At 34.8% G+C, this 72,089-nt stretch overlaps 2 protein-coding genes and 2 pseudogenes across 4 annotated transcripts; 3 read left to right on the top strand and 1 right to left on the bottom strand.

Annotated features, from left to right (window-relative positions):
* The first annotated feature begins 4,669 nt into the window (after window positions 1–4,669).
* Window positions 4,670–8,035, top strand: LOC143535939 (putative zinc finger protein CONSTANS-LIKE 11). Its single transcript, XM_077030048.1, has 6 exons — window positions 4,670–5,227; window positions 5,294–5,509; window positions 6,607–6,932; window positions 7,508–7,624; window positions 7,816–7,907; window positions 8,017–8,035. The coding sequence occupies exons 1-5, from the start codon at window positions 4,670–4,672 to the stop codon at window positions 7,871–7,873; spliced, it is 1,275 nt and encodes a 424-aa protein (XP_076886163.1). The 3' UTR covers window positions 7,874–7,907; window positions 8,017–8,035.
* A 12,053-nt stretch (window positions 8,036–20,088) lies between these two features.
* On the bottom strand, window positions 20,089–24,804 carry LOC143535940 (tyrosine--tRNA ligase 1, cytoplasmic-like). Of its 2 annotated transcripts, XM_077030049.1 has the most exons (11): window positions 24,759–24,804; window positions 23,666–23,804; window positions 22,875–23,022; window positions 22,505–22,794; window positions 22,312–22,408; window positions 22,122–22,227; window positions 20,843–20,925; window positions 20,620–20,765; window positions 20,423–20,528; window positions 20,289–20,348; window positions 20,091–20,203 (listed from the first exon to the last, which is right to left on the bottom strand). In XM_077030049.1, the coding sequence occupies exons 2-11, from the start codon at window positions 23,749–23,751 to the stop codon at window positions 20,183–20,185; spliced, it is 1,143 nt and encodes a 380-aa protein (XP_076886164.1). In that variant the 5' UTR covers window positions 23,752–23,804; window positions 24,759–24,804; the 3' UTR covers window positions 20,091–20,182. The 2 variants fall into 2 exon arrangements, with proteins under 2 accessions (XP_076886165.1, XP_076886164.1); XM_077030050.1 differs by lacking the exon at window positions 24,759–24,804 and having other exon boundaries at window positions 20,089–20,203; window positions 23,666–23,778.
* Window positions 24,805–26,583: 1,779 nt separating this feature from the next.
* LOC143535942 (SURP and G-patch domain-containing protein 1-like protein) lies at window positions 26,584–30,554 on the top strand (annotated as a pseudogene). The gene is made up of 8 exons (XR_013135799.1): window positions 26,584–26,601; window positions 27,001–27,345; window positions 27,610–27,742; window positions 27,849–27,955; window positions 28,232–28,366; window positions 28,770–29,084; window positions 29,957–30,134; window positions 30,217–30,554. The product of XR_013135799.1 is annotated as an SURP and G-patch domain-containing protein 1-like protein (transcript).
* A 21,392-nt stretch (window positions 30,555–51,946) lies between these two features.
* On the top strand, window positions 51,947–52,765 carry LOC143535943 (uncharacterized; annotated as a pseudogene).
* The last annotated feature ends 19,324 nt before the right edge of the window (window positions 52,766–72,089 follow it).

Consider the following 72,089-nt stretch of genomic DNA (forward strand, 5'->3'; position numbering starts at 1 on the left):
GTTTCATGTTCGTTCCAATTAGTTTAGGGGTTTTGTTTATTGGTGTAACGACATTAAAAAACATATATCAATTACCTTTAGATGTTAAGATTTGGCCGAAACCCAGTTGCCGGAAAAGAATTTTATAAGAATTCCCAATTACAGATTACTCAGTGTATTAGAGGGGGATTGAGAGGAATGAGCGAGTTGTAATGAAGCTTGGGTATCTATTTATACTCCGGGGTGGAGCGTATACGCGATATTTGCATTAACGGTGAATCCGTGATTTCCGGCGACGATTACGGGGTGTTTTACGGCAAGGAATCACAATTAATTAGTTGGTTATTGTTTAATATTGACGGAGAATCATTTTTATAAAAACAAATTCGAGTTAAAAACGCGTTTAAGGGTGTAACGGCTTCCTCCGGCGCCGGATTCCGGCCACCGGAGGTTCGCCGGAAAATCGGGACAGGAGGGGACGGGTGGGGCTGGGTAAGGTTTATTATTTTAATATAATTTGAATTAAAAATGTTACACTATTAGTCCCTGAAGTTTAAAGAATCTTTAAATGATAATATAAATATCTTTTAAGTTAAATAAAGTTTTCAAGTTTACATTTTAACCCAAACTTTATAATTAAATTATAAAGTTTTCGGTTTTGGATTATTTACGCGTTTTACTCGCGCGGCTCGATTAACGTTAAGGTTCGGAAATTTATAAACAACGAACAACGAATAATGAACATTAAATGTCGAGAATCACTTTATTAAAATATATTTAATACATCGAAACGACCCAACGGGTCGGGTTTACAAATACAAATCCGAATCGAAAATTGACGAATGTCACATACAGGTCCAAATTAAGCGCGTTAAGTACCTGTGACCTGAAACACAATAAACATGTATGAAGTACCAAAGTTCCTAAACTAAACCAGTAAAACGATTAAGTTAACATACTAAAGTCTATACAAATAAACCGAACATCATACTCCTTGTCGAGCTATTGGTTGTCGGAGCTACGAATTCTCCAATTAGTCCTACGGGTTCTCTAAAGAAGGGGGAAGGAGTTCTCATCAGATGAGACCAATTAGTTGTGCTATAGGTTGATATAATCGGGGATGGAGGGGTCAAAGGTACATACAAATTTTTGAGTGCGATGTAGTCCTCCAAAGGCGGCATGCTAGTATGGGTGATCATGGAGGAGCTAGCGGAATCGAGAGACATGCAACAAAGGGAAGTTAGTACATTTAATAGCACATAATTTCAACTAAAGGTCTCCTAAACATAGATCGGTTGCTAACTCTCTACGACCAAGGCTTTGATGCAATACGCCACACCCCTCAACCGCGGTGGAAGAAATGCCGGGGGGGGGGGTATATAGATTCTCACAAGTTATTTTTTAGTTGACACTCTCGCATGTTTTTCATGTAATGAAAATTAAGTGTTAGAAGATTTCTTGATGAATCACATGGGGGTGGGGGTGGGGGGGGGGGGGGGTTGGACGTTGGACCTAGAAGAATTTAATTAAATGATATGTTATGCTTTTATATTATTTGAATATTTCTTGTTTCAACATCTTGCTATACTCATGATTTCAATCTACATACCTCGACGTTTCCTTCACTGGTTGAAGGGTGTGACAAATAGTGCGTAGAAAAGTATAAAAACAAATAACACGAACTTTACTATACATCATAAAGCAAAGTTTATTCATAATAATGTTTTGTAGGATCATTTGAAGGCCATCTCCATAACGCCTTGCCGTTTTTTGTTATATACGCACACGCACATACATATATATGTATGTGAGAGAGAGAGAACAAAAAAAAGTTTGATGCCCCCCCCCCAAGCTGCCAGTTTTCACAACACCACCCCCCTCTTTTGCCGCCCCTTCATAGTCGTCCCTCGGCAGTGTTCCGAGGGATACCGACCCCACACCATCCATAGAGAATGGTCTAAGGATAGTGACTCTATCACGTACTTGTTTTATTGCATTTCCTATTTCATCTTGTACTAATTTTAACATATGATACTAATTTCCTTGAAGTTAAGTATGCTAGTGGAACATTCTGAAATTTATCATGTCTTGTACATAACATTACGCGTAAATTGTTTAAGTTATTTAAAATATCTTAGTTTAAATAAAATGTAAATTAGTTTTAAATAATCCATATATAGGTTATTGACAAATAACATTCTCAACTAATGAATTAGCTGTTAATGGTTCCAACTTAACAGTCCGCGAACAGTCGGAAGCTTAACTCTATTAGTCTGATGATGGCGTGACATGTCTTATTGTCAAAAACTTAATAATGTGGCATTATATGGCATAAAAGTGGATATCAATCATCGCCTTTCTTCTCCATCCCCGGGGGTAGGGGCAGGGAATGAAAAGAAATGTGAGGATTGGGAGCCCACTTCTATGCCACATAATGAAGTTTTTGATAACAAGACATGATACATTATTATTAGACTGACGCAGTTAAGCTTTTGTTAATCGTTAACCGTTGGAAACAAATATGACTCAAGTTGAAACTGTTAACATGTATATCGTTAGTTGAGGTTGTTACTTGTCGATAGTTTGAATTATTTAAAACCAATTTATCTAAATAAAAAAGCAATGTATTTGGGTTAATCATCGTATGTAAATTATTGGATTATTATGGTTTGAGAAAAATAAAACACATTTTAGATCCACAATGAGATGGAAAGAAAAAGTGACACGTGGATAGTAGAACCAAGGAGTGACATGGCAGTTGCAAACATCTAACTAATATATTAAAGTAACATAATTTTGTTCATATGTCCTTCACCTAAGTTGTCCACATAGGCTTCAATGTCATCAACATTCCATAAATCTATTTTATACATATTCACAATAAAATTTTAATCAATGGTATTGACTTTTATATTTTTGTAACTTATTAATGTAATTATGATATTAATTATTCTAATCATTGATAGAATTATAAAACTTATTAAATTTACTAGGTTTAAATTGTTCATCGTTTCTTCTTTAAAAGGCACATGCTTCGTTCAAAAATCATAAGCTCCCCGTCGTTTGTAACCATATTCTTCGCCTCATCTATAACCGGTTCATCATGATTTGTCGGTTTCATAATCCAAACAACATCAAATATGTTCATCGTTTGCAATTATCAGGTATGATTTATATTTTAGTGTTTAATCGATTTTTGTAAAGAACCACATTAACTTGATTCACTGTTATTGGATTTAGGGTTTAACTGCATGATTTTTTATACTAACGATTAATAGATTTGATATTTATTCTATTCATATAAATCAATTTATGTTTTAATCTATTTAGGGTTTAAAGGTATGATTTTTTTTTAAATTATCGGCTAATTGATATGATTTTTAATATGTTTGTTACTTAAAATTATGTTTATATATTGTGATTTTTTGTTCCTAATACGCCTTTTTTCAAGTTTCACTAATATTAATTTATTTTTATGGCCTATCAATTTAAAATTTGAAAATCTTATTATATATGAATAGGACCCTGACTGTTATAATAATTAAAATATTAGTTTATTATATTTAATACATTCCTTTATTTGGTATAATATTAGTCAAACAATAGTAATTGATTCAATGAGCATCTAATTTAACTAATATATAAAAGCAACATAATTTTGTCCACACGTCCTTCACCTAGGTTGTACACATAGGCTTCCATGTCATCAACGTTCCATAAATCTAATTTCCACATATTCACAATAAAATTTTAATCAATGATATTGATCTTTATATTTTTGTAACTTATTAATGTAATTATGATATTAATTATTCTAATTATTGTTAGAATTAAAAAACTTATTAAATTTACTAGGTTTAAATTGTTCATCATTTCTTCTTTAAAAGGCACATGCTTCGTTCAAAAATCATAACGCTTCCCATTGTTTGCAACCATATTTTTCGCCTGATCTATAACCGGCATTTTTTGTTTCAAAAGGTTTTTGAACGAAAACTCTATACGGGTGAAAATATAAGTTTAAACATGGTCCTGGTATATATTTGTAAGCTTAGTTTTCAAATAATATTACAAAATCTGTTACTAATGTGTTTTTTTATTTTTTTCAGGTATAATGGTTCATTTATGTTATATTATTTCTTATTTACTAAATTATTTATTTATAAAGTATTTTCGTTTTATGTTATAGACATAGTTTAACATCTTTTATAATATCTACAGGTAAAAAACTTATGTCAAATATTTGTGTAGATTAAATATGTTTTTTATATTTTATATTATTTATTGACATGTTTTTCATCCGTGAATAACATGTTATTATCCCGGTTGAATAGGATACCTCCCCATTTTACCCGCTCTTCACCTACCACCACTAACAGCACACGCGCGAACTTGACACGTCATCCTACATTCGTGCAGAGAAATTTGTTCTGTTACACCCGCCGTTTCAAAACCTTAACATCATCGAAACTCGCTGCTCACAAATTCATTCGCCATGGAAAGAGGCATCCGACGTGGATATTATTATTATCATTATTTGCTGACGTGGGATTATGAACCACATTTCGTTATTACAATTGTATCCTTTTGATCATGCAATTTCACCTAATTCATTCATTTGATCGATCAATAAATGCTGATTTCTTCAGAATCAATACCCATTAGGTCCAATTACAACCCCTTTTAGCTTTTAATGGAGGCTTTGTGTGATCTTTGTAAGGTGGCTAGAGCAGTGGTGTATTGCAGCTCTGATGCTGCAAGATTATGCTTCCAATGTGACAATTGTGTGCACTCTGCTAACCCATTATCACGCAGACACCCTCGTTCTCTGTTATGTGATAAGTGCAATTACCAGCCTGCGGTTGCCCGCCAGGTGTTCGATAAAACGTTTCTGTGTGAAACTTGTGATTTGAATAAGGGTGGGGGGTTATCAGGGAAAGAATGTATTGAGGAGGTGAGTTTTTACACTGGGTGTCCGTCAAGTGAGGAGTTTTTGAAGATTTTGTCGCCCGAAGATCCGATGATTAGCCCTCGGTTTGGTCCAGTTAATAGTTTGAATGGTGGTGAGAATGTTGGTGGTGTTCAAAGGAATGATCAGCAAATTGGGTTTGTGGCTTCAAGGCTTAATGAGTTAGCTTCGTCGATGAAATATGAGTCATGGATCCCGAACCCGTCTTCGTTTTTGAGCTATTTAACCCCTTGTGAAAAGACTCCAAACCCTTTTTTCCCTGATGGATCAAATCTGAATAAGGTATCATTTTTATTGATCTTTGGTTAATTAACACAATTTGTTTTAATTTGTTTTATGTAAATGTAGGATGTGCCAAATTTGAACAATCTTGGGGTTAATAATAATGGTGAAGGTTTATCTGATAATGTTGCTTTGAATTTTGATGGTGGTTTTGGGATGTTTGACTCCATTCCTTCGGGTCAAACTAAACACCCGTCTGAGGATGGAAGTCTTGACTGTCTTGTGATGGAGAAGAACTTATCGGTTACTGAATCTAACAGTCATGCAGAAAACACAATTGAGGTTTGTAATGTTAGATGGATAATATTGGATTTATAACTTCAATAGGGTGTTTGATTGTTTGAATTTGAGTTTTGAAACTGCTTACTCAATTATACAACTTTCAAACAGATTAAGCACACATGAAAACTATTTTTAACGGTCTGATTCTCATTATCTAATAATATGTTATGTAGGTCTGTTAACGAATCAGACGTTCAGTGAACCGTTCGACTAGAAGTTCGTTTATTTAATAATTGAGTGAACATGAACAAGAAAATTTGTGAGCATGACACTTGTCTTGTTTGGTCGTTTGCGTTCATAAACGTTCCTTTATGTTTGTTCGTTTGTGTTCATAAACGCTCCTTTATGTTTGTTCCTTTACGTCCATTAGTTTACATATTTATTTATACTTGTTTATTCTTTATTAGCAATACTAATTGGATCATCATGCATCAACCCATCACCTAAATCAAATTTTAGAACCAAATGCCCGGTTATTGATTGACGAATTGAACAAACGAACAAAACACGTTCATTTTCTTTGTTCTTGTAAATTCGTTTAAAATACAAGCAAATGAACAAAACATGCTCATTTATGTCCGTTCATGTATGTTCGTTGATAATATAAAAGAACGGACATAAACGGACTTGAACATGTTCCTTTTCCTAATGAATGAAGTCCATTGTTTAAATGTTTGTGCTTGTTCGGTTAAAGTTAAACGAACAAACATGAACACACTACGTTTGTGTTTGTTTGGTTCATTTACACTATTAAAAATGAAAGTATCAAACTTTAAATACTTACAATATTTAAATAAGCCTGTGCAAACTTTAAATAGAAACTTTGTCAAAACCCCATAAAAATAAACGAATTTTATTAGCCTGGCCAAGTTTGTGTTAACTCGTTTATTAAGTAGGTCGTTTTCAGGTTTACCTATTTAACAATGAATTATATTTGTCAATCCAAAACCTAATCATCTATCATATTCATAATTCATAAATAACTAAACTTCACCACGCATTTGACACATGTAATCACTTGATTATACAACTTCAAACAGTATTTTCTTGATTCTCGTAATCTAATATCAAATCATCTGTTCTTTATACTTTTTTAGGCAACATCACAAGATTGCACCACTTTTCCAACCGCACAAGTATCGGGGTCAGCTAATAATTTGATGCGTGGTATGAACGGTGGGATGCTTTTGAATCCAAATGCTATGAATCTAGGGTTTCCTAATGCTCAACTTCATTCAAGCATGTCACTTTCAATATCCAATATTACTGGAGAAAGTAGTGCTGCTGATTTTCAAGATTGTGGTTTATCACCAATGTTTCTAACTGCAACTGGTGAATCACCGTGGGAGCCGAATTTTGAATCGAGCCCACAAGCGAGAGATAAAGCTAAGATGAGATACAAAGAGAAAAAGAAAACACGAACGTATGTAATTCTAAATCTTTATTAGATGTGGTAAAATGAGTTAAAACAATGATCTAAGAGCTTTAAGAACACCTAAAAACCAATCATTTTATTTGTTTGTATGTATTTAATATTATTTGAGGGTAGCTTTGTCATTTGTTATGTAATCACAAGTTTACATATGTGTAATAACCAAATTACGTGTATGTAATAAGAAATTTACGTATGTAATCGTAAAATTACATCTAGTAAATGACAAAACTACCCTCAAATAATATTAAATAAATAAAATGATTGGTTGCTAAGAGTTCTTAAAGTTTTTAAATTATTTGCAAGTTCTAGAATGACCATGATCGTATTATATAATTTGAATAATAATTTGTTCTTTTAGCAGTAAATAGTTTAGGAGTTTTATGCATTAAAAATACTCTTTGGGTGACTTTCGCCAAGTTTCACACGTTAACTTAACGCTCTAACTTTTATTCGTTTGGCCCTTCAAAGATATTTTTTTTAATGAAATGACCACTTTTCTACTAAGGGATTAGCTATATGCTATTTGATTTACAGTTTGAATTCATTGCATTTATTATGTGTAGATTTGGTAAACATATAAGATATGCTTCTCGTAAAGCTAGAGCGGATACTAGAAAGCGTGTAAAAGGTCGATTTGTGAAGGCCGGTGAAGAGTATGACTATGACCCTCTTGTCACAACGGATGTAACTTCTTAAGGTATTAACTCATTAATTACTCCCTTATTCTATTTAAGCTAATTTGGGTGTGTGATTTGATACCCATTATCTATTTTTAGTCATATCATGAAAATCAGATAATCGTGTTTGGATGCGATTATATTTACATATGGGTTAATTTACACATTAATTTCGACTAGCTTAATGTTGTTTTAGGTCATGAAGATCAAACTTGCCTGATGATGGACCAATTTATTAAGTTTTTTTTATAAGTGATACATTTTTGAAGTCGAGTTCCTGATAAAGGTATGTGTGTATACACGTCTGATCTGTGTTTCATAATAACGCGATCGATATCATTGATTGTGGTTTTCATAGATCAAGAAACTGAATACATGGTTTCCAACTTTTGCAGGGATATGAAGGAGAGGAGATCATTTTTTAAAATGTTTTTGAGATAAACATCTTCATTTTTGAATTTGATTAGATTTATAAAAACATTATTTGTTTTGAGACTAATAAGCTTTAGAGTGATTGAGTTGTACTTGATTTTGTTAGATACACAGTTTCCATTCTTTTTAATATCAAATAAAAACCATGGTTTTCATAGATCAAGAAACTGAATACATGGTTTCCAACTTTTGCAGGGATATGAAGGAGAGGAGATCATTTTTTAAAATGTTTTTGAGATAAACATCTTCATTTTTGAATTTGATTAGATTTATAAAAACATTATTTGTTTTGAGACTAATAAGCTTTAGAGTGATTGAGTTGTACTTGATTTTGTTAGATACACAGTTTCCATTCTTTTTAATATCAAATAAAAACCATTCTTTTGTTATGTAAGGGTACTTTTGAATTTTTTTTATTAATGGCAAGGCACCCAAGTTTTATGAAGATGAAAGCTAAATAAAAATCTAACTCCCTCCCAGGCTCAACAAGATTTTTTTTTCTTGAAAGCTTCCTAGTTCCTACCATCGAATTCAATGGTGGTTTGGTAAATTACCCGTATAATACGTGAAACCAATGGGTATATTAGTAATTTTACTTATGGATTCTTGTTTTGTACTTCGTTTCTCTTAACAAATGATCGTGTTTGTACACAAAGGCAACTCAATGTAAGTAAGAAATCTTCAACTACAAATTATATTTCATATTAGATCATTCTCATCATCATCAATTGAAGCCTAGACACACCAAGTAGATAATAATTATAATCAAATAAAACATTTAAAAAAAATTTAAAGAACAAGAAGGGACTTGTTATGTGAATCTTGGTTCATCCATCATTTAGCTTTAGTATGAGATTGCTGAGAAACTCGAACCTCAACGAGATACCGATGTGTGGGCCTCGAGCAAGTGGTGCATAGCATACATCTCACGTGCCTACGAGCTAGAAAATTGGCGCTATGAACATATTTATCGCATTTTCGACACAAAAACGCGTCGTCGGCTTGGCAATAAAGCGATGCATTTGAATTACAAAGTGCACAACTTGTGGTGATGGTGGGATGATGAGGTGAACCCATCAAATGTTGTTGGTGTGTGCCTTTGCACATATTGTTTTGATGGTTTCTTGAAAGTTAGAAAGGTTTAAGAGGATGAAGAGAGAAGATGAGCCCAAATTTATATGTGGAAAGTTAGGTAACTAGTGGTTAGAAATTTCAAGTTTAGGGGTTGGCCCACTATAGAGTTGGATGGGTGTTTTAAATGGTTATTATTTCCAAGTTGGTATGAAATTCAAGATAAGTGCTACTAAAAATGATATTTTGTTAACTTACCCTATTAAGAAGCTTTTTTTTTTCTTTCTTTTAGAAAAGAAATATTTGGTCATAAGAGAAATATAGAAATAAAACGTGATACTCATGGAAAATCTTATTGAAATTACATAAATTATATATTTTAAAACTAAATCAACCAAAAGTTACAAATTTGAAAAAAATATCGAGTTCAATAGTATCCAAAATTTACAAATTTGAAAAGATTAACATGTGAACAACCAATTTAGATTTTTCGGGTCACTTTAGGTTAAAACAAGGTAATAACTAAGTTGAATTACTAATAAAATCATCTTATCGAATTTATGTAGATAAAGTTAGGTTTGCCACAAAATTTCGATGTTCGTAGGATGGGTTGAGTATTTAGGTTTGTTTGATTTACACATTCATTCAGATTCTTCTATTGTAAATATAATAATTCAAACTTTTTAATAATTCACAAGTTCAATATTCCATAACTTCTAATTCAATGATACTTTTAAAATCTTTTAAGCTGGACTCATAATCAATTCCTTAGCAAATAGATGCCTTCTTTCATGACCATATAATCAGTATAATTAACTTGTGATTAGTCGTTGTCACACTTGTGGACTTGCGTGACTTACTTATGTTGTTGCTTTAATAGTACCATCTTCATAATTGTTACATTATTGGTTTGTATGCCTCAAATCATTATAACTAGTTGTTGGAATTGAATCGTATATTGTTGTTTGTACATACTTTCCCTGGTGCAATAATGTATATGTGGTTTCCTTGTCTTCTTCTCTAGAGTTGGTGTATGTTTTGAGCCTGAGCACTTTTAAATAAATTGAGTTCCTTTTGCTTTGGGGAGAAGATATGTAGGCATAAATGCTTAATTATATGTGGTAAATATGTTGCATGTTGCATGTTTTTAAATATTTAGAAAATAAATATTGTTAGTGCATGCATGATCATACGGTGTAAAACACTGCTTATTTTGAATACAAATAAAAAATATAAACATTTAATACAAATTCTGAATAAAACGCTTCACATTTTGAAATTTTCACGTAAGACACAATACCAGATATTAGAGCGTCCACAATAAGCTTTGGTCCCTAGGTTCAGATTTACATGGTTGACAACGGACCAAGACAAGCAAAGTCAACCATTGTGAAGGGATGTCCTTGGATGGGAAGTTTGGCACTGCATATGTGAAACGGATTATGAGGTGGGACATTCTCTCTCTCTCATCTTATCTTATCTTAAATATATATAAACAAATTCACAGATATAGGTCTTACCAAACCCAGATAACCCTTAAACGTATTATAACATCTAATTAAATTAAAAATTAATTTCACCAAATATTTGATATGAAAATCGTATAATGTATAAAATAGGGATATACTAAAAACTTATACCCGATTTTTTTTTATTTTAAAAAAAAGATATTATTTATAACTAAGAAACAATTTTATAGTAAAAAAATATAAGCGGGTTATGGGTCTCACTAAACCTAGATAGCTTTTAAACCGGGTTAATAACATCTCATTTATTTGTGAAACTATTTCATTATAAAATAATAAGTATATTATTAACTTCATTACAATAAATAAAATTAAAATCCAAAAATAATATATAAATATTAGAAATAAATACCGTAAAACAGCCCTATAAATAACACGGGGGGATAAAAGCTAGTATATTAGGCCTGTAAACGAACCGAACGTTCGGTGAACTGTCGTGAACCGTTCGGTGTGAAGTTCGTTTATGTTCGTTTATTTAATAAACGAACGAACATGAACAAAAAATTTGTGTTCGTTTAATTAAACGAACGAACATGAACACATGTTCCGTTTGTTCATTTATGTTCATGAACGTTCGTTTATGTTCGTTTATGTCTGTTTATTTATGTTCATTTATGTATTAATATTAATAGAAAATAATTAAATATTATCTGGATAGGTCATCTGCTTAAAGGTTTTATATTTGTTAATTTGTGTTCATTTAAGTGTTTTCATTTAAGTTCGTTTATATTTGTGTTCATTTACCTTTGTTGATACATGTTTGCTTATCTTTGTTCAGTTGTGTTAATTTAGATTTTAAACAAACAAACACAAATGTTCATTTTTAAATAAACGAACATGAACATAAATATTTGTTCGATTAAGTGTCCGTGTTCTTTTAAAGTTAAATTAATGAACACGAACATGCCCTTGTTCGTGTTCATTCGATTCGTTTACAGGCTTTCATTATTCACATTGATGAATACTTCAGTCTCAATCTCTAGGCTATGACGATTTTATTTGTGTTCGTTTGTGTTCGTGAACTGTTCATAAACACATTAATTTCCTTAATGAACGAACACGAACATAAAATCTCGTTCGGTAAGTGTTCGTGAATACATTATTTACTTAAAAAAAACATGAACAAGGCCTTGTTCGTGTTCGTTCGGTTCGTTTACAGCCCTAAGTATATATATACACACACACATACATTATATGTGTATAGATTTAATAATTTTTAATGGATTTGTTGTTGTGGAGAAAAATACGACTTTAAAGAAAAGTTTGAAATCTGATTTAACGATTTGTGGAGATCTATTGTTGTAGATGTTCTTTGAAAATCATACCTCAACAAGAGAAGAATTATTCACAAAAGTGATCAGTCTTGAATATTTGATCAACTCTAACAACATAAGTCGGTGAAGAGGTAGGTCCCAGCAGAGCCCAGTTGGACCCGCAAGACTCACCTTGAAGAGGGACGTCTGCGCAGAAACCAACTGGATCCGCATGACCAACCATGCTCAGAGACGTGACGTCCTTACGCGCAGTACGCAAGCTGTTCCCGCAGGAAATGCCTCCCAATGGTGAAGGACTCCGTCTGTTCCCGCAGCCTCGGATACAAGCCATCAGGGAAGGCCACCCGCGCAGCAAGGCTACACGCACAAGGCACTTAGCTCTCAATCACTCAGTGTCACCTGAAGGAATGAGCAAAGCCGGGAACAATCCCGCACAGTGGCGGGAGGTGGAATACTCCCGCCCAAATAAGCCAGTCCGTACGATACAGGAAGATCTTCTGTACTGTACCTGACGAGGTATGGGCAAAAGATCTGACTAAAGATACGACAGCTTATTGACAACAGTATGGCGAGCAGCATGCTCCTGTACTGTATGTCACTATTAGCCGCTGCCTACTCACCAACTACTGCCATACCACGTGCATAGCCGGCAGTTGGTGGAAAGGGAATAGTACACAGCAGGCCTGGTCACTATCAGCCGCTGCCTACCCACCAACTACCAGCAGGGCACGTGCGTAGGCCACAGTTGGTAGAACAGGAATACTATTCAGCAGACCACACCTCCTTGGAAACCTACCTTCGGCTATAAATACCACAAATGGTACGACCATCTCATCTTATCATATCTTATCACATCATCAACATATTATACCTGATATCTGCTCTAGCAATCTCTTAATATACATTTATATTTAAAGAGCAATCTAGTCTGATTCTCACGCCGGAGGGTGGTCACAAGGAGGAACCCCCCCCCCCCTTCTCAGTGACAAGCTCACGGTGTCTGTTTTGCAGGTTATCAGAAGAACCATCTTTGCCGGGTCTAACCCCTCGTGGGAAACATCTATCTAACCCCCAGGTTACCCGTAATCTGCCCGGGGTCCGGTTAGTGTTTCTTCAGTCGGCTTATAGATAAGCCGAAACTCTAGTTGACAAAAATAAAATAAAATAAAATAAAAAACAGATCGATGCACAGTCTAATTGTGAATGGAACATGGATGATTTGTTAATTCGAAAAGTCTTGCCATCTCCAACTAAGTCCAATGAACTTCAACGGGTCAACCCCAACAATGGATCTATACATGTATGGAAATCATTATTATTGATTTTACATAAACTATTATATATATATACTATTCATAGCACAGTAAATGAAACAAGCCATTTAGTTCTTCCCACGTGTATAATGGCATTTCACATTTCAAATTTTCATTTGGCAGTTACAATATTTTATTTATAACTTTTATCTATACTATATATAATAAATGAGATAAAGGTAAATTAAGACATTTGATTTTAAAAGTTTACAATTCTAATACATAAAGTACATGTGTTAATAGGGGTAAACTTGTCTTTTAAACATAACTATAATTTATCGAACTTACAAGTTTACCCCCTCATCATTAACCATATTATGTTTTTAATTTTAGTTTTAACTAACTTCCCACCTATAATTTTTAAACGCCAATAACTTTCTCATACGTTAATATTTTTGTAGAAAAATTATACCATAAAAACGAACATTTTATTCTCTTTATTTTGAATATGATATGTAATAATTTTTAAATTTTAAACAAATTAATATGTTATGTAGGAGTTTTCAATGCCTATTCTGATAGTTTTAAGTTAAACTTGTGAGCCTAACGTTAGTATCGTTTTTTGTCGTCTATAACAAAAACTCAGTCATTGAAAATTGAAACCAAACTGTTACTTACGGTATGGTTCCGGTTTGGTTTCATAGTTTAAGCTATGATAAAAAAATGTTTAAAATAATTATTAATTTACCTATACCATCAATCCTAACTAAGCATCAACAAGATAGGGTATCATAATATGAAAAATGATAATTTTAGCCATATAAATGGAAGACCTAAGACACGAAATAATAACAAGAACAAACATTACTACAAATTATACTGGAATTAGATTAATATAAAGTTGTAATATCCAAGTTTATTTATATCTATACTATATATAATACATGAGAAAATGGTAAATTAAGACACTTGATTTTAAGAGTTTTACAAATTTTAATGCATAAAAAACATGTTTTAATAGAGGTAAACTTGTCTTTTAAACATAAGGTAAACTTGTCTTTTAAACATAACCATAACTTATTCAACATACAAGTTTACCCCCTCATCTTTAACCATATTATGTTTTTAATTTTAGTTTTAAACTAACTTCCCATCCATGATTTTTAAACGACAATAACTTTTTCATACGTTAATATTTTTGTAGAAAAATTATACCATAAAAACGAACATTTTATTTTCTATAATTTGAATTTGACATTGTTATAATTTTTAAAACTTAAACAAATTAATATGTTAGTGGGGGCGTTCAATGTCAATTCTAATGGTTTTTAAGTTAAACTTGTGAGCCTAACGTTAGTATGGTTTTTTGTCGTCCAAATCCAAAACTGAGTCATTGAAAATTGAAACCAAACTGTAACTTACGGTATGGTTCTGGTTTGGTTTTACAGTTTAACTTATGATAATAAATGTTTAAAATAATTATTAATTTAACCGTACCATCAATCCTAACTAAACATCAACAAGATATGATACCTTAGAGGATCGTAATATTTAAAATGATAAATTTAGCCATATAAATGAAAGACCAAAGACACGAAATAATAGCAAGAACAAACATCACTACAAATCATACTGGAATTAGATTAATATAAAGTTGTTATATCTAAGTTTACATGTATTTAAAATTACTTTTTTCAATTGTATTTTACTATATCTAATATATATAACAAAACATATCTAATACTAAATAATAAAAGAAATTAAAATGCATCCAACATTTACAGTCTGGTCTGGTTTCAAATGGCCGGTTTTCGATATAAACTGCGAACCAAACCAATGATACGGTTTGAAAATTTTGAAACTGACCAACCGACCAAAAGTAAAAATATCAACTGTGAAACCACACCGATATCCGGTTTAAACTGTTTCACGATTTTAAACCAAACCATAACCATAAACACTCATAAGTGTTACGTGATTAACAGGGTCTGCGTTTAAACACCCGCCGCATCGCGCGGGCACCCTCCTAGTATTGATAATACTTTAAGCTTATCATTTATTTCATTGCAATACATCGTTCATTTTCAAGTTCGATTTTAACGATTTGTTTTATTTCTTCTATAATTATCCTTTTGACATATTTTCTTCTCTTACAAATTTTAGAATGCTATATTTTTCCAAATTTTGAACACATCGTTGTGACGCACTTACATATAAGTTTGTTCAGGATCGATCTATGTCAAATATTATATACTAACTTTTCTTTTTTGCAATGTAACATTACTCTAAATTTGAATACAAACGACAATGTTTCTACGTAAGTCTTGACATAAATATAATTCAATACCGAGTTCATGCAAAGCGCGGCCAAAACATGTCTCGGTTATAATATATTTTTGTTTTCTACATAAAGACTTAAAGACAACTTTATTTCTACCTACGTTTCGATATAAATTCAAATTTTATTAAAACAAAGTCCCCATAACACGCGGAAAAACTTATTAACTTTATGTTTAATCAGCGTCTCCATCGTGACACGCGGGTTAATGTGTATCAACGTTTCCGCTGTAACGCACGGGGACGTTTACTAGTTAGTATAAAAAGTTACAATTATTGCTTTCAGGAAATGAAGTTTTGGTCCATAAATTCTTCCTATTTTTCTTAGTGAGTGGTTCCCAAGTCAATTTATCTAATTGTTGACAGAAGTTGGGTTTGTATGGTCTAGAATTAAAGCAAAATTTGTGTTTCTGCCCCCACTGAATTATGCTCATTTCTTTACTATTTTCTTATGCCATCTATTCTAGATGCATGGTGTCTTCTATATGTGTGATTGAGATTCAAATTATTCCTACAAACACCTAGTTAATTAAGAATAAATTAAAAATAATTATGTTTTTTTAGATCGTATTCATGACTGAAAATATTTTTTTATAACAGGATTGGAATATTTGTAATTTTCTTTTCACTGCTATATGATCTAACAACTTACACGTCATGTCAAGTTATTTTCAATTGACACTATTTTGATAATCAATCATTCATTGAATTTGTCCATCCATTTTTTTTAGCTGAGTCGTCCTTTTTAGATTGCATCCAACCAAAATATAAGTATTGTCAGTGACGGATTCAAGATTTTTTTTAGTGGATTTATTGTTTTTAGGTGCTCCGAATTCATAGGATTGGGCATAAAAATTTTGGGCGATTCAATGGTTTGGGTCGGATAAAGTTAATCACATAATAAAAATACAATACAGTAATAAAAAAACGTCTCCCTTAAAAAACAACGAATAATCCGCATGCCTTTGCCATTGGTGTAACTATACGAGTGGGCTAATGACCGCGTTTTTTCCTACGATTAAAACAACGCTTAAATTTCATCTTAATTTCACAAGTCATAAATAGATAAAGTTTCATAAACATAAATACAAATGCTACAATTGCATACACCTTTACACTTAAAACAATCCTATTTGTTTAATTAGGCCACATCTTCGTCTTTTTCCCCATATCTAGATATATATATATATATGTGAAGCATATGCATCGGTAAATAAATTATTAAACCAAGAATGTAGTCCTAAATATTTAAAAAAAAAACAATGCATCAGCACAATTACACAGCACAGGAAAACTAACATGAAGGCATGTGCAACAATACTTGACGGTACATGGCTTAGCCTTTGCTTGAATCTTGTAGTTAACGTATATAGCATAGGCATTCTATTGTATGGTGGAGGTTGTGATGGAGAGTGTGGGCTATAGAGTGAAAAAAGAAACCCTAAATATGTTTTGAATAAAAAAATATTAGAAAACATGCAGCAAGAGAGAATTAAACCCAGATATCTCCAACTATAAAGTAGAAACTTAACCACTAGAGCATTTGTTCAATTTGTGTATGAGTTCACTCTATATTTTATATGTGGGTTCACTACAGTCTTTTTATATGGACGTTCTACTTAAAATCCGAAACTCAGTGGGTTCTCGTGAATCCGGTGAACCCACACTAGATCCGCCCATGAGTATTGTAACAAATATAAACAAGCGTGTGGGCCCTTGGGTGCGCAAAAGTGAAATTACACTAATTTTGACGTTATTTTACTAATTTGGTGAAAATAGCGTTAAAAGTGGTAGAAGGTTAATCAGGCATCATGTGATGGCACTGATAGTCGAAAGACATGGGTACATGCACCAATCGGCTGGGGTCCTGATAGTTGAGTGTTATGTGCCTTATGTCCAAGGTTGATGCAAAACCACTATCGAGCCGGAGGTCTCACTGGAAGCAGTCTCTCTATTCCTATGGAGTAGAGTTAAGGTTGTCTACATATTACCCTCCTTAGTACCTACCATAACTTTGCTATTGGTGGGATATTCTGAGTATGATTATGATGATAAACAAATGTTGTTTAAGACATGCTATCAATGCAAGAAATACAAAAGACGGACGTCTACTTTCATTTTATGCTATTTTTACCCATCTCATACGTCAACTATATGTCTATATGTAAGCTAGTATTTCTGTCATTAACCTCTAATTTTACAAGTTATCAAATATCAAACATATAAATCCCTTCACTTTTTTGTATATGATTTCGTGGCGAGGCTTAAATCTAGAAAAATAAAAGTAACAAACAAATGATTTTTATTTTTATCAAAATGAGTATAGGCTAAATTATAGACTAACTTATTTTACGAACTTCTTTACTATTTAGTCTAATTTTATTGATGGAAAACTTTGAACCGGTTTTTCCTGAGCCGTATAAGGAGCAAACTTCTAATAAGGTTCTAGAGGGAGTTAGTTTTCATCTATATCTTTTCCAAGTCGTTTATTGAATCGATGCAATTGATGTCGTATACCGAATGGAAGGAAGATGCTCGGAATGTCGGTTTTATGATCCTATAAATAATCAAACTTGCACATATATCTTTGCTACTTTCTCTTTGAATTTCTTTATCTAAACTAAAAAATTTAGTATATATGAATACACCATAGGTAATTTTTTACGATTACATTCTTTTTAGTTCTTGTATCTATGACAATAACTGTATCAAACAAATATGGCACATGTTACTTTTTACTTGTTGATTCGAATGATGGATTCGTCAGATTATAAATTGAAAATAAGGATGACATATGAATCCATATGGTTCAACATATTCTACGTTTTTTTTTTGTAATTTCCTCATCTGGTTTAGTCATTTTTATGTTCCAAACAGATTATAACTATTTTTTTTAGATTTTTTTAGACACAACAACAAAAAGTAAAAAATATGATTGGCAGAACCATAGAATATTTAGGAAACTCGAAGTTTTAAATTAGAAATGAATATATATCTTTAAAATACTAGAGCAACTCACATTATAATGTCAAACCAATAGTGATTCATGCAAGTCCTATGATCAACAACATACACCTTATCAAGTTTGTGAATAAATGCTATGTTTTATAAACGATAATAAAATCGATTATAAATTATTGTAATTGATGAAATTAATAAGTTTGAATTACGAGTATGCCCTTTCTAAACACGTTTACTCGTTTAGTTGTTTTTGTTTTATCATATCAAATTTTAAAGGTAAGCAACAAAATTGTTACGTGCTTGAACAATTCAAACAAAACTAAAAACCAAGCTTAGCGATCACCACCCGCTAATCAATAGATGGATTGTTTGGGTAAAAATATAGTTTTTTGGTTTATATTAGTCAAGCCAAATTAAGCAGGTCAGAACGCATTGCTTATAAAGCACTTGATAAATTAAAAGGGTCTAAATGAGCGATCAACATTCACGATCATTCTGACCAACCGTTTTACGAGCCGTGATGAAAGCCATTAACTCTTTTGAGTAAACTGATTGGTTTTGATCCTTTTAAAATAAGTTGGATGAATGACACATGACATGATATATGAGTGATAGGTGAGATGAATGGTCTCTTTCAAAGTGTTTAATGTGTCTGTTGCATGATGTTGTTGAAAGATAGTCCACATGTATGGTTGTGGCTTCATAGTGTTTGATGGTCTAATGCTTGTTTGATTCTCTTTTCATATTTGGTTATGAGCCCTTAAAATGTTCAAAGCACGTCACATCGATTCTTACTTTCTTTCAAATTCAAGACTAAAAAAGTCGAGAAATAATAAGTTGACACCTAGTTTAAATTAAAAAAACTATAAAATTTACCACCTCATAGTTATTTTGTTTAGTTAGCAAGTTGTGTATGTGTACACAATACACCTTTATAACCTTGATATCTCATTTTGTCCTGTTATAAAATCACATAGACTCACATGGACTTAATCGGTTTATTTTAAGTTTAAGAGACTCAATGTGATCTCGTTTTCGAATACCTAACTTAAGATTTTATGGTTTATTAAAGTATATGCAAGGCCATTTTGGAGGACTCCCTATGTTCATATGTTAATAACTTAAAAGATGTTTATTATGACTTATCATATAAAGAAAAAAAGAGGTCATGAATTGTTTATTTTCTGATAATAAAAAATTACTTAGTATAAGAGTATATCCTATTCGTTGACAAAAATTGAAACACTATAAAAATTATCAAAGCAAGGTTGAGGGTTGTTGATTCGTAGGTAAGTGGTACGCCACTTCAATATCACACATGTTGAATCGATATCCACAAAAACACAACTTACTAGCAATATACCAATAATCTAAATATTATTATTTAAACAAATAATAAAATGTAATAGACGAATTGCATTTTTTATCAGAAAAAAAATTGTATTTAACAAAACAAGCAAAAGAAAATTGACAAAATTTTTGGTGAGTAAAAAATTGAATACCATCTACGAAGCAAATGTTGTTGAAGTGTACATAAGTTACTTCTCATAATCGAAATCTTATCACCAGAAATATTTGTAATTTCTCAATGTATCAAAACAAGCTACTAGCATCTGTGACATAGTATATAGCACAAAGGATACAGCAATGATCTAAATTTGTGAACCAGAAGTCAAAACAATGCAAGTCATTCAAGGGCATAAATGATCATTTTGTCACTTTATAACCCTGCAAGCAACAAAAAAGAAATATAATTACATAAGCCAGTTAATTAGTTGTTCAATGTCAAACTACAAATTTCAAAACCACATACCTTCACCCTCTTGAGTAATGCCTTAGCATTCTCATCATTCTTGAAGTGATCGCGAACGGGCTGCATTTCATATTAAATATCTTTCATTTACATCACACAAAAACTTATTATAAAAACAAATAATGATAACAAACCTGTAAAATCCTGTTTAAGGCCTTTGATAGGGCCGGTTTTAGGTCAGCAGGATGCAAATCCCCCTTTTCATAATCACCAACTAGCTCCTCAAAACTTGTAAACGTCCTATACATACGTGCATACATACATATATACACACAACTATCAACTAGTAGATAACTTTTTAAAAGTTAAAAAAGAATATAATAAAACTCACTTTTCTCCTCCGTTTTCGGGTTTTCTTTCAACCTTGAACTCGTTAAACCACGGGAATACGATGTACTTTATGTACTCAAGACACGGGTTCCCGTCAACAACATTTGGTGGACAGTATGCTTTTTTAATCTTCAAATTAACGTCAGCCTGTTACATTACCATGCGATATAATATTATGAGCAAGTGTTTCATAAGCCAAATTTAATATGAAGGATTATACATACCTCCTCATCTTCCATAAAAACGGCAGAAGAGGGATCAGATTTTGACATTTTTTCTTGTCCTTGCAACAGTCCGGAAAGCATGTCTGCATACACCATATAGCAATCACAAACAAGCATACATACATATATACACACACAAACAGACATTCATACATATACACACGCATATATATATGTACTAGCCTATATACCCGTGTGACACATGGATTATAAACGTTAATTCTAAAACATGTGTAAATAAATATATAAAGTAAATTTGAAATTTAATTAAATATTTTTTTAACCACATGTTGCGGTGTGGGGTCGTGCTAGTGTTATAATACTATTCTGATATACAAACGAATAGTTTTTTCGTGAGGGGGAGGAGGTTTATAGACATATAGAGAGAGGGGGGGGGGGGGTTATAGGCATAAGTAAGTTTCTTTGCGAGAACATGAACAATTTTTTTTTTCATTTTCTCAAACTTAATTTTTTAAAAACATAGAAAAAAATGGTTGAAATGCAATGTTTATTCATCTTTTTTGAATCTTGACATAAAAAAAAACCTTTTGTTAGTAACCTACACATGCATAAGTAAATGTTTAAAAATTAAAATATAAAACATATGAACAAATTACTTTAACGGCTTTTATGTACATATTACATAACATACACATCTATATGCTAATTTTATAAAACATGAACCATTAATAAAACAAATTAAATGATTTATGTTTGCTCCTTTTGTTCTCGCAATAATTTATTTTAATGTTCTAAAATGAACACACAGTATAAGTACCACACAAACACACACATACATACTAAAGAGGTACCCGCGCGATGCGACAGGAAACACACACTAATAAGCACATAAACTTTTTTTTGAAAAATATACAATAGCAATATCATACTCAATTTTAAGAGAATAAAATGCTTGTTTTTATGGTGTATTCTTTTTAAAAAATATAACGTATGAAAAAGTTATGGCCGTTTAAAAATCATGGTGGGAAGTTAGTTAAAAATGAAATTAAAATAAATATATGGATAATATAGAGGTGGAAGCGTAATTATTGTTTAAATTTACAAAAGTTGAGTATAGTTGGGGCAAAATTGTAATTATAGTTTAAAGAATCAAATGTTGCGTGGGTCTAGTGACTAAAAGACATATTTGCCCCTTGAAAGTCTTCTTTAACCCCATGTAATAAGCCTTGTACAATGAGCAATAGAACATGTCAAACCTAATTTTTTAGATGTCTCTCCTTCATATATAGTATAGATAAGATTAGGTTGTGGGTCTTACGATGTGACAATATGATAGGCTTGTTTTTCCTCTTAGAATCATCACAATACTCCCTAGCAAGAACATTCACTTTCCTTTGATCCATGCCTAACTGACAGATGTCAGCCTGTTTCAACAAACAAACTAGGATTACTTACAAACAAAACCAAAAATGCAAATCAGCACAAGCAGAAGATGTTCAACAACAGACCTTAAGGAAAAATATATCTGCACATTGCATGCACGGGTAAAATATCTGAGCAGCCGTCAACTCATCCTGCTCATTTCGCCCCATAATTTGGCAACACCTACAATCATTCATTATTCACAACACAAAGATGAATACAAAGACTTTTGTTGACATTAGTAATTAATACTTTCCACGTGTGCAACTAGCTTTTTACCTCATTATACGAGGAAGTTTATTCCTTCTAGCAATGTCCATCACCAGAGGCCAGTACTCATGTGCCCGAGAGTTAATTTCTTCAGACGACCACAAAAACTCCACTTGCCCACCCTCCAGATTCATCCCAGTTGCCTTCCATATCTCAATAAGGTACTTACCGACAACTTGGATTTTATTTAAATCTCCACCCATTTTGTTGTTCAATTGGGCAAACCAATCAGCTATCCAAATCTTCACTTTGCAGCCAGCAGATGTCAGCTTATTCACATTAATGGTTTTCATAACACCCTGTTAGCAAAATTGAGTGATTCACTTATTTGGGACGAAAGATATGGTCAATGATAAGCGAAAGTGTAGAACAAACATACTTGTGCTATGTGCATTCGGCCAGATGGTTCGAACCCGTCATAGCAAATTGGTTGGGGTTTTTTGGTAAGAAGATTCAAGAGTTCATCTTCTTGAATACACTCTTCACCAATACTCCTTATAATCCTATATTTTTCCTCCACGCTCATCCTTAACATACCACACCAACAAATAATAAACAATTTAAATGACAATTGAGAGATACAAACAACTAAATCCTGTTTCAATCAAGATTCAAGTGAGCAAACACTCGTTAAGAGTGCCTTTCTGTAACTTTTTTTATTGTGTAATGTTGTCAACAAAGTGTTTTTAATCTATTCGCACGTATCAATCATTAAATATTTAAATCTACTAGGGGTATAAACAAGCCAAGCCGCTTATGAGCTACTCGAGAGAAGCCTGCTAAAATCTCGAATCGACACAAGCTAAAGCATGCTCAAGTCTTAAAATAAGCTGGTATAATAAACGAGCTCAAGTTGGCTCACGAGCCGAGAGCAAGCTTAAAAAACAACTCACTGGCCAAGCTCAAGCTTTAAAAATAAAGCTCGAAACAAGACAGACTCGAGCTTGGCTCGTTTACACACCTAATATCTACAAAGCCTTTCATGAGAAGCATTAAATCATGCATGACACATTGAACACTAAATTGCTTGCAAGCCTATTATTAAACCGTACACAAATTAGCAGTAAAATAAATTTGTCTGTTGTTCAACTGAACTCCAGAAGAAAATATATTGGATAAAGGATACATATGAACAATCATGAATTATACTTAAATTAGCAATTGACTTACCGTGAAGTTGATGAATTTGAAGATTGTAATTCATCTTCTGATTTCAAAGAAAGTGATTCGACTTCTTTCACTGGAGGGGTCTCCATTGACAGGCTGTTTCTCACTCGATTTGCTTCTGTTATTCAATTTTCACTTTACCCTGGTATCAATAAGCAGCAAGTAAATTTCATTGAATTAAGATAATCAAATTTGGTAAAATGGGCTCTGATTATTATCCTTTTTTTTCATAATCAACATAATCATATTTGAAAAGAGAATCTTAACATAACTAACTGACTGCTCATAAACTTAGTTACATGTACATCTAGTTTAATTTTTGTTACAACAATCATTTTGAAAACAACCATTCAAACTCAAACTTCAATTCCAAAACCATGTTTACCACATCAATTTCCTACTTGAACCCAAAAAAAAAAAAAAAACCTTTGATTTCGCTTTCAGATGTAACCAATCTGGTATGAATTGGAAATAGTAACAGAGCAAAAAACAAAGAACACGAACACAAACTATGCCAACTTGCAACTTTATTAATCAGAAAATCTACTAAAAAAACTGATTACATAATCGAGCATATAAGTGAACTAGATATCTCCTAATTCTGCTCAAACTCAAATACAAACTATCTTAATAAAAAAATAATTGAAAAAAGATAAACCAACATGCTTATTTATTCCTTAATATTAGAACGAGCTTGATTATAACCCGAACTCTCGGTTTGGCAAATAATTCCCACCAGCTGAAATATCAGCTTGGCAATGATATTACGTATGTCCAAAGTCCACTTCTTTCATAATGAAAGGATCTAACATCAAATCCTATAAATCAAGTGTGCTGCTAATCTAATAGTATTAGAGGACTCCAGTGCATGCAATAAATTCAAATGATCTAATAATCTGATTGCTACAATAATCAAGTTTGCATTACATAAAATAATCGAGATCCAGCTAAATCGAGTGATTGGTGCACAGAAACCCTAAGGTTTGTCGTAAAATAATGATAAGAAGCTATATATTATCTAATAATAATTGATTCGTAAATAGATAGATAAAATGCAATAAACTGAAGAAATTAATGAGCAAAGAAAGAAAGGAACCTGGAATAGGAATACAGCTGCTGTCTGCTGAGTTTGACGAAGAAGATATTAGTTGTGGGAGATGATGACGATGGAATTTATTCAGGGTTTTGGGGATTAATTTTAGAATGGGCTTGCATTACATGTGTCACATGGGCTGGGCTTTTAACTGTTATATGGACTATTTGGATAAAAGACAGCCCAATTCATTAGCTTCACAAACCGGTTTTAAAACTGAAATAGTTTCACCAATAACTGATTTTGACTTTAGTTAGACTTGAAATGAACCGGTTTGAGGGGAGGGGGGGGGGGGGGTGGGGGGCGGTTCTGAAATTAGGTTCCTTTGAAGGTGAATGCGGCTGCTAGGAGGGCCCAGCAAAAGCGGTTACCCACGAGTGATAATTTGATCAAAATAAGTATTCTTTTTGGCCTGGTATTTTGCAGCAATTGTATGGCGGCTGGGGAGTTGGTTGACCATGTTTTTGCGTCATGCTATGTTGCGATAGTGGTGTCGCAGCATATCAGTTTATGGTGTAATCATTAATGTTTGATCAGTAAGTGGAATTCTTACGATTTTTAAACAGGTTCCCGAAGTTAAGCACAAGAGGAAAATGGTTCATTCAATTATTATGGTGACTATTTGGTGTTGTGGAGGGGTACACAAGCTGATTTTTGTGAATAAGTCTTTGAATATCGAAAACATTCTCGGAGATATAAAGATTCTAAACTACTTGTGGATTAAAAATACGGCTAAATGTTTGAATCTAGATTGGAATAGATGGAAGTATTTGGCTATGTAATTTGTTTATGTTTGTATTTGTTCCGGCCCTTGCTGTCTTCTTGATAGGAAGGATGTTTGCTGTTTTATTGGAAGTGTGTTGTTAAGAAAACACATTTCTATCACTTTAATGATAAAATAGTGAATTAGAAAATGATAAATGTAGAATATTTCTTTCGGTTTGACATTTAGCTTTGACAGTCAAGGATTACATTTATTGTCGATGAATCATGACGTAATTCACTAAATATGAGGCCTCTGACGTTAGAATTTCCCGCATCGATTCAAAAGCATATTAAATTGATGTGAGATTGAATTGAAATCATAAATGATGACAAAAAGATGTCGGTTAAACACTCATAAAAAGGTCATAGAATGATGGATTTTTTGTATAAAAGTAAAGAAAGCTGTTACCTGTGGAAGCAGTGAATGACAGGTTCAAACAATTGTGGAAGCAGTGAATTGTAGGGAAAGAGTTGAGAGAACTATGATATATAGGAGAGATCATGGAAGTTTTGTTGAATATATGGCGGGTTGTGGGAGTCCATCCCGCCATTTTGTTGAAAGGGATAAAAATGAAATTGAAATATTAACGTGATCTTAATTTGTTTCTTTCTCTATAAATCTTTTTAATTTGGAAAGAAAGAAATATACACTAAAAATCCCTCCCCTTCTCTCCTCATCTTTTCCTTTTTCTCCATAAAAAAAACTATGAAACACAAAATTTTTCCAAATAATTTCTTTTTTATCATTCAATAAAACTCGAGAACATAGCGTTAGAGCATGTTTGGGATTGAGTTTGAAAAATGCTTATTGGCTTTTTTCAAAAAATCATTTTAACAAGCTAAGATTTAGAGCTTTTAAAAGAATATTTTTTTAACCCTTTCAAAAAACTAAAAATATATATATATATATATATATATATATATATACTTTATAGTTACCAATCTAATTTAACTGCTTTTTTAAATACAAATAACCCTGTAGAAGCTCAATCCCCAAACATATTCTAAACCTGCAACACAAACAATTCCACAATCAATAAATATTTTTCTTCTCCAAATAGTGTATTGTTTTCTCAACAAGGTACGCTTTTGATTGTCTAACTCTGATAATTGATTCATGAGTTTGATCCTCAATTAATCAATTCGAATTAACTCCTCTGTCTCCTATTGATCATCCGATTAATGTTTCTGCCCTAGTTATTATAATTATGTAATTTGGAGCTTTAATTGATGCACAATTATTCATTTATTTACATTCATGTGATTGTCTTATGGTAACCTAATTTTGTTTGCAATCATAAAATCAAATAATCAATTTAACTCAAGCTTTGTTACACACCTTTGTTGTTATTATAATTTAATAATAATCTGATATTGATCATTAAGCATTCAAACATGCTCTTAATATAAGTGATGATTTGCATATGGTTTATTGAATAGTTTGTAAGCTTACTTGTCAAGTAGTGGTTTCTATAAACAGCTAAAAGGAAATTGTCTCGCATTCTCGTTGAAATGGAGAAAGGAAAAGCTTCTAGCCTATTTGTTAATGATGGTTCATTTATGGAGAGATTCAAACAACTTCAAGAAGAAAAAGAAAACACTGTTAAACTAGAACCTAAGCCTGTTTATAGTATCGGTACCCCAGAGTCGAAGCCTAATGATTCTTGCAAGCGTTCGCCAGCTGGAAAACTTGCATACAGTCTTAAACAAAAATCAAAACTTGTGGCACCTGCTGTCACGTTAAGTGAAGATGAAGAAGAAGACGAGAGTAATGTGTCAGTTGACGAGCCTACTAAGAGGCAAAAGTTGGAACAGAATCGTGTTGGTAATTGCTTCTCTTTGACTACCTGTATATCTATATCTGTGAGTGTATGAACATATATGTATGTGTATGTGTATGTGTATATATATCTTTTCTGTTGATGACAAGATGGACAAAAGGTTATGAAAGCTTGTACCTTTGTAGCGGTGAGAAGAGAGCAAAATATTCTTGAATTACTTGTGTCTGATGAATGCAGCTTATACATTATTGGTGGAAAGAGATGTTGAGTAACAGATTTGGGATCTTGGTTTTAATCAGTTATTTAAGTGACATATGCAGCACCACCGGGTGATCCTGCAGTAACGAAGGCTGCTGATAATCTTGCTACTTTTGTGGCTAAAAATGGAAGACAGATTGAGCACATCACTAGACAAAAGAATCCTGGTGATACCCCTTTTAAATATGTCCATTGTAATTATTATTGTTATCTTAATACATATATATATATATTTACATCTATTACTTCTATTTTTAAATGCGGTTACATGATTTTAATTTGTTTGCAGATTTCTTTATGATGAAAGCTGTGCTGATTACAAGTATTATGAATATCGGCTTAGTGAGGAGGAAAAACTTTTGAGTCATTCTGTTAATACTCATGCATTGCCGACTGGTAATGATTTTAATTAAACTTATACTAACTATTACTGGAACATAATACTAACTTTTTATCTTGTATAAAATATAATGAAAGTTTTAATAAAAGTCGTAGATGTAGTTATATATCTTCTTCATTCAAATTTCCATTACTTTAGTAATATGTTTTTAGCATAATTTAATCTAATTTATATGACATGTTCCCTCAAGTGTGAAGTCCTTGGAAAATGACACTTATACCCTTTATGATTTTCACTTATACTCTTACTAAAGCATGCAAAATTTATAACAGGAACTGGAAAGAGTAATGCTGCAAATAGGTCTCAAAGTTCACATCAGCAACAATCAAACTATCAAATTTCTGCTTCAGCTTTATATGAGCCTATTGACAATGAACAAGTATCGTCAAGTGAAAGATCTACTTATGGTAATTAATTTTAACTTTCTTTTAGTTGTTTTGGTAAAAGTCTTATGCTACCTTAAAGGCTTAAACATATAGACGTCTCATAAATTGCACCAACATGACTAATAGTAATGCTGGTAACTTAACATGCGTAGCATGTGTTTTACCAATCAAATATAGTCATTATTTGCACCAATGTTAAGTTGCATAAGTTGAAGTTAATGGAATCAGCATCTAGTTAAGTTAATCATAAAGATGTGTAAAATTAGAAAAGTAGGGGTAAAATGGCCATGTATTAAGTTGCTTATCATGAATTGGGTATATTCAATATTTCAACATTTTAATCGTAAAGTTGTTTATATGATACCTTTAGTTTTTTGTTGGCATATATGATATTTTCTATTTACTAAATTGTAACCCTATCTAGGGGAATCAACTGCCACGTCAGCATCAGATCCTATAGCAATGATGGAGTTTTATATGAAGAAGGCTGCACAAGAAGAGAAGAGAAGACAGCCGAGGCATTCAAAAGACGAGATGCCGCCACCTGCATCGTTACAAGGCGATATTAAAAAAGGCCATCATATGGGAGATTATATACCTCAAGAAGAGCTTGATAAATTCATGGCTACTTGTAATGATGCTGCTGCACAAAAAGCAGCAAAGGAAGCTGCACAGAAAGCAAAGATTCAAGCTGATAATGTTGGTCATAAACTCTTATCCAAAATGGGTTGGAAAGAAGGTAATTAATTAGTTTTACAAGTTTTATTAGAATTAAGTTATATAAAACTGTTTATATCATTTTTATGTTTTAAAAGGCGTGCATTTAGTGAATCGTTCAATAGGAAGTTCTTGGTCAAAGTCTGTAGGAGGCTGATATGTAAAAACAACCAAAGGGATGAAAAAATTATGAATGGTATGTTAGGTCTGTAAACTAACCGAACATTTAGTGAACCTTTCGATAGGAAGTTCGTTTATGTTCGTTTATTTGATAAACAAACACGAACACATGTCTTGTTTGTTCATTCATATATGTTTGTGAATGCATGCTTACGTTCATTCATTTAATTTCGTTTATGTTGATTTATATTCATTAGTTTGCGTTCGTTAATATATTTATTTCAAGTTTTTTCAGCTCATTATAATTAGTCTAATTTTATTAACTTTTTAGGTCCAGCACATTGTTGTTCACATTTAGTTTTAATTTGTTAAATATCTGTTGTGTTTGTTCGAGAACCATTCGTTTACTATACTGTTAATGAATCAACATAAACGAACATGATTTGTGCAGAGAATAACTGTTATGAACATGAATCGTTTGTTCTTTCTATTGAAGTGACCTGAAAAATCGAGTTCACTGGAAGAACGTTAGGGAATATGAAGTGGTTGTGGGCCCACAATAAATTTACATTTGAGTGTTAATTACTTGGTTGGTCCCTATGGTTTTACTTTGCTCTTAAGGTATTTTACATTTCACCTGCACTTAACTTGAAAATCTAGCGCACATCCATTTCGAACTTAAGGACCAAACTTGCATTATGGATGAACCATAGGGACCATCCGAGTGATTAGCTCATTAAATCATATATAAAATTGTTCATATGCTAATTGCAGGTGAAGGGCTTGGGAGTTCAAGAAGCGGTATAGCGGATCCAATAATGGCTGGGAATGTGAAGAAGGATCACTTGGGTGTTGGTGCTTCTAAGCCAGGTGAAGTAACACCTGATGATGATATTTACGAGCAGTATAAAAACGCATGATGCTCGGTTACAAGCATAGACCAAATCCACTTGTAAGTGTATTATTGGCTGCAATTGTTTCTACTTTTATTAAGTTTGTTTCAAGTGAAATAATAAGCCTTGCTGACGTGGCAGGGGAACCCTCGGAAATCGTATTACTGATCAACAAAATGTGGAAGATGAAGGGTGTAGTTACTTTTTATATGCACTTTGTTTGTTTCAAATGTTTGTTATGACTTGATTTATATGTGAGTTTCATTATTTAACAATGTATATTTACTTTTTATGAATTGGGTATTTGGCAATAGTTGTTTGTTTTGTGTCATATTTAACCATTGACAAATATTTATGGTGTGTTTGGTTTTGGGGGTTTGAATAAGATTGAAAGTGATATATAATGCTTGTATGGGTGTTATTCGGGTTATTTATCATGTAGAGTTTATCAGGTCGGGTTCTTTGGGTTTTAAAAGGTGGAAATATAACCCGAACACCAAACTGTTCTAGATTCGGGTTATATGGTTCTTGGGGTTTTTTTGGTCGGCTATGTTGGTCGGTGGCTACAAAGTTGCGTTGTTTTTTACTCTTATAAAATCCATCATATGTAGTTATGGTCAAGTCGGTATACGATTGTATTTTACTTTTAAGGGATAGTTACCTACTAAAAGTTGGGATTTCATTTTTAAACTTGGTGGGGTTATTCAAGTTTCTTATAAAATCCATCATATGTAGTTATGGTCAGGTCAGTATACGATTGTATTTTACTTTTAAGGGATAGTTACCTACTAAAAGTCGGAATTTCATTTTTAAACTTGGTGGGGTTATTCAGGTTAACCTTACAACAAAACCATCATCCATTTCCTGAACTGATTAACTGCGCTATGGTTAAGGTCTTACAGTTATTCGGGTTCTAGTTGACTTAGTTAGCCATTGCGAGACCTCGGCCGGTTTTCTAGCCGTTGATTAGGTTAATTTGCAAGCCAAGTTATTTAATCTATAATATTGAATTACCCCTTATTCTCTAGGTTTGTTAAGAGTTTGAGCCTTAGAGGAGTTTGTGATTTTGATACGGACCAAGTAATAAATCATTAGGATACTTAGTAAATCAACTGTGCTTTATCCTTCTTTCTAAACGCTTTTAGGGGTCTTTAGTAAAACTGACCGTGGGGATATTTTCCCTTATCATTGTCTAGTTAGGTCATCTTTAGAACCTAGTTTCATGTGTTCGTCGTCACCCAAGCGTCGTTGATAATCGTTAAGATTCCTTACCTAGGTGGTTCCCCTTCATCATATTTGAGAGCACCGTTAGTGCCGTTAAGTCCTGCTAAACTTTCATGTTAGTCAATTAAGTGAGTTAGTTAAATTAGTTTAAATTAATTAAAATAAAATTAAATATATTTATTGGGCAAGACTTGGTTAGGGTTTAGTATCCGAACCACCTCACGTGTCCTTGAGTTCAATAACCGGACTTCCTTGTCTGTGCTACACACGACCTGTACACATGCTGTTTATGTGAAGCTAGCGTAAGTTGTTTGATTTTTAAAGCTTAGTTGCGAACCACATTTTTAAAGCCTGGTTCGTATGTCATTGGTTTTTAGTAAGGATAGAGATTTTGACATGATACTATAATGTCACCAATATACGAAGGGTTGTTGGCACAATTGTTGTTTGGCCCAAGTGTAAAGCCCAGTCCAAGAATTATTAGGGTTTATTATATTTGGTAATGTCTTAACTAGCAGGTTTGATTAGTCTATATAAGCCGAGTTATGGTTAGACATTAGAATAAGAGAAGTTGGTGTAACCGAGTTAGGGTTCATCAAGAGTCAAACCAAGTTAGGGTTTGAGAGTTGTAATCAGTTTTTTGAGTTATATTTTCTGATTAATATAAACGAGAGTTAGTTGTTTACTTTCGTGTTTGATTATCGATCTGGGACTTGAATTAGTATCAGAGCCAAGTTCAAGAAATCGATAATCGGTTGGCGGCGAGCGGTAGCTTGAGGAGGAGCTATCAATCTCGCATATCGGAACCAAGTTGTTTTTTCCGAATCGGAGTCTATTTGTTAAAGCTGGTCAGTCGGACCTGAGTCGGCGGTACGGATACGTCGGAGCAGCGGCACGGTACTGTTAAAGAGGTGCAGCGAGTAGATTCGTGCGGCAAGTCGGAAACAACAGGTTTGAGTGTTTGGCGCGAAACATTTTGATTGAAAATTGTTTGATATTTAATTGTCTTTACGATTAAATAAATAAGAAAAAAAGAAGTGGTTTCCTCGCAATCCAAGGTGTATGTCAGGCTTGTTTGTATTTAATTGACTTGTGTGGTTTTTCTAGCAATTCGAGATGAAGAAAAGTAGCAGTTGAGCTTTCTTTTAACAAGGGATTCAAGAAAACATTAAAAGGAAAGAAAGTAAAGAATCAACTAGGAGATCAAGATACAAGTGCTTTGGTGACAACGAATTCAAGAAAAGAATTACACAAGCTGGTTTATCTTTTTGTTTTCTTGGTTAAAACAACTTGGGTTTTTATTTGGTTAAACAAGTCGGTTTAATCATTCTTGCTGGGTATTTTATTTGGGTTGAGCTAGAAGGTTTGATTCAAAGTTTGTTTTTTTACACTGGTTAAACGAGTTAGGTTTTAACCAAGGTTCGATTTAGTTTGTGGGCAAGCGGATTCGGTTCTGAAAAGTTGTTCGGAATTGATTGGCTTGTATTTGTTTCAAAGAAGTGGAGCAAAAGGGGTTCTACGTCAATGGCAGGTGACGAAGAAAGACTGGTAATCCAACCCAAAGCGAGTGGGGGGGGGGGGTTTCGTTACAGGTTCCAAAGCTGAATGGAACTAATTACATCACATGGGCGTTTGTGGTGGAAGCGATATTGGATGATCAAGACCTATGGGATGTTGTTCAACCGGAAGAGAGTGTGGTTATTGATGCGAAGAAGAAGAATAAAACGGCAAGATCGTTTTTGTTTCAAGTGGTGGATGGTGATATTCTTCTTCAGATTTCTCAATACAAGAATGCCCGAGATATATGGACGGCTTTGAAAGCACGGTATGTTGGGGCCGAGCGAGTTCAAAAGACTCGACTACTAAAGTTGAAAAAGTGAATTTGAGAAACTCAAGATGGCAGAAAATGAGACTGTTGACGAGTTTGCAGGAAAAACAACAAGTATGGTTTCAAAGGCAACGAGTCTAGGTCACGTGTTCGAGCAAGATGTCTTGGTGAAGAAGTAACTGGATGCGGTTCCAGATAAATATTTCCAACTCGTAGCCTCAATCGAGCAAAGTGTTGATCTTAATAGTTTGATGTTTGAAGATGCTATTGGAAGACTTAAGACATTTGAAGAACCTCTAAGAGGGAGAGAACGAGCTTCAAATTCAGGTCAGTTACTTTTCAATCGATCGAAAAGTAGTTACAAAGGCAAGTCGTATGATCAGTCTGGTAGCCGAGGTAAGGGCTGGCCGATTTCACAGGGGCGTGGATGAGGTCGTAAAACCAGAGGTCAAGACCGAGACGATGAGGACCAAGATGGTTGCGAAAACCGAGGTGGTCAAGATCGTGGGTCAAGTCATAAGGGACAAAGAAGAACCAATGATCGTCAAAGGGGAAGAAATGATAGATCACAAGTTCAGTGTTACCGTTGTGATGAGTTTGGTCACTTTGCGTCTATGTGCCCGGAACGTATAAAGAAAAAGGAAGAATCTAACTTGAACAAAGTTGATGATTTTGATCCGTCTTTGTTTATGATAAAATGTGATCAAAAGACAGTTTTATTGAATGAAGACGGTGTGATTCCAAAGCATTTCGAAACCGAGCCAATGGAGAAAGATGTTTGGTATCTCGACAACGGAGCATCGAATCATATGATGGGTAATAAAGTGTACTTTTATGAATTGAATGAACAAGAAACGGGAACGGTGAAGTTTGGAGATGAATCTTGTATTGATATTCGGGGGAAAGGGTCAGTTTTAATTGAAGGGAAAACGGGGGAGCAGCGCCTGTTGACCGATGTCTACTACATCCCAACCCTACAGTGCAATATCATAAGTCTTGGTCAGGCAACGGAAGGTGGATGTGAGATTCACATGAAAAATGATTTGCTAACCATTAAAGATGATACAGGTAAGCTTTTGATGAAGGTGATAAGGGCTAAGGACCGACTGTACAAGATTAGCCTCAAGATAGCAAGTCCCGGTAAACGAGCTATCATTGGAATGAAGAATTTTGTAGGTCGGGATCTTCAAAGTGTTGGACTGAAAGAAGACAAGCCGGTTACGATTCAGATTCCAATTGAAGATTCAAGTTCCAAAATTCAAAGTCGAAAGAAGAGTGTTTAAGAAACTAAACGCGTGGTCAAGGAAGAGATTCAAGCCCAAGGGAAGGCGTCTAATGATCAAACGAAACAAGTGTTACTTCAAGCTAAGTGGAGCCCAAAGAACATTGCAAGAGATCAAGAAAAACCTCGGGAGAATCAAGAGAATGATGACAAGCGTGAAGTTGAAGACCCGTCTAGTTCAAGTCGGAAATTAGGGGTGAGTTCGGTGAGTCGGATACAACAATTGGGGGGGGGGGGGGTGATTGTTGGCACAATTGTTGTTTGGCCCAAGTGTATAGCCCAGCCCAAGAATTATTAGGGTTTATTATATTTGGTAATGTCTTAACTAGCAGGTTTGATTAGTCTATATAAGCCGAGTTATGGTTAGACATTAGAATAAGAGAAGTTGGTGTAACCGAGTTAGGGTTCATCAAGAGTCAAACCAAGTTAGGGTTTGAGAGTTGTAATAAGTTTTTTGAGTTATATTTTCTGATTAATATAAACGAGAGTTAGTCGTTTACTTTCGTGTTTGATTATCGATCTGGGACTTGAAGGGTATGATTGGTTGGTGATAATGGAATAGAGGAATGAAATGGACAAAAGAATGAAATGGATCATTACCAGTCATTTGTTTGGTTAACCTATATGAATGAAATAATTTATTACTTTATGTTGTTTGGTACCCACTAGCCACAAAAAACAAAAAAAAGAGAGAAAAAACTATACGAATGAAATAAAAATACCCTTATCTCAAAATAATTAAAAAAAAACCAGAAAAATTACAATGCCGACGGTGGTGGTGACGGCGCTGGCGATAATGATAGTGGTGGCTGTGGCAACCGTGGTGATGGTTAGTTAGTGACTGCAGTATCGGTGGCGGTGGTGGTCAGGCGACGACGACGGTGGCGGTTAGGCGGTTGTGGGACGATGGTGTTGTGGTCAGGCAAGGAAAATGATGGTGGCATGGTGGTTAGACGACGACAGTGGTGGTGGCAGCGGTGATGAAAATGGTTGTGATGGCTCTGGCGACAATGGTGGTGGTGGCGATGGTCAACCAGTGATGGTGGCGACGGTGGCCACGATGGTGGTGGTGTCGATGGTAGTGGCGGCGGCGTTGGTGTTGGCCATCAGGTGGTGGCATTGACGGTGGCAGCCAGGTGGTGGTAGTGGTGGTTGTCAGGTGATGGTGTCAAGAGTGTAGTGTAAATATGAATGAAATGAAAGAGGGGGTGGGGGTGGAAAGAACGATTTTTATGGAATGAGATTGCATGAAATTATGTAATAGTTTTAACGATAACATGGTTTGAACACTTTTTAAACTTGAGTTAATTAATTGGCACAATTTTAAAATTTGATTATTACTCTCCAAAGTAACCCCATATTCAATTTTATGAAGTGTTGATATATCGAATTTGTTTAGACGATATCAATAGGGTTCCTCACAATGAAGGAAAAAAACAAATATATTTGACTTGTTTTATTTTATACAAAATTTTGATCGAAACATTGAAATAAAAAAACACGTCGCAACAACATATATACGAAGATTTATAATGCATTAGTTATTATATTAAAGTAATGGAAATGGTAAACGTCATCACCTTATAACTAAGTGTGAGATAACTTGTATGTTTATTTTTCGATTACGTGACCATTACTACTCACAATTCAATTTAAAGGAGAAATTACATTTAGACATGCCGATATAAATAAGCAAGTCGCACCAAATACTTGGAATTTGTAAATTATAAGAGAAATACAAAATACTCTTAAAATTAAATATAACTAGGTAACAAAACCCGTCGCGCTGTGGTTACCCAGTGGGACAAATTTGATCAATATTGGTTAAGCTCGTTACTACCCTATCAGCCAATCCAGAAAATAAATCTGTAAACCCAAAATTGTATCGACACGCGTTCAACTAATGATCAAAACAATATAATATTTGTTAGGTTTGTTATGATACTGACATTAAGCTAAAAAAAATATTTAAAACCTAAAGATAAAAAAAGTTGCCTAGTAAATGAGCATGTTTCAAAAAGTTGGATATTTACATAATATACGCTACTTTTCTGTTCATTTTCTACAAACTAATCCATTTTGTTTAAAGGATGCAAACTAAAGTATGAATATATATGTTAATTTATCTACCTTTTATTTTTCCTACTAATCTATATTCTTATCACTTTCAAATTATTTTCTTACATACTAACTAGATGTGAAACTTTCGTTAAGCAAAACAGATTTATACAGAGTTTGTACATATCTGGAAAGCATTTAAAAATTGTTTTACTGATCGAATGACATAAACAAAAAAACATAAAACATTTTTATGAGAGAAAATGACTGTTTTAGTCCCTGTGGTTTTTAGACGGAGTCATTTTGCGTCTCTAATAAAAAATTTGAACCGTTTACATCCCCGTGTTTTAAAAGTTTAACCATATGCGTTCCTCTATCTAACATCCGTTAACTTTAAGGTTAAAATCAGGGGTATGTATGTAATTTTGCACCCACTCATATTTACCCTAATAAACTTCAATATTACAACCAAAACAGCCGGCCGTTCCTTCTGTTATATCGCGCGGCGGCGAATTCGCGAGGCGACGGAAGAGGAGCTTCGTTGAGATCGATTTCGAAGGCGACTGAACAGAGTGTGTAAGCATCAAAATCCTAAATGCACGAATGTAAAACCGATTAATTAAGCGTTTAAGTAAAATTGACCCAAACTCTGTCAACAATTAAGAGCCATAAATCCAAACTCTGTCACACACACACACACTCTCTCTCTAAGCACTTTCTCTCACTAAACTTACAGAGAGCAAGCTTCTTCTTCTTCTTCTTCTTCTTCTTCTTCTTCTTCTCGAAGGTATACATAATGCGAACCCTAATTTTACATAAACGCTTAATTAATCGGTTTTACATTCGTGCATTTAGGATTTTGATGCTTACACACTCCGTTCAGTCGCCTTCGAAATCGATCTCAACGAAGCTCCTCTTCCGTCGCCTCGCGAATTCGCCGCCGCGCGATATAACAGAAGAAACGGCCGGCTGTTTTGGTTGTAATATTGAAGTTTATTAGGGTAAATATGAGTGGGTGCAAAATTACATACATACCCCTGATTTTAACCTTAAACTTAACGGATGTTAGATAGAGGGACGCATATGGTTCAACTTTTAAAACACGGGGATGTAAACGGTTCAAATTTTTTATCAGGGACGCAAAGTGACTCCGTCTAAAAACCACAGGGACTAAAACAGTCATTTTCTCTTTTTATGATCTTCTACTATATTATCATTAAAACCATTACATAATTTTGATGTTTTTTAATGACAATTTTTTTTTAATCATTGTCATAAGTAATTACTATATTTTAAAGACTTTATCTTTACCAGTGAACCACCGATTTAATTGGTACAACATTTTGATATAACAAGTCAATGTTTGATCTTGTAATCATTAGTTATCCACTTATCCATGTCATCAATATTTGCTAACTATTTTGCATATTTTAGATAACATGTCGTTCTTTAGTGTACTGCTACCGGCCCCGGGGCCTAAAACAAGTATATTTCGATCTTGTGATGGGGACATAAATTCTTGACAGTTTATCATTTATTATGGAACAATTTTATGATTTATTTTTTTTTACGTAAACAAATCATTTATTTTTCAACAAATCTAAGCAGGATCAAATAAATGGCTCTATGCGTGTTTGTTGTCTACCCACCTACCAGGCCCACCTACCAGGCTACCATTCTTACTCACCACACATTCTTCTAACTAAAACCTTCCAAAACCCATGAAAAAAAGTTAATAAAAAACGAATTTTGGCCTTTTATTAATACAACTCATGGGCCTCAAACTCACTTTCACACAATAATGGCTAACTTGGATAAGTACTCTGCTTCCGTTGATGCTTCCACTCAAACTAAAGGTATACACATACAGAGATTTAATATATTATTATTATTAGCACTATTATAATAAATTATGCGCAAGCGCATACATACATGTGATGCATATATTCGGTTTAAAAACAAACATTTAGTGAATACTTACCGGTGAATAAATGGTACAAAAAATTGTTGCTTCTCATTTGGACCAAATTATGGGGTGTGTATGCGCAACACACGTTAGCCATTTCACCCTTTGTTTGAGAATGCTTATTATGCTTTAGTTTCATGTTGAGTTTCTTGAAACAGATTCATCAAATCAAGAATCTAGGGTTCATTTCTCAGAAGATGAGAAGACCTTGATAGCCCGGATGTATAATCTTGTTGGAGAGGTGAATTTTGAGTTGTATTTATTGCGTATTCATTAACTAACCAACAAACCATATTTAAGGCTTTTTGAGGTTGAAGAAACACTAAGTTACCCCGGCAGATTACGGATAATCTTAGGGTCAAGTAGATGTTTCCCACGAGGGTTAGGTCCGGCAAAGATGGTTATTCTTCTGATGACCTGCAAAACAGACACCGTGAGCTCGTCACTGAGAAGGGGGGGTACCTCCTTGTGACCACCCTCCAGCGTGAGAATCAGACTAGATTGCTCTGAATATAAATGTATATTAAGATAAATAGCTAGAGCAGATAAGATATGTGATGGTATAAGATAGTATATGATAAGATGTGATCAGATAATCATACCGTTCCAAGGTGTTGGAGTATTTATAGCCGAAGGTAGGTTTCCAAGCAGGTACAGCCAGCTGTATAATATTCCTTTTCCACAAACTGTGGGCTACGCACGTGCCATGCTGGTGGTTGGTGGGTAGGCAGCGGCTGATAGTGACATGGCCGGCTGTGTACTATTCCTTTTCCACAAACTGCAGGCTATGTACGTGCCACGATGAGGGTTGGTGAGTAGGCAGCGGCTGATAATGACATTAAGTACTAGAGCGTGCTGCTCGTCGTACTGTTGTCAGTGAGCTGTCACCCTGTGATTGGTTCATGGGCTGCTTTGGTCAGATCTTGTCTATTTTGTCCATACCTTGGCAGGTATAGTACAAAAGATCCTCCAGAAGCGTACGGACTGGCTCATTTGGGCGGGAGTATTCCCGCCTTTCTCATTCCTTCTTCAGGTAACATTACTGAATTATTGAGAGTTAGTGCCTTGTGCGTGTAGCCTTACTATTAGTGCGGGTAGCCTCCGCTGATGGCTTGTATCCGCAGCTGCGGGAACAGGCGGGGTACTTCACCATTTGGAGGCTTTTCCTGCGGGAACAGCTGGCGTATGCGCGTAAGGTCTTCATCTCTCTGAGCATGGTGGGTCCTGCGGAACCAGTTGGTCTTTGCGCAGACGTCCCTCTTCAAGGTGAGTCTTGCGGGTCCAACTGGGCTCTGCTGGGACCTACCTCTTCAAGTCCCCACAGTCCAATGTTCTTCTCATGAATTGTTAATAAGTGAGATGAACTTTTGGACTTAAGCAAGGGGTTTTGAAAAGGGTTTTTAGTTTTAAGGTTGTCCGTGGGGATTCTTCCCGCGGTTTCCCTAATGTCACGTGCAGAAATTCCCGACTTTTCTGCTTGATCTTTGGGTATGATGCGGGTAGGTGTGTAACTTCCTCGTAAGTCAGGAGCGTTGAGTTTCACTTGTGTAGATTCTCCACGAGGTTTTGGTAGTTTGACATAGTGATCAATTATGTTAAACAACCAATTCCATCTTAGAGCTTCAAACAATCTAGTTCTCAACGTTCCTGCTATGCGGGGATGTTATTTCCCTTTCCACAAGCATGGCCCAGAAGATCCTTCTTGGTTTTAATTCCCTGCAAGTGCTAAGTATGTGAAGGGTTTCGCCTTGACACTGTACCCGCACTCGTCTTATAGTTACTTGACTTCCAATGTATTCTTGGCTTCAATTCCCTGCAGGTGCTAAGTATGTGAAGGGTTTTGCCTTGACACTGTACCCGCACTTGTCTTACGGTTTCTTGGTTACCAAGGTATTCTTGGCTTCAATTCCCTGCAGGTGCTAAGTATGTGAAGGGTTTCGCCTTGACATTGTACCCGCACTTGTCTTACGGTTTCTTGGTTACCAATGTAAGGGGGTATATTCCCTCTTATTTTTGAATCTTTGAATCTTTTTGAATCTTTTTGATTTGCTTTATAAACGTTATATGACTTGCTCATGCATATTATAGTTTAATTTGGCACTTGTTTTGCCTCATAAACAATATATGATTCGCTCATGCATACTTTAGTTTAACTTAGCAATTTTCCAAGTGTTTTGAATAAGTTAAACCTTTCGACGCGCGGTTGTCAATAGGTTAATGTTCATTTTCCTCTATCATGATTGTGCGGGTAGGACCGTCACTTTCATTTAGTGGGATGACCAAACTTCACCTATAACTGACCTGCGTGAAGGTTTTCCTCATGTTTTCCTTAGAAATTTTTGCCGTTTCTTGTGTTTATGCGGGTTTTGCCGCCATCCACACGCAACGACTTACTTCCCCACTTATTTATTCGGTGAATACCGGCATATCAGTGTTTTGAATAAGTATAAAGGTAAGACTAACAACACAATGTGATAAAGGAGAATCATTTCCATTAGAAGTGGCTCTAGGCCTTTTCTTTATAAGTTTGGAATTAATCTACATGTAACATTTGCGTAATTGAGCTCCATTCCATGTTCTTGGGATGGGGGTGCCATCGAGCCTTTCGAGCCGGTATGCGCCCTTTCCCAAAACTTCTTTGATAATGTATGGCCCTTCCCAGACCGGGGCCAGCTTTCCTGGGCGTTCTTGGTTCGAAGCCTCGTTGTTACGCAGTATGTAGTCTCCGACATTGAAGTTGCAGAGTTTTACCCGCGTGTTGTAGTACTTTTGTATTTGTCGCTTGTAGTTCTCTTCACGCGCCGCGGCTAAGTCTCTGCGTTCCTCGGTTAGCATAAGGTCTAACCGTCTTTCCGCATCATTGTCTTCTGGCTGAATCAAGACCCTTGGTAAGGGTAAACCAATTTCGACCGGGACCATGGCTTCAGTGCCATAAGTGAGGCTGAACGGGGTTTCTCCTGTACTGGCCTTTTTCAGCGTTCTGTTTGCCCAAAGGACGTGTGGAACTTCGTCCACCCAGCCGGATCTGTGTTCCAAGAGTCTTTTCTTTATGCCGTCGATGATGCTTTTATTTGCTCTTTCCACCTCACCATTACCCTGCGGGTGCGCCACTGAGGTAAAGGTGTGGGTGATTTGAAGTTCTTCCAGCCACTTTTGTAGCTTCTTGTCAGCAAAGTTGGTGCCTTTATCGCTCACCAGAATCTGGGGAAGTCAAAAACGACAAATAATAAATTTCCAAATAAATTTTTTGATATGTTTTGCGGTTGTTTGGGCTAAGGGTTTTGCTTCTATCCAATTGGTGAAGTAGTCGATGGCTACCACTAGAAACTGAACGTTCCCTGCTGCTGTGGGAAATGGGCCTGTCACATCGATGGCCCACTTCTGAAATGGCCATGAAGAGGTGACTGGAACAAGTTCATTCTTTGGGCGATGCGTGTTGGGTGCGTAGAGTTGGCAAGACCTACACTTTCTGATGTATGCCAGTGCATCCGTATGCATCCCCGGCCAAAAGTATCCCGCGTTATTTAGCTTAGCTACGACAGCGCGTGGACCTGCGTGTACTCCACAGATGCCCTCGTGCATTTCCCTTATGAGGTAGCCAGCATCTTGGTTGTCCACGCATCTTAGGAGTAGGCCAAGAAAATTACGCCTGTAAAGGATGTCATCGATGAGTTGATAGTTCAGTGCTTTACAGCGTATTTTTCTTGCCTGTGTTTTTGACTCTGGTAGTATACCCGCCGCAAGGTAATTTATTATTGGTGTCATCCACGTTTCTGTGCCGGTTTGGATGACACAGATTTCCTTGTGCGGGACTGATGGTGCTCCAAGGAGTTCAATGCGGATGTCCTTTCCCAAGTGGGTGAAGGCTAATGATGCAAGCTTGCTTAACGCATCCGCAGATTTGTTTTCGCTACGCTTGACGTGTGTGACCTTACAATCGTTAAAGTCGCGCATAAGGGTTTTTGCTTGTGCGAGGTACAGGGCCATTGTGTCGTTCACGGCCGTGTACGTCCCGTTTATTTGGTTGGCTACTAACATGGAATCCACGTGGGCTTCCAAGTTTTTTACTCCCAGCTTACGCGCAATTCTCAGCCCGGCCAAGAATGCTTCATACTCCGCTTCGTTATTTGTACTTGGAAAATCCAGTCGAATAGCGTAAGTGCATTCTTGGCCTGCTGGGTTGGTTAGTTTCAACCCTGCGCCTGAGCCCTCGTTGCTGGCTGCTCCATCAGTGTAGAGTCGCCAGACATCATCGATGTCCTGTGCTGGAGAGGGTTGAGCCTCCTCCTGGCACTCTTTCTCCCGCGAAGCGGGGACTTCTGCAATAAAGTCGGCCAAGACCTGGCCTTTTATGGCTGGCCTCGGCTTGTACTTTATCGCGTATTCTCCCAATTCTATTGCCCATTTGGCTAGGCGTCCTGACAATTCGGGTTTGCCTAGAACGTTTGCGAGTTTGAAGTTGGTGAGAATGGTTATTGGGTGACCTTGGAAATATCGTCTTAGCCTGCGTGAAGCCTGTACAAGTGCTAAGACTAATTTTTCCAGGGTAGAGTACCGGGTTTCTACGTCTGTGAGGACACGGCTAACATAGTAGATTGGCATCTGGATGCCTTTTCGCTCTACTAGCAGGACGACCCCGTTTGCTCTATCTGTGGCGGAAAGGTATAGGATTAATTCCTCCCCCGCTTCTGGTGCTGTGAGCGTTGGGAGTTCGATCAAGCGTGACCGAATTTCCTGAAAAGCTGCTTCCGCTTCTGGTGTCCAGCGGAAGTGCGTTTTCTTTAAACAGTTTCTCAATGTGGACACGAATGAGAACGACCTATCCGCATGCTTTGCCAAAAAGCGGTTAAGTGCGACTAGGCGTCCATTCTGTGTCTGAGCTTGCTTGATGGTAGTAGGTGATTCCATTTTGATAATGGCTTCGACCTTTTCAGGGTTCGCTCTGAAGTCATCTTTAGTAACAATGACTCCTAAGAACTTCCCTTCTTCCATCCCAAAGGAACACTTGCTCGGGTTGAGCTTCATGTTTATCTTTCTGAGCGTGTTGAAAGTTTCTTCGATGTCTTTCAACATCGTTTCTGGGTCAGTGCTTTTGATGACCAAGTCATCCATGTAGACTTCCAAGTTCCTCCCAATTTGGGCATGAAACTCTTTGTCCATCAGGCGTTGGTATGTGGACCCGGCATTCTTAAGTCCGAATGGCATCATTTGATAACAAAATGTGCCATCGGGCGTCCGAAATGCGGTTTTGTCCTGATCGTCAACGGCCATGTGGATTTGATGGTACCCCTTATACGCATCAAGGAAGCATTTAAGGCGAAACGGTGCTAACGAATCTACCTTTAGATCAATTTCGGGTAACAGGTAACAATCTTTGGGGCATGCTTTGTTTAAGTCTTTGAAATCTATGCACATGCGCCATTGTTTGTTAGACTTCGGTACCATGACGGGATTTGCAACCCATGTTTGATATCTGCTAACGCGTACGATGCCTGCGTCAAGGAGTTCCTTGACTTGGGTTCTACACGCGTTAGCTTGTTCCGCCCCCATTACTCTGCGCTTTTGTATGACTGGCGTAAAAGCCGGGTCACACTTGAGCTTATGCTCTACCTTACTTCGAGGTACACCAGTCATGTCAGCTGGTGTCCACGCGAAGATGTCAGCGTTTTTCTGTAGTAAGCGTTTGAGTAAGGTGCGCGTAGGATCAATGACTGTTGGGCCAATGGTAACAGCCTGGTCAGGGTATTTGCCATTGAAGGCCCATTCTTCTGGTTCGGTGATGGTTGGTTTAGCCATCTTTGGTTTGGGTTTTGATGAGACAGATGCGATGCATACCTGGGGAATACCGGTGATCATCACTACACCCTCAGCTGTTGGCCATCCCATCATGCCGTGGACTGAAGACACCACGGCATTGAATCTTGCCATCCCGTCTCTCCCGAAGAGAATGTCGTATGTGTGGTGTGGCTTCCTCATTACAACAAAGTCCACGTCTTCTGTGCGGGAGTGTTTCCCGTCTGTAAGAATGACGGGGAAAGATAGGATACCCAGGGGGTGTTTGTGCTGCCGTCGAACCCTTCCATCGAGGCGTAGACCGTTTCCAGGCGTTCCTTGTCTTCGTCGTCTAGCTTGTCGAAGAACTGCCTGTACATAACCGTTGACGAGGCGCCGTTGTCAGCAAGAGTGCGGGAAGTGATGTAGTGCCCCAGCTGGCTTTTGATGACGATAGGGCCTTCTTTGCTGGGTCCTCCTGGCACTCGCGGGAAGCGCACCTCAGCTTCCTTCCACGCGCATGGTTCTGTCGTTCGTCTTTTTCTTCCTCTGACGTTACTATGAACCATGTGGATGCTGATGTCAACGGGCTTTCGTCCGTTGCTTTTGTATCGGTAGATTACGGATAATCTTAGGGTCAAGTAGATGTTTCCCACGAGGGTTAGGTCCGGCAAAGATGATTATTCTTCTGATGACCTGCAAAACAGACACCGTGAGCTCGTTACTGAGAAGGGGGGGTACCTTCTTGTGACCACCCTCCGGCGTGAGAATCAGACTAGATTGCTCTGAATATAAATGTATATTAAGAGAAATAGCTAGAGCAGATAAGATATGTGATGGTATAAGATAGTATATGATAAGATGTGATCAGATAATCATACCGTTCCAAGGTGTTGGAGTATTTATAGCCGAAGGTAGGTTTCCAAGCAGGTACAGCCAGCTGTATAATATTCATTTTCCACCAACTGTGGGCTACGCACGTGCCATGCTGGTGGTTGGTGGGTAGGCAGCGGCTGATAGTGACATGGCCGGCTGTGTACTATTCCTTTTCCACCAACTGCAGGCTATGTACGTGCCACGATGAGGGTTGGTGAGTAGGCAGCGGCTGATAATGACATTAAGTACTAGAGCGTGCTGCTCGTCGTACTGTTGTCAGTGAGCTGTCACCCTGTGATTGGTTCATGGGCTGCTTTGGTCAGATCTTGTCTATTTTGTCCATACCTTGGCAGGTATAGTACAAAAGATCCTCCAGAAGCGTACGGACTGGCTCATTTGGGCGGGAGTATTCCCGCCTTGCTCATTCCTTCTTCATGTGACATTACTGAATTATTGAGAGTTAGTGCCTTGTGCGTGTAGCCTAACTATTAGTGCGGGTAGCCTCCGCTGATGGCTTGTATCCGCAGCTGCGGGAACAGGCGGGGTACTTCACCATTGGGAGGCTTTTCCTGCGGGAACAGCTGGCGTATGCGCGTAAGGTCTTCATCTATCTGAGCATGGTGGGTCCTTCGGAACCAGTTGGTATTTGCGCAGACGTCCCTCTTCAAGGTGAGTTTTGCGGGTCCAACTGGGCTCTGCTGGGACCTACCTCTTCAGAGGTGATTAATTGCTTAGTTTGGTATATTATTAGTTTGGTATATTATAAAGTTGATTATATATAGTTATTTAGTAATTACTATATTTTGTTGTTTTTAAGATTCTAATTCCCTTAATTTGTATTTGTTATAATAAGACCTTATATGTATTTTTATAATTGTGTGTTTTCCGTGAAAAACAAGTATATTCATATATATATAGCTAGTTTAAAATAATAAAAAGAATAATAATAACTATCAAACTAGAGTAAAAAAATCATATATTATATTTTTATTTTTATTTTACTAAAATACTCATAGAATAAACTAGATTATAAATAATCGCAATCTTTTTTAATTGCTGTTAATAATATTAATGCTTTATAATATAAACACAGAATATTAACTTTTTTGTTAAATGCTCTATGATATATAAAGGTATAAATTAAAAAGGCTAAAATGGTAACAACATCATATAAATTTAAATACCGGTAATTTTAAAATAAAAACCATTAACCGGTGTGACGATGTTTCCAGATGGTCCTTGATTGCTGGAATGATTCCTGGAAGATCTGCAGATGAAATTCAGAAATACTGGACTTCTAAAAGTTCATCAGCTAACTGATTAGATATCAAGGGGCCTCTCTCGGTGTTATGGTAGTTAGAAATAAAAGAGCTATTATGTAAATGTTCTAAGCGAAGGGACTAGAATAGAAATAATAACTGCCATAACATAGTTTGAAAAGTTGTTGACAGCTTAATTCATCGATGATCAATAAACTATATGAAGATAAAATTTCTCCTCTGATCCTAATTTCTACTTTTTCATCCTATCAATTTTTTTGTAACATTAGTATAAGAGGCCTTTCAAAACACTTAGGCCATACCATACGCCCATTGGTAATGGTTAATGTTTTTAAGGGACATTTTCCACCATGTCCTCATCATTGACGTTTTAGTGTGTTATGTTTAATGTCTCTTAATAGCCGTTTGATCGTTACCAATTCAAGGAGATGATGCAGGGGGCTTTATCCGCCCATATAATACCCATTACGGATGATCTTATTGAAGTGGGTTTCTTGAACAATCATTACTAGTAAAAGTGTGATTTGACAACTAGACGTCTATGACGACCAACACATTTACTAAGACTAAGTGTTATGGGTTATTCTCTTCATTTTCTCTCATTCTTTACGTTTGCGCCATCTCAGTGTCAACTCAGTTTTTCCTTCATCATTTAACCTCACCACTCGACACATATTATGGTTCATTCCATCATTCTCCGGTTTCTATTTTCAATTTTTATTTAATACAATTAATATTTATAATATATCTATTTAAACTTATCATATTTATAAAATAAATTAACATACATATATTAAAAAGTAGAAACAATTACATTAATTAAAAAATTACAAATCATAAACTAGAAAACTTGTAAAAAACTAATAGAAACTTATAAAATGCATATAATTGTTGTTGAAAAAAAATAGCCGCTCAATGGCTCTCTCACCCTCACCCTCACCCTTTTAAATAATCCACGTGACCGTCATGGGTTCTGCCACACATGAAATGAAGGGGGGCGACATGGTGCCCCTCTGTGACCCTTCCGTGAGCTGAGGGGAACCACACAGCTCGGCCGAAGTCCTTATTGCTATTGGAAGTTGTTCATAGCCTATTAGAAAATATTGATTATTGAATTTATTCATTGCTTAATATTGAACAAGCTGTTGCTCAATATTTAGGCTAGGTAAGGTTTTGTGTATAAACTAATTACACGAACGTATAAAGTTTACATGTTGCATGTGAACATAAGTTTCGCCGGAAGAAGTTATCCAAAGTAAATAGTTTCATCAGTGACGAAGCTTAAACGAAAACGCCGAGGAGGAGACAGCCTCAAATTTTCAGACAAAAACTGATAAAGTTCCACTACGTATAAAAATATTCGGACAACAACGGTTTTACTGCAACCTTTGTCGTATTTGATTCGTGTCGTGTCACATTCTAAAATTTAAATGAGTTATGTTGTTTCAACCTATGAATATACGTGTCATATTTGGTTCATGCACGCAAAATGATTTTGGGGTTCTTGTCATACTTGAGCTCATGTAGAACCTTGCAAATCCAATATGGTTTAATGTGGTGGCGGAGCTACCTATTGGCGAACCCGAACCCAATCTATTTTCGGCTTTATATAAAACTCGTAATACCATATTAACGAAAAACACATTCTTTTCGAAGAGCGAACCCATTATCATTTTAAAAAAATATTTGAACCTACTGATTATGAAAATTTTAGTTAAAAGGTTTCAGTGAATAACATATTTTTATAAAATCTTTAATTAAACTATATAAATTACTAAACCCAATTAAACTGGCTCAGAAACTATATTAAAGAGAAGCTTAGATTACTATAAGTTATTAAACTCAACTGAAGTGACCAAGAACCCAATTAATAGAAACCTAAATGATAATTAAATAAAATGTTAAAATTTAAAAACAATTAAAAAACCAATACTCGTCCCTCGACTGTCAAGGACTACCCTCCAATGTCCGATCATCTCTGTTCGTGTTCGACTTTTCGTTTCATCAAATTCGATGCTTACAGGTCATGCTTCCAGTCAGTTTATCTGGCAATCAATCACCCATCATAGATTTCGATTTTCAAATTAAGTAATCCATCAAATATGATTAGGTCATTAGGTGTATACGCAGGGCCGACCCTTGGGGGTGGCTGGGTGGTCGACGACCACAGGCCTGACACCCCGCTAGACCCGAAATTTTTCTTTTAAAAAAAATAATATGTATTTTTATTAAAAACAATATGTATATTTAATGTTTAAAATATACATATTGTTTCTAGCCTCTAATGGCAAATGGGTATTACTCACAACCAAAAGGTTGTGGGTTCTAGCCTCACTTGAGACATGTTTAATTTTTTTTTCTATACAAAAGTTTTTTACCCAACACAAATTATAACTAAATAAGCTCATATCTATATCTATATCTATATCATATTATAATGCATATAGGCACCTTTTCAACTCCCCCATTCTTTCTCCTTAAGACACCGTAAAATTAAATGTACATTAACGCTTCGGCAAAGACCTAATGCATGTTACCGATCTTACTCCGGCAACCATCAATTTCACTTCGGTTACGTAATGTAATAAGACGGTCTAAGCAATCAATTCTGTTCTTTAGACGTGTCAAGATGAATGCGAACCACCAGTGTCACTTTATAAGCCTATTTTCTGATTCAATCCCTACACCTTTCAGGTCGCAACCCCCATTTCAGCTCCCAATTGTCGTTCATTTGACCTCTAATCGCTTTCTTCTACAAACGCCATTATCCAGGTATTCAATTTCGCATCAAATTCACGTTCCAAATTACCAAATTGTATCAATTGTATACATGATTTCATGGTTCGTAATTTCAGCAATTAATTGTAATGTTTTTTTTAAATTTTTTAGAGACTTAATTTGGATAGCAGTGGTAAATTGCTAATTTGATAACTGAATGCATTCATTTGCTATGATTATGATGCGGGGCTTTAGCCTAAACAGCGTAGGCGGGTAAAGGTTGGCAAATTGCGGTAATAAAACCATGGATAGAAAAACAAATGTAATATAAATATTATTTGTTTTCACTTTGAATGTATATGTAAATTCATTCTTTTTAAGTTCATTTTTTTTGTCAAGGTCATCACCACATGCCCGAGACTAGATGACTATGTCTTTTTGAGGAATAAAGTGTTACCAAGTTTAGGACTTCTATAAACAATATATCGGTTTATTCGACACTTTTTGTTTCATTTGATTAGATTTATTCGGTTCATTTTCCGCTTAAACCGGTTATAATTTGGTTATTTAATTAAATCGAGCACAAAGATTTGTGGAACCAATCATCGAATAGAACTGAATTCACAATATCGATACGATTAGAAATCGATCAGATAACCGAATTTACCATTTGGTTCGGTTTTTTCAAGTTTGATTTTTGCATTTTTCTGGTTTTTTTGCACAACTCTACGTTTAACTCGCGACCTCATCTCGATAATTAATATATGACACAATATATTATTTTTATTGATTTCCACAATTCTATATACAATAATAACGTACCATAACGAACCAAGCCCCTAACGACCCCCGTTGCGACCCTAAACATCTATGTTCTTATATGAATTTTATTCAAAACCAAATTTACTCGCCGCTAGGTGGACTCTATACCAAGACTTTTTAGTCATCTAATCTCTTGCCATTTTAAATAAAATTCAGATCGACGTGCCACAAACCAAATTCTCATTGTATCCCCGCTGCAACACGCGACCGTATTAAAAGGTATCAATTTAACTCAAGGTCAAAACATGTTATAGCCTGTATAGTTGGTTGAAATGAGTTGTTTTTTTAAAGTACCATAATAGACCATTATATTTTCTTATAATTTTAAGCATTGGTTGATATATTTATCTTAGAAACAACCTATATAGTTTACTTTTTTTTTCAACTTTCACTTATTTAGTATAGTGGAATTGGCTGCAATTACTGACATTTTGATGGTTAAAACAAGTTAAATAATCAATAGTGGTAAAAAGTTTCGGAATAGCATAAATATCAGTGAATGCATTATTTGAATATTAATTAAATTAGTTCATATTTATAAATATTTAGATTTATGTTGTTGTTTTCATTAGAATATATTTATAATATTTGTTAGTAATTAAAACTTAGTTAAGTGAATTTTGTTGTAATTGGTTAAAATTATTATTAATAGTATTTTAATTATTTACATCTTATGATATTTCTATTATTGTTTTCTTTGTTATCAATAGTATTAGTATTATTAATATAACTATTTTGAATATTATTATTATTGTTATTTGATTAAGTATGTCATGCTTATGACACACTAATGCTATTAACTCGAAAACTTTAATTTAAATAAAACTATAAAATAAATAAATAAATAAGGAAACTAACAGATTACTCTATGGTATATCGCAATATGATTGACATAAACGAATAACGTCTTGCAATTGTCTTGTGTTGACCTTAACCACTTCTCACTCTCTTTGTCTCATTTGTCTTGTTTTATTAAACCTCCACTAAGATTTCTTGCATTGACCTATAGCGAACTACGATACAGTCATGAACCGTACCAGTGTCATCGAATTTCTATAGCATCTTCACCTCAAACTAGATCATACCAACTGAATACGTGTTGTGTCCCCGCCGCAACGCGCGGGCACACCTACTAGTAAGAATTAAACTGTTTAAACCCAACAAAAATACTCTGTTTACTTAAAGCCCAAAAAAAATTTCGCCTTTGGCCCAAAAGTTTTTTTGTCTTTTCGAAGCCGGCCCTGTGTATACATATATGTTTATGTTTAGAATTATGTGTTGATGGTGTTGAATTTGTGCATTTAGGCGTTATTAGCAAAAAAAAAATTTAAAAGAAAAACCAAATTTACATTTTTTTATGCGACATGACCCGACCTGCAAATTACTTCGACACCGGATAGTAGATAGTAATAAATCCAAACAACAAATGATACCGAATCAATAAAAAGAAGGAAAGCTCCTCCATGCCAATTTAATTTTCTTTTTCAATATGAAGTGCATTAAAGTCAAAAACATATTCTATTTGTAATCAAATTCATTATTTTCTCAACCTAATATAGTTGGTGTTCAACATTTACAAACCATCATTTTATTAACAACATAAAGTGACTATTGTTGTTGTTATTATTATTATTATTACGGGAAAGGTTTGTGTGCACTTTAGTCTTAACACGAGAACAAAAGAAAAAACACCAACTACAATACCAATCTACATAAACAATTATTTATAATAACAAATAAAAAACCTAAAATTTACAACAAAAGAATCAAAATCAAAAACAAAATAATACCAACAAATACTTATAACAGCAAAAGAAAAAATCTAATAATTACAACAAAATATAAATCAACAAATACTTATAACGTCTCATAATTGAAAATTAGCAAATACAGACAAATAATTACAGCAAACACTTGTAAAAATAATCCTAATAATAGCAGCAAAGTGGTTCTCACTGTTTTCATGTTAAAAATAAAATGTATTTGATCATGTTTATTATTATTATTATTATAGAATGACCACTGTATCAGCAGCATAGATATTTTCTTTCGAGAACAAAAGTACTTTCAACCAAACGGAGTCAGAGGTACGAAACAACACCCTCACATTTTTATACCACTTTATGTAGTAAACAAACAAAACTACATTCTCCCTTGATTTCACCTCCTCACTTATATAAACAAACATGCTACATATCAAATAATCCACAGCTACTTACACAAAGTTCACATTGAATACATTGATAGCTCAAATATCACAAAAAATGGATACTACAAAACGAAGATCATCACGAAAATGTCTCAAGATTTGTTGCGGTGTGACTGTCGCAGTAATCATCGTCTTCATGGTGGTTTCCATCATCTTATATTTCACGGTCTTTAAACCGAAGGACCCGCACATCACAGCCCACCCGACAAATCTTGAAAACTTAAAAGTTCAACTAATCCCGAGCGTAAGCATAAATGCAACCCTAGTTCTAACCTTGACGATTAACAACCGCAACTATGGGAGTTTTAAGTTCAAGGACTCGATTGCATATTTTATTATCAAGGCATGTTAATAGCTGAGATTCCAGTGCAACATTCAAAAGTACCCGCTTGTGGTAGTCTTACCATAACGGTGTTTTCAAATATTACCGGGGATAAAATGGCCACCGATCCTAACTTTTATGATGATGTCGCGACGGGTCTTCTAAATTTCACCTCTACTTCGGTTATGCATGGGAAAGTTGGTGTTTTGAAAATCATAAAGGTGGGAGCAAAGGTTGATAGCGTTTGTGATATTGTGGTCAATATTTTGACACTAGAAGTAGACCCAAAATGCCACTCGAAAGTTGATTTCTAAGATTTTTTGTTTATTATGTTTATGTTGTTAAAAAATTGAATCGAGTATTTTTCATGTGATGAAACTATCTTATGACCTAAGCTATGAGCCTATGACGATAAAAGAAGGCTTTGGAAGTAAAATATATGGATGCATTGTGATATGTATATCTACATCTAATCTGAACTATCAAAACACGTGTGAAATCATTTATGACATTAAAAGATATCTTATTTTGAAAACAACTTTGTTACCAAAGTAAAATTTTGTTTAAATGAGAAAAGAAATTAAACATCATCCAGCATATCCCAAATTAATAGTAACAATAACTAACATAACGTAAAAATAAATTAAGAACTAACTATTATTATAATATTATTAATAAAAAAAATATCAAAGAAAACAAAAACAATAAATAATAATTTGAGGGATAGTAACGTAGTTTGATGCACTTTTGCTTTATTTTTAATATGTAAACACTATTTTTTTATTGGTATTAATAATATACATAAAAGAAGAAATAATAATCTATATCTATAATATATATAAACGAAAACCCTAAAATCCTATGTGTCGCGATGTGGTCGCTCCCTCCTTTTATGAAAGCCACCAGATTGCTTGATTTTTAAATAGATGTCTCTCATTGATTTAACCCAAATTCATGGGTATGGGTCTTACCAAAACCAGATGGCTCTTAAACGGGTTATAACATCTCGTTAAATTAAAAATTAATCTTACCAATTATTTGATATGAAAATCCTATAAAATAAGGATATACTAAATTTTAATATCCACTTTAAAAAGAAAAGATATTATTTATAATTAATAAACAATTTTATAGTAAAAAAACATAATCGGGTTACGGGTCACCAAATCCAGATAGTTTTAAAACGGATTATAACATATCATTTATTTATGAAACCCTTTCATCATCAAACCCTAAGTATATTATTAACTTTCTTACAATAAAGAAAATTAAAATTCAAAAAATAAATATTAAAAAACAAAAAATGTAAAACAACCATTCTCTCAAGCCATCAGATTGCTTTATTTGTAAATGAAGGATTATCACGCATTTGACCTGAATTCACGGGTAAATGTCTCACCAAACCCAGATAGCTCTTAAATTGTTATAACATCTCTTTATAGTAAAAAACAATCTTATCAAATATTTGATATGAAAATCCTATAAAATAGGAATATACTAAAAATTAATATCCTATTTTATTAAAAAAAGATATTATTTATAATTAAGAAACAATTTTGTAACAAAAAAAAATAAACGGGTAATGGGTATCACCAAACCCAGATAGCTTTTAAACCGGATTATTACATATTATATATTTGTGAAACCATTTCATCATCAAACCTCAAGTATATTAATTATTAACTTTCTTACAATAAATAAAATTAAAATCCAAATATACATATATATATATATATTAAAAACGAATAATGTATAACAGCCCCCGTAAATGATGTCTTAAGATAAATTAATGTATTCTTTGTTACATGATACTGCATCTGAAATTAATTTATCAATGAAATGCAAATATTTTAAAATTTGAAGGTGTTAATTGCCCCGTATAAACCTGTAAACAATAAGAACAATATAATTGATTATTTTTCTTTGGGCCGATCGATTTAATGATTTGTGATCCTTCCTTTTGCACCTGTTTTTGTAAATAAAGGGCCAAAGCCCAACTTGGCAACTTTCACAATCAAAGAAGAAAATGGCCTACACCTATTGACCCCTATGGATGCTTCAATATTTGTATCATAAGCATTAACTCATTAAGCAATACATTTTGTGAACCAATATAGACAAACTTAGTAATTGTTACACACATAATTCTCTCTATCAAATTTATTGCTTACAGAAAGATACGTTGTAGCACCATGTTCCATTTAAATTTTGTCTTATAAACATTATTGGAACAATATTCACATGCATAATTATGTCATAATGATGTAAGACACCATTAAGAAACCCCAAAAAAAAAAAAATCGGATTGCTTGGCATCATTATAAAATCATGCAAGATATTTAGTTTTTTCTTGAGGGAAATTTCCTAAATGTCTATTTTCACGAGAGAGTCTAAATATGTGCTCAAATTTCTGTAATTTCAAACGTTCCCTCTCAAACTCGTTTTCATGCTTAGTTTCGAAGTCTGCCCGACACGTTTCAAAAGCCAATCACAACATGACACCTAGCTCGTCTTTACGCTTAGTTTCCGCATCAAACACGTCTTCACACTTATTTTACATCTTATATTATTATATTTAATTTAATTCAATATTTTTAAAAATTTTTAATATATGAAGTTTTGTTAAAATTCGAATATACAATTGAATTTTTCGAAATAAATTATCATTTTGTAAGGCACTTGGAGCGTTGTTTATTGGGTCTAGCTTCTTGTTATTCCTGTAATGGTATTTTAAATTTTAATATATCCTAGCCATTCCAAAAAGAAGCAAGTTAGTGTATTTACAATACATGGCACAATAGTGTTGGTGATATTTAGGGTTGTTCACGAACTAAGTTGAACCGAACTCAGACTTGCTCACAGGCCCGGCCCAAGGGGAGGGCGACGGACCCAGATCCACTTTCTCGAGAGACCCATAATTGTTAAAAAATAAATTTTATATTTTATATATAATTTTGTTTTAACACAAAAGTATACAAAATGACTATTTAGTTGAATGAAAATGTTCTAAAACGTGGAAACAAAGGTCATGAGTTCAGTTCCCAAATTAGTGCTTTTTTTATAGAAAAAAACTTTTATTTGTGTTTTATATGAATCATTTTTAATTACATGTTTATTATTGTTTGTTTGTTTTGAGCTTTTGAATGACAACCATATTGATAAAATTGTCAAATTGTCTATTACATAATTGAGAACGCGATTTTAAGGACCTGTTTTTTTCACTCATCCAAGGCGCGCCCCAAAATTTTAAGGGATTCTCGGAGACGGCCATGCTTGCTCATACTTGGTTTGGTCTGAAAGCGAGCCAACCGAGCGGATTGAATTGTAAGAAACAATCTTGAACTTGGTTTGGTTTGAAACCGAGCGGCGAACAGTTTGGACAGCCCTGGTGATAATATAACTATAGAAGTATACAATTTATGCCTTTATCTTTTATATATAGTTTGAAAATAGCTAAGAACTAAAAAGATCCCAGATCAAAACTGTTTGATCGATGCATCTCCTACTGTGTGTTTTATCCATTAACCAATGGTCACAGGAAAAGCACAGCCAGCCAGTCAACAAGTAAAAGACCATCCAAAAGTATGCATACAAAAGTCCACTAACAAGTTAAAAACACACAAAGCTATAAATTGCACGAAAAGAGAAACAAACAGCAAGAACAAGGCTCCAGCAGCTGAAAGTAAAAACTAGCACCATTTTCAACTTCACCAGCTGCATTTTATGTATATCCTAAAAGAACAGACAGACCAGTTTCTTACATCAAATCTTTTTCAACATTTAAGGAAACAAGATGAGACAAAGATATCTCAACCACACATCGGATCCCGAAAACCTTGCTGATCAACCCTACAACCCTGAAAATATTATTGCCTTTTCAGAAAAGAAGGTTATTGAAAGTGACTGAAACCCAAGAAAAGTATCTCTTGAGATTCCACTGTGTCGCTTTGTGTTAAATTCAACCTCACCCATTTTTTAAAACTAACTTATTAAGTTAAGCATGTTAACGTAATTTTGTTATTTTATACTCATACTTCGGAACTAAACCATGACAAAGTGTAAATTTGTTACCCTATCAACAGTTCCATCTTCGAGAATTATAATAACTTGAGCTGAAGGTGGAAAAAAATTTGGACTTTATGCAAAAGGGTTTTTTTGTTGGGCTTAAATAATTAAATTTATAAATTGGCTTATTTGATTATGATTTGTATTGTAAAAAAAAATTTTGCGTATAAAAAATAAGCTTAAATGAGTTGAGTAATTAAAATATAAAAAAGGATAATTTTCGGGTAGAGCAAGGTGTCGGGCCAGCGTCGGTCAACCACTATGCCCTCCTTGAGAGCTGCCCTTGCCTATAAAAAACAACGAGAATAGATAACCGACAGAAATAACAACTAACAAATTGTTAGCTTCATTTATTTCCGATACCGTCGGTCAACCTTCGATCATCACCGCCAGAAATCGTCAGTCACCTCCACCATAATATTTGGCGGTAAGGGAGGACCACCTCATATGACCCAACCACGTTAGCTAGATCCACCTCAATCTTCAGTGAAATGGAGGCTATAACCATCAATCACTTTGTCCACCACCACCACAAAATTGACCACCACAGTTGCAGGTTTCCGGCGAATAAAAAGACTTCAACTGTTGCAGATTCTGACACTAGATCGCATAGCCACAACCCATTGGTTTTTCAAGCAGTTGTGGTCATTTCAATCGAGGGTTGATCTAGGGTTTTCTTGAGGTAAACTTTTTCGTCCAAACTATCGGACATAAGAAATATTTAAGTCTTAAATACTTAACAATGTCATAGCATTCACATTCCATTCATTAACTTCTTTCTCATACTTAAAATTTAAAAATACATACAAAAACTCACTACACCCCATCCACCATTTTTATACCCCATCCTATATTTTAAAAAATATGAAAAGTTGTTATTAATCTTTCATCAAATTATTGTGATTGCATAAAACAAGAAAAATAATAAAGTAAGATTTTGTAACTATGAAAAAAATAGAAAAAAAATAAATATTTGTAGACGGGATTTAAAAGGTTATGAAAATAAAAAAAAAGATTTAAAACTAAATATTTTATGTAGGAATTAGGTTCATTTTTTATTATTAAAATAATAAATAAAAATAAAGATTTTCTATTTATTAATATAGAAAAATTATAGCACAACATCATATACACAACACGAATAAATACAAGTATATAAAACTTACTTGAATGTAGATTGATTCAAAACATTGTCTTCAACGAGAGGTGTCTTCGTGTTTGTTCTTGACTGCAACATTGAACAAAATAAATCCGTTAGTGTTGGTTGAGGATTTGTATATAATACAGACCCTTAAAATAGATTTTGCGTATTTGTTTAGACGAGCCCATCTGTCTCTCAGGGTACAATAACTGTAACAGTAGGTATACTGCTGGAGGTGACTCTCGTACCAGAGAAACCATCGGGCTTCTTCGTATTTTTGATTCATGGAAAAAATAAAAAAAAAGAAGATCGACTTAGAAAATTCTCCCCTCTTAGATTATCAAAGACTAGAGAATTTACACACCTTGTAACCTTTTGGTTATTCATCAAATGAGTTATGTAGCGCATTTTGTATCAACTCAAAGGGAACCCAAACATCTTATTAAATAGAATTATTAATCTTGCAATAAATAAGAATAAATTTCATTAATAATGATTTGTGTCATCCATGCATTGCTTCGACAAATGAATCTGCGTACTGCAAAAAGCATCGAGATGACCGTGTGAGGCAGCTTGCGCCTTGATTGGCGTGCACCATGTGTATGCGACACCTGAACCCACGACACCCATGTATTGAACCACCGGCACGAGGTTAAAAGTTGAAAGGCGAGTTACCTTTAGGTTGTTCACCTGTGTCTCCTACTAAAGGAACAATGTATAATGAGTGCTCTTTCTTGTAAGCTATTTTTCCAAATTTTCTTATCTTTTGTTGTTTCAACAACATATCTACATGCGTCGATATTCATTCATCATAGCTCCGTTTTAGACTTGGTTTGGTTCGTTGTGATGTACTCACTAAGTTAAACAACCCAAAAAATAATTGTTTATATAGCTTACATAAACATGTTTATTAACGTCCAAAAATAGTGAAAATTTTTCACTATGAATTTTTCCAACATATTCATCTAAAATTCCTCAAAGCTTGTATTTGTAAAAATATGAACCAACCATTTTATTAAAGTTTATAAAGTAGAACTCTACTTTTTTAATGTAATCATATTATTTATCAAAACAAAAAATTATTATGATCCTATAATTTACCAAACCAAAAATTATTAATTTTTAATAGGTAGAGGTAAAAGAGAAAATTAAAATCTAGGCATCAATCTCTAACCTAATTATCTAATAGTACATTGTTAACCATTTCAAAATAGGCGTGATGGGTTCAAATTCTTTCAAGTGAAAAACTATGAAAGATTTTAGGTGAAAATAAATTTACTATTCAAAAACAAATATATATATATTTAGACAACCTTCCAAAATAGACATGATGTGTTCAAATCCTGCAATAGCAAAGTTATTGAGATTTTAGGTGAAAATAAATTTGATATTTATAAAAATGTTTAGACACCCTTCCAAAATAGTTGTTGTGTGTTCAAATACTTGCAATTGCAAAGTTACGGAGATTTTAGGTGAAAATAAATTTGCTATTCAAAAAAATATTTAGACATCATCAGAAGTCGTCAATACATGATATTTACTATTTAATAGAAGAGGGAAGCGAGAAAAACTAGTTTATAGAAAATCTGAAAAGTTGTCATGTATTCCCATTATATATATATTTATTAGTTAGAATGTGTTGTTGGGCGCTAACGGGGACGCTAGACAGGTTGGCACCGCCACATCGTTCACGCACACCATAAGGACATCAAGCGAGCGGGGGCGCAATTGAAGCGGCGTGAGTTGGTTCGCGGCTGGAATAGAGCCGTCAACTGTTGGACTTGGTTTAAAAAAAACTATTTTTAAATTATACTTATTTGAACAACTATTTTCCACTTGAAGTTGGTCGAAGAGATTATCAATACGAGGTAAAGGGTAATGGTTTTTTATAGTGAGTTTTGCTGAGTTCACAGAAATCAATGCACAGGCGAAAAGAATACCTAGCTATCTTTCTATTTTCTTGACGAATAAAACTGGTGCGCCCCACGGGGATGAACTAGGCCGAATAAAGCCCTTGACCGAAAGTTCTTTAAGTTGTTTAGAAAGTTCTTGTATTTCGAAGATTGCAAGACGATAGGGGGATTTGGATACAGGAGTTGCTCTGGGCATGAGATCAATACAAAATTCGACTTGTCGAACGGGAGGAAGTCTGAGTAAACGTCAGGAAAATCAAGAACGAACGTTTGGGATACAAGAAAGTTTCTTTTCTTCGGATTTCTTCTCAATTACATGGGCTAGAAAACCACGTACTTCTTGCTCAAGTAACAACAAAACATTAAGTTAAGTCGTGAGGAATGTGTTTCTCCAAAAAAAAAACGTTTAAGGTCACACCTTTAGCGAGTGGAATTCGGATAAATTTATCGAAACGATTTTGGCACGATGTAAAGATAACCAGTCTATGCCCACTATGACATCAAAACTATCAATTTGCTTAGGTATAAGATCAATGGAAAATCTATGTTTATTGAGGAAGAGAGTGCAATCACGAATAACATAATCAATGACAATTAAATGTGGCTGGACGCAAAGATATAGAACAACTACCAATGCCAATCCAAATTTTAGAGCCGACATCATAAAATATCGAGTACGCAAAACATTCTAAACAAAGGTTGTGGAACTTGGAGTTTCCTACTAAGAAATTTAGCAACTTTGAACCGATTCGCCAAACGGTATTTGAAAAAGAATAGCCACTTTTTTTAGGAAATCGAAAAAGAATGAAGAGAAATCGAATAAATGTGTATTGCTTTTGTGTTTTTTTTATTTTTTAATGATGTTTAACGTTTTTTTATTATAAAAAAATATCTTTTAAATAAATTATTTTCCTTTTTTAAATATTCCTTTATTAAATTTTAGAAAAAAATTTGTTGAAGTCACTATTCATTTGAATCACAACAAGCTTAGGTGATTTTAATGAGTGTACAGCCAGCGTCCAATAACTACTATATAACACAATATATATTATAGGATGAATTCACGAAGAAACTTCAATAATAACACACCGTGTTATACAAAGTATTATAAAGAATGATAGAAGATACAATTCTTGAGTATCATGATTAATCATAATTACTCACTCTTGATGCCATGATGAATATACATGGATGTATTAGTTGGAGTATATCATACACCTACTACAACACAGATACTGTGAAAGCCATCAAATCAATCATGTCCTTATCATACAATTATCACAAAATAACTTAAAAGATATAAGAATTGATTTATTTTTAGTGTAAAAAAGGGTTTTATTAGAAATATTATATAAAAACTAATTATTTTGCCAATCAAATTAAATAAATTAGATATTCAGAAAATGTTTTAATATTTAACCGTTGTAAACAAATATATATTTTACAAAAAAAAAAGGAGAAAAATCTTTGTCATTTTTCTCTGACAAGTTAGAAATAATAAATAGACGACCAAATTAATTTCATAACGACATTTGGGGCTTTTGATCCCTCATATATAATGGTAAAATTATGGTTGAGATGGTAAAATTATGGTTGAGTTGCCGTGGTCTAAGGAGTATTCTCATAGCTTATTTGTTATGTTTTATATAATCATACTAAAAATTCTTATCTTTTTTTTTTTTACTTTTTTTAATTAAATAATATATTTTTATATCTTTATTATTATATTTTCTTTCCTTCTCTCACTACTTTAAAAAATATTAAAATATTTAACTTTTTCATATAGCATTTCGTCCTTCTCTACTCATAGTCACTCATAATCATACCATATTATTTACAAAACTCACTCACATAATAGGAACATATTGAGAATACTCTAACAAGCCTAAATGGTTCGAGTTTTGACACTCAAGCGAACCTACGTGTTTCATGTTTACAGAAAATAATATATGCACATAACAGTATTTTTTAAACTAGAGAAAATTATTGTTTGAGTCCCCATAGTTTTAAGTCGGAGTCACTTTTAGTTCCTGAAAAATAAATGAACTTCTTACATCCTCGTGGTTTAAAAAGTGAACCATATGAGTCCCGCAATCTAACAGCAATTAACCTCGACTTTGAAATTAAGGGTATATACGTAATCTTGCATCTAAAACACATTTACCCTCGAATATATTTTACATTTCGTTCAATTAATTATCGTCGTTCAATTCACAACGTTAAACACCATCACCGGATTTCACAACCACCGTCGTTCAATTGACAACCGCTCTTCGTCGTCGCCGGATTTCACAACCACCGCCGTTCATTCGTCGTTCTAACCATTTTCACCGCCGGGATATACGATAGCTCGTACATGCACCAATTTCGCCACCGGCATATACGATAGCACGTACCTGCACCATTTCACCGCTGTTCATAGCCAGGGTTCTGTATGATTTCCCCATCGGGGTTTTGACATATTTCACCAATGTTCACCGCTGGGGTTAGCATCAATGCAGGATATACGATGGCACGTACCTGCACCACATGAGCAAAACAAATCTGATGCACCGACACTTTGTGACCTCTATTTCGCAGAGGAAGAAAAGAATTGTAATATTTTGGCTCCAATCGAATATGCTACATACGGTTCACTTTTTAAACCATGAGGATTTAAGCAGTTCATTTTTTTAGGGACTAAAAGTGACTCCGTCTTAAAACCACGAAGACTCAAAAAGTAATTTTTTCTTTAAACAAAGAAAAAATAAAATACTAAAGGTTTTCACAATTGGCCTTAATAATCCAATGGCATGAATGTAATTCCAAACATTGTTAAAACAAAAAAAATGGTAGAACAGTCAAAAAAATTAACTAGATTTTTTATTTTATTAATTCGTTACTAATTTATTGTCTTGTTTGGTTATCCATATAAGAATGGAATGAGTCATTGCTTTATAAGGTGAAAGAGGGGATGCAATATTTCTTTAACTTGTTTGGTTTCCATGAAGAGAGAACGAAAAAAACTCGTAACGATGGTTGTGTATTGTTGTTACGATGGGAAGGTGATTTCAGTGATCTAGGATGAAAGAGGGAAACGAAATTAAAAAAACAAGACAATATAATGAATTTGGGGAGTATTAAAATAAATAAAATGATAAAATGATGGTAGAATAGTCATTGCTACATACCATACCAAACATGAACAAAATGAGACAATAATCCATTCATTAACCAACAAAACATTTTTTTGTATTTCTTCTGTCATTGCTACATACCATACCAAACATGAACAAAATGAGACAATAGTCCATTCAATTTCGGCTCTACGTACCATACCAAACATGAATAAGGCTCCATTTTGTTCAATTACAGTCCTTAACCGATGATGGTCATGTTTATTTCATAACAATACATGATGCTCTTGTCTAGTAGAATAACAAGGACATAACGATTAGTTTTGACTTGATTATGGTAAAAGTCAACAACCATACACGAAAATCACGTTTATTACCTGTTCACCTCATAAAATACATCAAAGAGTGTAAGAACCAAGAAACCATTTCAAATGGGAAGCCGGTCAACAAGTCACTAAACGTTCCAAGTTATGATCTTGCATCAAAACAGAAACAAACAGTAGAAAGTAACACAACCCCATTCTCATCTTTGCCATCCAAATAGTCAAACAAACCACATTTAACAACAAATCCGGTATTAGCAACTACATAGAAAACAACATACTAACGTTGACCACACAACCACAATGGTGGACCGAAACACCCTCCCATAACTACGCGGTTCAGGTGTTCATGTCCACCACCCTACTTAACCTACAAACGTACACTACCCTATTTCACATATTATTCTCATAACCTAATCCTACCAATTAGCCAAACAACATATCCTAAAACTTACCCACCACAAACATTTGGGTTCCAACTTGACCAACACCATTTCTTGCCGGTGAAAACCACACGGGCATGTCATCGATCGAGCCGAAAGCAAAACTCATAGCCTCACAGTTCTTAATCAAACCTTCTTTACCCTAAAAATTACCCAAAGTAACATTAACAAATGTATTAATAACTAATTCAAAACAAATCAATGATCAATAATTAACAAAAAGTACCTGAATCCTGGCTCTTAATATCTGGGCGACCTTTGAGCTCTCAAACATGTTCCAACGCTTCCCATTAAACGCATCTCGAAACCGTAACGCCGCTTCATGACTTGTAAAGTTCACAAAAGCAAACCCAGCGTTTGCTCGCTGCCTGCCACACGAACAAACACATTTACACAAAGAACACACAGGCTTTAAAAAAATAATAAAAATAAAAAACGCTTACATGAAATCAATGGGAAGATAAACAAAATCATAAGCAGACAAAACACCACCATCTTCAACCTTCCGGTTCACACCTTCACAATGGTTATCCAGAGTCTGAATCAACAACTTCCGACTGCAAACGTTAAAATTAAAAGTAATAAAATTAAATAAAAACATTAAATGTAAGTTAATAATTAAGAAATGATGGGTTACTTGTATTTATTAGGAATGTTTTTGATCATTAAAGTTGTTGTATCATCTTCGAAAGCCAAACTCTCCTGATACTCTCTACAAGTATTCTTCCACCTCTTATGACCTGCAAACCTTGGCTTTTCAACCACCAGTTGCTTCTCCGGTGACTTAGGCACCCACTTCTTTTCCTTAACATCAGATTTTGCCAAACGACGTCGTTGTCCTTTAGTGCTAGGTTTAGGGTTTCTGGGACCAGACGGGAGATGGGTAAGGAAAAAAGTGATCTTTTTCGCCGGCGGTGGAGTGGGTGGCTGCAGATGGATGTAGTATGTACAGTACGGTGGTGGGATGTTGTACGGAAAGACGTAAACGTAGAATTGAGGTGGGGGTTGAGGGTAGGGTGGTGCGTTTGGGTTCAAGGGTTTGAGTGGGATGATGGTTTGGTTGGCCATGGATGAAGCTGGTTATGGTTACTGGTTAGAAAGAATGGAATATGGAAGAATTATGATAATATGTTGGGATTTATAGAGTAGAAAGAAAATGGATATGAAGAGAGAGAGAGAGAGAGAGAGAAAGTGTGTATGGGTGGTTTATGTGATGATGAAGAGAATTAAATGCATGAATGACATTTGACGGCGAGTGTCTCCTTTGCTTGCTTCATGTCAGACTTAAAAGGCTCCATGAGGATCTCCCTCGAGATAGATAGATTAATACAAAAACATTTTTTGTTTTCTTTCTCTTTTCCAATTATTTAATATATTCCATGTCCAAAATATTGAATTAGTATAATAATATTTTATCTTGATGCATGAGTACATGACACATGCATCTCTTGCTTCATGGATTAGCCCTAGAAGATTTGGAGTATGGCTGCATAATTTGGGTTGGTGTTAAGTCACTGTTTGGTTCAATCACATATAGTTATTTTGTTGGGAGGCTAGACAAGAAGTTAAACTAGTTAGTATTTTTTTTTTCTTTGAGGTAAATGGATTCGGGTCATAAAAAGTTGGTATGTTAATGCCACAATTAAAAACACGCTTATCTCGTTCATAACATGTATGACACATAAAATCTAAATGTGTTGTGCCGTGCAACCTGCTTCTTTTACTTTCCTATGTATTGTTTAAGAGTGTGTCACGTTTTATTAAATGTTGTGTGTTAGTAATTGGTTGTGTCACGTGTAACATTTCTATAAGTTCAAGACTATTTTTCCCGGTTATAAATATTTTCTAACTAGAATTTATCCCTCGTATTACGGGGGTTGTTTTACATTTTCGTTTTCAATATTTATATATGTCTGTTTGGATTTTGATTTTATTTATCGTAAGAAAGTTAATAATTAATATGCTTGATGTTTGATGATTAAATGGTTTCACAAATAAATGATATGTTATAATCCGGTTTAAAAGCTATCTGGGTTTGGTGATACTCATTACCCGTTTATTTTCTTTATTATAAAATTATTTCTTAATTATAAATAATATCTTTTTTTAAATAAAATAAGATATTAATTTTTAGTATATCTCTGTTTTATAGGATTTTCATATCAAATATTTTATGAGATTAATTTTAATATAATGAAATGTTATAGCCTGTTTAATAGCTATCTGGGTTTGGTGAGACCTTTACCCGTGAATTCGGGTCAAATACGTGAGAAGCCTTCATTTACAAATAAATCAATCTGATGGCTTGAGAGAATGGTTGTTTTACATTTTTCATTTTTTAATATTTATTTTTGTGATTTTAATTTTCTTTATTTAAAGAAAGTTAATAATATACTTAGGGTTTGATGATAAAAGAGTTTCATAAATAAATCATATGTTATATCACGTTTAAAAGCTATCTGGATTTGGTGACCCATGACCCGCTTATGTTTTTTACTATAAAATGGTTTATTAATTATAAATAATATATATTTCTTTTTAAATTGGATATTAAATTTTAGTATATCCCTATTTTATAGGATTTTCACATCAAATAATTTGTAATGTTAATTTTTAATTTAATAAGATGTTATAACCCGTTTAAGAGCTATCTGGTTTTGGTAAAACTCATACCCATAATTTGGGTTAAATCAATGAGATGTCTCCATTTAAAAATTTAACAATCTAGTGACTTCCATAAAAGGGGGGAGCGACCACATCGCGACACATAGGATTTTAGGGTTTTAGTTTATATATATTATTATAGATAAATACTTAATAAACACGTAATACATGTCTAATAAACGTCTAATTGCTAATTTTTTGTTTTTCTTTTAATTAAGCTTGATTAATAAATATGTTCGGTACTAACTAATTAAAATATATTTTATTCAACTTTCATAACACACGGGTTTTTAAGCTCTATTTAATAAATTAAAGTAACAGTTAACATGTGTCATTTTTGTAGGTTATTTAAAATTTGTTTTTTCCACCTCTCTCCTATTAAATATTAGATCCAAATTACCATTTAAAAAATTATTTAAAATAAATAATTTGAAGGTATTTATATAATTTGTGTACGTAATACTTCGGTTTCAATCATGTATGATAAAAAAAATTAATTGTACCTCTTTGTATATATGCATGTTACTCGGTATTGAGAATCTATGTTTATTATTATCTTTATTAGTTATTACATTCTTTGATAATCATATTTTAATTTTTTTCATTTGAATTTGAGATGGCAAAGGCACTCATAGTGGAGCAATGATAAAGTGAAAAAATGTCGCTCGATGCCACCATCACGAATAGAAAAAACGCTAATTGAAAAGTTGTGTATGTTTTTACATGGAAAAATAAATCAAGAGAAAGGATAAAAAATTAAAAGATGTAACGTGTAAATGTTTGACTAGTTAAGAAATTAAACAAAAAAATTATAAATTTTAAAATATAAAAAAAGCCATAGTCTATGTCGTTGTCCGCTACACGTTAGCGCCTCACGACATGAACCACGCCCCCTATCTTTTAGGGTTGGGGTTGTGTTTGTCCTTATCTGAACATGGGTCACATTCCAATACAGATGCCCTAGCCCTAATGGTAAGCAAGGATGAATGCTTAGGCTGAGGGGTGTGGGGGGCGCGAGAGGAGGCGCGAGTGGGGGCGCCAGCCAATAATATTGTGACGTGTGGCAGAGAGAGAAAGTTGATAAGATGGGTGTTGGTAGTGGTGCTCGCGCCCCGGGACATGGTGTGGAGGGGCGCGAGAGGGGGCGCGAGCGGTTTTTTTTTATTATTTTTTAAATGTAGTAAAAAAACGTATTATTAAAAAAACGCAAAAATTATTTAAAAAAACACACATTTTTTTGAAAATTCATATAATAAAAAAAACATACTAAAAATTAAACAAACAATAATATTTAATAATAAAACTAATCTAATACAAGATCCTCTGGTCGCCTCGCCCACAAATGTTCAACCAACTCATGTCGAAGATCCCCGTGTATCTCACGGCTCTTGATATTTGCTATGTTATGGAGTTTTTGTTGATCACTGATTGTGGACGGTTGTGGCGGAATGTCACCTTGGTAGTTTTGGCATATAGCTTTGCCCTCGTCTTCTAACGTCATGTTGTGTAGGATAAGACACGTGTAGACGACGTCCATTATCCTCTCCCGAGTCCAATAACGTATCGGGTTCGCCAGAACATAATATTGTTTTTTTATAGCTCCAAAAGCTCTTTCAATATCTTTTCTAGCAGACTCTTGCTTCTTCGTAAAATACTTCCGTTTGTCGGCGACTGGCTCTGTAAAAGCTTGAACTAACACAGCCCATTCGTTGTAAATACCATCGACCAGATAGTACCCGTACTTGAAGAGTTCTTCATTTGCAACAAAAGATTGAGGTGATTCAACCCCGTCGATAAGGTCGTTGATCAAATGTGACTGATCGATAACATTAAGGTCGTTATTTGACCCAGCAACACCAAAAAAAGCATGCCAAAACCAAAGATCCTGTGACACCGCCGCCTCAAGTATGAGGGTCGGCCCTTCATGAACAATTGTCTGCTCATTCGAAAACGAGTTCGAAAATCCGACTCTGCGTATACCGGTTGAGGGCTAAAATAATGCCTCATCAAAGTATCGTTAGCACCCGATCGATCACGATCACGAGGTGGTGCTCTAACCCTCGGGAGTCGGGGTTGATGGGCTTGATTTTGCAAAAGATTTACCACGGCTGCGGTCAAAACTCCCCCTACATGAAGAAGCAAATCATCCTCTTCGGAGGAGTCGGAATCAGACGAGTACGACGACATTATTTTTTAAAAAAAAAATGGGACGATGGGTTGTTTGGAGATTGAAGTTGTGTTTGATATGGTAAAAATGGGTTGATTTAGGGGTATTATATAGGATTTTGTAAAGGTTTTTTTAAAAAAGTTTGAAAGAAATGGGTAATATATAGGAAGTGTTGTATAAAGAAATGGGTAAGTTTGGTGTTTTGTGAAGTTGTGTTAAAGTGTTGTATAAAATGGGTAATATATAGTAGTAGAAATTTTTTTTTTTTTTTAAAATTTAAGAGCCAACGGCACATTTAAGCTTTCAAACGGCTCTTTTCACCATTCCCCATGCCCCTCACGCTCAACCTGTCCCGCGAACCCCCTGGCGCCTGCCTCTTTTTCCGCGCTCGCGCCCCTCTCGTACCTCGGTGGTGTGGTGCTCGCGCCCCGGGGCGCGAGCGGCTGTCCTCTTGCGCCCTTTCTCACGCTCCACACCCCTCAGCCTTAGAGTGTCCGCGTAGGTCCTTTGAGTAGTTGAGTAGTCGGGGTACGCTGCCCCTTTGTTCCGAGGAGTGAGGAACGAGTATATGTACTCGGTGGAAATATGGAATGATGTGCGCATATTAAAAAATGCATTCTTTATATAAAATAAATAAACCCTTAAACAATTTCAATGAAATCCTTCTTTATAGAATCATTTATTCACCATACAACCCTAACTGTTTCAATCACATTCAAAAGGAAAACATGTAAAGCTCACCAGAAAAAGAAAAAAATTCTGTTTGAATGCATGTGGTTTGATCATTTCATCTATTTGTATATAATTTTGAAATCTTTAACGCTTTGAATACAAATATATTTTAATTATATTGATTTGTGTACAACTAACCAACGGAGTTTAATAGATCTGTTAAACCTCAAATACGTCAGGGGGCATTTTCGTATATTTAAATTAAAAAATTAGTATCATGCCTAAATTTCTAATGGGCTTGGATTATTTTTTTTAATTGATCTGATATGAAAGTTAGGCAGAGGTTAATTTTTTAATTGAAATTGACAAAAACCCTCTGAAATATTTGGGATTTAACATATCTGTTTAACTCTGTTTGCAAGTTATACACAAATGTTGGTGCATGATTCAGTAGTTCAGTGTCGAGTGTCTGTAATCGTGTTAGTTAGATTTGAGTTTTGTATGTAAGCGAAGTTACTAACAAGTTCGCTTATTTGGGCGAACTTGTTAGACAAGCGAAGTTCGGGACAACTTCGCCTGAACATACCAGGCGAAGTTGTCGTGTCTATATAAGCTGTTTGTTACGGCTTATTCATCAGATTAAGAGTTTATTCGTGTATTCGAGTCAGAGAGTTTTGTACTAAGTGATCATAGTATCACGTGTTTACGGTTGGAATACAACGTGTGTTTGGTTATCGTATCGTGTGTTAGCTCGTATTGTTTTCTATACTCGTAAAGTCTTACGTAGGGATTCCGCACCTACGTAGAACGCGATATCTCGTGTAGATCCGGCTGGGAACCTACAATTGGTATCAGAGCTTTTGCTCGATTGTGTGGTTCGGGATTATCACGCGGGTATAGAAATCGTTCCGTTCGACTATTCGCGGGACGAGTTTTCTGAGCTTTTGTGCTATACTATCCTCCTACAATCTTAAACAACCCATAACACCTTCACAAACCTCGAAAAACCCAGAAATCTAATCTGCAGAAAGTTCGTGTTCATCAGGCGAAGTTGCCGTCACTGTTAGTAGGGTTTCGGCGAAGATATAAGGTTAAGCGAAGTTATCCACAACTTCGCCTACCTCTTCAAGTTCGCTTACCTCAAGCGAAGTTACCCACAACTTCGCCTACCTCCCAAGTTCGCTCAACTTAAGCGAAGTTATTCTCAAGTTCGCCAATCCGGCGAATTTAAAAAAGTGAGCGAAGTTACAAATTCACGCGAAGTTAAGTTTTAAGCGAAGTTATCCACAACTTCGCCTACTGTGCTGTTTGAAAATAAATTTTTGTTTATTTTCAGATTTCTTTGAGTTTAGAAAAAGATGTCTTCGATAAACATTACCGAACTGGTAAAGATGGAAGTAGAAGCAGGTTCGGCTACAAAGGCACCTAAGATGCTTAAGAAAACTGATTATGTAGCGTGGAAAGATCGTTTTGAACAATATGTCAAGTATCAAGATGCCAAGATGTGGGTGTGCATACAAGATGGTTACATTCCACCTACTGCTGAGTATGAAGGTCGTGATCAGATCAAGAAATACAAAGAGATGGAAGAAGAGGAGAAGAAAATGTATGAGGCAGAAAGCAAAGCTCATGCAGCAATTACAATGGCTCTTCCACAAGAGATACTTCACACCTTCCGAAAGTATAAAACTGCTAGAGAGCTTTGGGAAGCACTTGAGAACCGGTTTGAGGGCAATGTGGGAATTCGTGCATAGAAAATTAAACTTCTAAAAACCCAATTCTCGGTCTTCAAGTATCTGAAAAATGAATCACTTGATGATATCATCACTAGATATTATCATCTGATGACTGAACTCAGCAACTATTCAATTGCTTACAAAGAAGATGAGATTGTTGAAAAGCTTCTTGATGCTCTCCCACCGAAATGGGAGATGTATACTGTGTTGATGAGAGAAGACAAAGACTTTGCTGACTATGACCTGGAGACAGCAGTTAACAAGCTAAGAACGTTTGAACTGAACATGGTACGAAAGGAGACACCTACCGATCAGGTTCAAGATCCGGGTATGTATGGTGCAAAGGTTAACTCTGGATCAAGTTCGAAAACTGAATCATCTGCTTATTACTCTGAGGGAGAGTCAGGCGCTAGCTCAAGACATGAAGGACATGTATCTCTCAACATGAACGCTGATGTATGCTTTGTAGCTGGAGGATCAAATGCTTCTCAACCTCAAGCGACCAAGAGTAGTTTTTCCCCAAGTGTGTCAAACAACAACTACTCGAAGATGCCCATGAGTGTTAAATCTACTGAACAGCAGTTTGCTCTCTATGCATCTTTTATTGCTTCGTATGAGAACTACATTCAGGGTAAGATTGTTGATCCTGCAATTTTGGATGAAGACTATGATCAGATCGATGCTGATGATCTGGAGGAGATGGATCTGCAGTGGCAGATGGCTATGATTGTCAGAAGGGTGAAGAGGTTCATGAAGAAGACTGGCAGGAAGTTTGTCGGAGAGAGGCCAGGGTTTGATAAGTCGAAGGTACGCTGTTACAACTGTCAGCAGAATTGCCACTTTGCAAAAGAGTGCAAAAATGAACGTGTAGAACGCAGTCAAAACAGATCTACACAGCAAAGTGGTAGTGGTAATGACTATAGAGCCATGATTTCCAGACAGAATGAGGAGTACAACTGGAATCTGCATGTTGAAGAAGTATTTGAACAGACCAATTTGGCAAACATCGAAACTGCAGATAGTGAGAAGAAGGGAACTGGTGAAAATGAAGCTTACATGGCAGATGTGGCAGACCAGCTCTCCGAGGTAAGTACCGAACTCCCTTGTACGAAGTGTGAACATCTGTCTGAACAACTGACAACTATAACTGATCAGTTTGTTAGTTTGGATGCGAAATTTAAAACTTTAAAAGAAGATCATCATTTCACTAAAGCTAGAGAAAATAGTTACAAAGTAAAAATTAAAGCTAGTGAAAAAGATATTAAAAGTCTTAAAGCAAAGCTTGCTGAAAAAATTCAAGTGATTGATCTTAGCTATGAGGTTCTAGAAGAGAAAACCAAACTAATAGCTGAAAGGGAAAAACAGATAGCTGATCACCAGGTAAAAGTGGTGGAACTTAACAGGAAACTGGAGCAAT

This window comes from Bidens hawaiensis, unplaced genomic scaffold (genome assembly GCF_021521415.1).
Source record: "Bidens hawaiensis isolate Kalapana, Puna unplaced genomic scaffold, B.hawaiensis_p1.1 tig00010730_1, whole genome shotgun sequence".
NCBI lineage: Eukaryota > Viridiplantae > Streptophyta > Magnoliopsida > Asterales > Asteraceae > Bidens > Bidens hawaiensis.

Bases quoted from the DNA above. Each gene is read 5' to 3' on its own strand.
- LOC143535940 (XM_077030050.1), bottom strand. From the start codon at position 23,751: ATGGAGACCCCTCCAGTGAAAGAAGTCGAATCACTTTCTTTGAAATCA. The intron at 23,023-23,665 runs GTAAGTCAATTG...TGGTATGTTAAG, and splicing joins TCAAATTCATCAACTTCACG to GATGAGCGTGGAGGAAAAAT. The intron at 22,228-22,311 runs GTCTGTTGTTGA...TTGTTGAAACAG, and splicing joins CAGATATATTTTTCCTTAAG to GCTGACATCTGTCAGTTAGG.
- LOC143535939 (XM_077030048.1), top strand. From the start codon at position 4,670: ATGGAGGCTTTGTGTGATCTTTGTAAGGTGGCTAGAGCAGTGGTGTAT. The intron at 5,228-5,293 runs GTATCATTTTTA...ATGTAAATGTAG, and splicing joins ATGGATCAAATCTGAATAAG to GATGTGCCAAATTTGAACAA. The intron at 7,625-7,815 runs GGATGTAACTTC...TAATGTTGTTTT, and splicing joins TATGACCCTCTTGTCACAAC to AGGTCATGAAGATCAAACTT.